Source organism: Lissotriton vulgaris, unplaced genomic scaffold (genome assembly GCF_964263255.1).
Source record: "Lissotriton vulgaris unplaced genomic scaffold, aLisVul1.2 SCAFFOLD_2027, whole genome shotgun sequence".
Taxonomy (NCBI): Eukaryota; Metazoa; Chordata; class Amphibia; order Caudata; family Salamandridae; genus Lissotriton; species Lissotriton vulgaris.
In genome coordinates, this window is record NW_028254283.1 from 249,600 (window position 1) to 321,688 (window position 72,089).

A 72,089-nucleotide genomic window follows, 5' to 3' on the forward strand; every position below is an offset into this window, starting at 1 on the left:
TTTTGTCCATGGTACGGAGCAAGTGTTGTGCATATATTGCATTAGAAAACCAGCATATTGATTCTTTAAATACAAATACAAATGCAAAACTGTTGTGGTGTAATTTCTACACTGATTTTGGATTAGCAGATCGGTCATTGACCCAGATCTGCCGCTTTATATGTTCTAAAGATATAAGGCTGGATCTCTCCGTATTTATCTATTGAAAGTTCCGCTGACGGCTAAGAACCCTCACCAAATACTCCAGATTCTGTCAAACTTTCCTAAACATCATCTTTGTTGGCATATTTTTCTGCAGCCATGTTCCAGTCTAAATCTGATTTTTGCTGCTCCCAAAGACGAGCAAATGTGATCTCATAGCACTGGGTTGATCTTATGTTTGGGTAGTGTGTAGGGGCATAGTGATTACAGCAGCAGGTGCAGAGGAAAGGGAGTGTGAAGAGGAGTGCCCCCATCTGGGCCACCAAACACATCTTCTCACTCACACGCTCGCAGATACCCCACATAGAAAGGAAGAGAACTTCGAAAAGTTACTTTCAAAAGGTCTCTTCTCTTTGGGCCAGATGTGCGACCCTATTTAGCTGACGTTAAAGGAGAACCAGGGAGTTTGAGACTGCTAAAATAGCTTTCAGCATGTACTAACGCTATTTTGCGAGTCGGTAACCTATTACTGACTCGCAAAATACGGTTTGTGCATCGGTATTAGGAAGGGACGTGCCAAGGGCGTCCAATTCTGATAGTGATTTTCAGGGGCACGTATGAATGTTTTGCCACCAGATTTCTATTGCAAAACATTCATATTCTACAGACTCCGAGAAGGAGGGAAACCCATTTGTAAACAGGAAGGAGTCCCCAAGGGACCTCTTCCCCTTTTTGAATGTGGGTGCTGATATTTTTTAAGAGCACGCAGTTTTTTCACGGACCACTGCCTACTCTAAAATAAGCACTGGTGAATGCATTAGGTTTTGCCTATGTGAATAATAATAAGCAGTTTTTTGCTGTAATTTGTAGCTTGCTGAGTAGTTGTACAATATAAGTTACAAAAAGTCTGTTAAAGTGTTATGACTTGTTTATGCACACAAAGGCAATATATTATTGGTATAGTGTGGGTAAGTAATATCAACATTTTAAAAAATGAAATGAAAGAGGGAAATAATAGCATGAATTAGTAAATAAGTAGTAACGGTTGCAATATTTAGTGGTTAGAGGAGTTTTGACTTTTGACCCTGGTGCCATTGCACCTGCTGCACCCTTCAAATCATGACCCTAATGCCTGTAAGGTAATGCACTGGTGACCGCCTGTTTAGTAGTAAAATATTGCAATATTTGTTGTTTAGAGGGGTTCCTAGAACTTTGGGACCAATTGAAATTATGATTTTAGTGCCTGCAAGGTAACTGCAATTGTGACTGCTCATGTCGGAGTTAAATATAGCAATATTTGGGATTTAAGACCACCTTTGGATCCATTGGGAGGGTTGGGTGGGACCCTTGGAGAATGAGGAATGGTGAGATGCCCGATGGCTCCAAATTAATTCACTATCTTCTCACGATTACGACAAGAGCAGACATACTACCTTTACTTTTCTTTTCTTTTCCTGGCCCACCTGTGTTGAACAGGGCTTTGCCCTACTTCCACCTGTCCTTGCCGCAGAATCGACCGGGCAGATTTTTATCATATGGTGTGGTCTTGTCCAGCGGTATGTCGATATTGGACCAGGGTCACCCAGGATTTATCGGCTTTCCTTGGGTGGGAAGTTTCCCTCTTCCCCTTACTGATTCTGCTTGGTGTGTTTGAGGGCACTGGGGGCACGAAGGATGAGATAGTGGCCTTACTCATTGTGAAACGTGATATTGGAACACAACAGTTGTCCCCTGCTCCCCCAACTCTATTGAGTTGAAGTCGGGGGGTCCATTGGTATGCACAGCAGGAGTGTGTGGTCTTTGAGGCCCAGGGTTGCCCCCAAAACACGGGCAGGTATAGGAGAAATGGTTGGGCCAAATTAATTGAGATGGTCATTACTATGTATTCCTGGTCATTATGTACGCTCTATGTGAAGTCCTGCTTGAGTGCTACTGCTTTGTGCGGTCATGATATTTCATCCTGTACTGTGCTATATGTGTGCGTTATGTGCATATTGGTCAATTATGACCCTAGTGCCCGAAAGATAACTGCACTTGTGGCTGCCTGTTTAGTAGTATAATATAGCAATATTTGGATGTTTAGTGAAGTTATGACAACTTTTGGCCCCGGTGCAACTGCACCTGCTGCACCATTTAAATTAAGCCCCTTTCAACTGCAAGGTAACTGCAATTCTGACTGCATGTTTAGTAGTAAAATATGGCTATATTAGGTGTTTTGAGGAGTTCTGACATCTTTTGGCCCCAGTGCCACTGCACCAGCTGAACCATTGAAATTATGGCCCATATGCCTGCTAGATAATGCACTTGTGACTGTCTTGTTTAGTAGTAACATTTAGCAATAATCTGGGTTTAGTGGCGGTCCCTAGAGCTTTTGGCCCCAGAGCCACTGCACCTGCTGCACCATTGAAATGATGACCCTGTTGTCTGCAAGGTAACTGCACTTGTGACTGCCTGTTTAGTTTGACATTTTAGCAATAATCTGGGTTTCGCAGGGTCCCTAGAGCTTTTCCCCCGGTGCCACTGTACCTGCTGCACCATGCAAATCAAGTCCCTTTTAGCTTTACTATTATGGGGGATATGTACAAGGAAGTGGAGGAGAGAGGCGTCAGCCGTCATGGCTTAACACCTCTCTCATCCATTTCTGAAGCGCAGGGCTGTACCATATTTACAAGAATTTGGTGCAGCCCTGCGTTTCCCCGTGAAATGGCGCTAAGTTTAGAAACTTAGCGCCAACGAGTTTAGCAACTTAGCGCCAGCGTAGGCATTCCTTGCACCGTAGTGCAAGGGTGTCTGCGCGCATGGGAGGATTGTTTATTTTCAGGAAGGTGTCCCTTCCTGCACATAAACAATCCTAAAATGCCATTCTGTACTGTCATATGTGCTGCTTCATGCAGCACACATGAAAGTCACAAAATTGCATTTTTTTTGAAGGATTGTTTATGTACAGGAAGGGACACTGTACTGTACATAAACAATCCATGGCATTTTGCTTTTTCCATGTGTGCTGCTCAAGGCAACCTAAAGGAAAAAAGGCAAAAACGAGGAGAAATAATGCGATTCTCCTTGTTTTGCCAACTTAAGACTAACTCTGGGTGTAATGAGTGTAGTGGGGCTACGCGTAGGGCCACGGAGTTATGAACAAACTCCGTGGCCCTCTGCGTAGCCCCACTATGCCACCCGCCTCCACCCCCTATTATTAACAAGTAATTACACTACTTAAAACAAGTAAATTAAAACCACTTACCTGTCCTGCGGTATCCCCTGGCTGCCCTCCTCCTCTTCCTCGCCACCTCTGCAAATCCTTGTGACAACTGCGCATGCGTGCGCGCACGCACATTTCTGTGTATTCGCAGGTGTGCACGCATGCACAGTGTTCCCATGGATTTGCAGAGACGGCGAGAAAGAGGAGGATGGCAGCCCGGGGATGCCACAAGACAGGTCAGTGTTTTTTATTTACTTGTTTTAAGTAGCATAATTACTTGTTTAATGGGGGTGGAGGCGGGGGCTGGCCAAATCCGCTACGCTGCGGAGTGTGTGGAGATTTGCCTACTCCGTGTTCTGCAAATCTCCGCACACTCCGTGAGCGGAGGTCTCTGCCCGGGGTTACTTAAGACCAGGTTTTACCCGGTCTTAATTTTGGTGCTGCCTCCTATGTATGATTCCCTTGTATGTAGGGGGTAGCGTCAAAATAAATGGGTGATGTGGTGGAACGCCCATCGCAACACCCACTGCCCACCCCTTTCACGCTAAGTACAGCGTGAAAGGGGGCCTTATTTACAAGGCAGCGTTCAGCCACATTAAGTGGCTGAACGCTGCCTTGTAAATAAGGCAATGCCCCTAACTTCACTACAACATTGATAAAAGTGTTGTTGTGGTGGCGATTGGGGTTTGTACATATGCCCCTTGTGTGCAGAGGAGTTCTGACAACTTTTCAGACCGTTGCTACTGCACCTGCTACACCATTCAAATCATGACCCTGTTTTCTTCAAGGTAACTGCACTTGTGGCTGCCTGTTTAGAAGTAAAATATAGTATAACTCTTGCATGTTAACTTTATTTTTAACGCTCAATGTTTATTACAACATTTAGAATTTGATTGTAATGACCAAATAGATTAAGTTGAAAAAATCAATCAGATAATGCCTACAAAGGTAAAGAAAGGTACTGAGGCATGGATAGTAAATGCCACAAACATTTTAAGGCTAAAGCATCTACTTTACACAACTAAGGGCTTGATTACGAGTTTGGTGGTATGGAAGTGGACCAACATGCCAGCGGCCAACTCCTGCACTGCTAAACCTGTGATCTGGTCGCCCACCAGATTACGCATGTTTCTCATTGTCTGGCGGGCTTTTTTTGGTGGCACCACAGCTGTGTCTCTGAAAATGGGCACCGCAATGGGAACGCCACAGAACGTTCCCGCACTTTAAAGTCCATGCCGTGGAAGAACTGGGGTGCATGCACACAGGGGGTGAAGTTCCGTGTATTCTGAACCTGGGTCATAAAGGTCGTGGTTCCGTTACGATTTTGGTAACAGCGAACCGTAAACAGTGAGCTCAGCAAGCTTGAGTGTTTTCGTCATGTTACACCGAGGGATTCACTGTGTATTTGACGATTTCGTTCTGAAACCCTTGGGTTACATTTTGTGCATGGCAGCCATTTTGTGGTTGCCCTCACATAGGGCTATGACTGTGGCTGAACAAGTCTCTGGGACACGTGCACTTTAGGTTGAATTTGTGCTGACTCCTGTTTGACCTGAGTGAACTGACCCTTGTGCCTGAAGCTGACCTTGCCAAACCAGTTCCAGCCCTTTAGCTGATCAAGATTAAGGATCAGAGCACAGGACATTGTAAAGTTTTACTGCACACAAACATGCCTTATCCTACTTCTATCTGTTTCTGTTCCTTCTTTATGTTCTATTTATGATGTGGGTTGTGGTCCTTTTTATTATGGGTTTTTCCAGCCTTGTCTAAAGAAGAATGTTGGGTTTGTTTAATAATTTATTATGGGCTGGACAACTGAAATGTGGGTTTGTCATCATGCAATGCTTTGGTCGTGTATACATGGGATTGCTCAACTGTAAATAAGGAATGTTTGCATGAAGCACAATTTTTTGGCATAAAAAGGGACGACCTGCTTTGTAAAATTGAGCAGTCTCCTGAGAACATACCCCGTGTTGTATGTCTAGGACCTCTGTTACTGGCTGCAGCCAATAAATTTGATCTTTGACGTCACCAAGAAGTATCCCGTGTCTCTGTATTCTAAGACAGGTGAACCTGAAGACTTTGGGCGTGCCCCTGGCGCCGCTGGGTTTAAATCCCGGTTCTTCAGTTGGCGCTTCTGACGTGGGGCGACTTCAGCGGTACCGGTCCAAGCCTGAAGATCGTGAGGAGCTTCGTGTGAAAATTCTGGAGGTAGGCCTACCACTTCATCGACCCCTGTATGTCGTCATGGTCCGAAAGTCTTTGCTGCGAGGTTCCCCGCTTTCCGACGGCTACGAAGGACTGCTGCCCTGGCTGTCGCCCTGTCTTGGAGCCCTTTGATGATTTGTCGAGCGAAACGATAGACGGGTCTTCTGGCGACGTCATCATTACTTCAGTTAAGTATGAGTGGAGCGTCTCCCAGTCCTTAGTTTTTGGGTATCCCTTGGGATCTTTGATTTGCAAGCTCCAAAGCCGAGGGACTTGTGTATTCACGAGGCTATCGTGTTCGATTTTCCCTTGAAGTTTGAAGCTAGACTAGTGTGCGAAGATGCCTGGTCTTAGCAGACTTGGAAAGATATTTTGTTGTGGTTGTAATAGGGATTACCGATTGGAGGACTCGTGTCCGGTACCTCCGATTGGAACTCCAACCTATGAGCTCTATTTGAAACATGGCGTGGGCCCCATCACGTATAATGAAGTGTGGATTCGCTACACTAGGAAGGACGGTGTCCTAAAATGGCCCCAATATGGTAGTTATGACACAGAGATTTTAGATAATTTAGAAGTTAAACTCTTCAAGAAGAAAGCCCGGCCGGCGATGTCCGACTCTTTCCGCCTCTGGCGAACGGAAGCCAAACAGAAAGAAATTAAATTGGCGAAGAGAAATAAAAGAGAGAAGGGTATTTCGATAATGCAAGCTGCTATACAGTTTAAAGATAACGAAGAAGAACAAGCGAGTGAGCAGTTGCATAGGCAACGTAAATTGGCGATTGATAAATGTTATCCGGCTTTGCCACCTCATCAGCAAGATGCAACGACGGACCTTTGAGAAAGATCCTTTGATGTCACATTTGTTGAGTTCGCCACCCCCTTATGTGCAGAGTGCTACAGCACCTCCGCGACCCTTAGTTGCGCAACCTCCGGTTGCTTTGCCTCCGATTCTTGCACAACCACCAGCTCCTCTTCAGTTGGCTCCTATTCCTCTGGCGCACCCTTCTCAAGGGCCGCCGACTTTGCTATCAGCTCCGCCTCAAGCTCCTACGACTTTGTCTCCTGTATTGTCTACTCCTTCTGATACTACTTCTACGTATACTTTGTCTCATCCTGTTTTTCCCCCTGTCCTTGCGTCAACTTCTTCTTCTGTTCGACAGCGAATGACTGATACTGTTACTGGTCTCTTTTCTCCTTTCTTTGGGTCACTAGGTATGACCTCTGTTCCAGAGAGCAAACAATTGCGATGAGCGGACAGTGCTGGATCATTTAGCACGTAAATGGATTACTAATACTTTGAGATATGATTTAGAGTCTGTTATGGATGTCTTCCGTCAATGGGAAGCACCGAAGCAGAGGTATGTTTTTGATGAAATGTGTACTTTCCTTCGTGAAGAATGGGAAGATGGTGATTTAGGACAGACTCCGTCAGAGTTGTTCCGTGTACAGTCCGAGTTTGCGAAGGGAACTATAGTGGGTCTCAACGTTGAGAGAGCAGTTGCGACATTGTTGTCGTTTAGGAGTGAGTCTCCTTCTCAGTCATTGTTTGAGCCTGATCCTTCTGTTAGGAGAAAAGTCCGACAATATCCGATGAGAGAGGTTCCTCCGGTGTAGAAAGAGGCCGTTCAGGCCAATGCTCAGGCTGGTATTGTAGCTCTACCGGCTCATTTTCAGCGTGTTTGGGTACATGTTCCATGGAAGCGAGCTGAAGTTTTGGCTCTTAAGCAGACTTTGCCTGACCCCCGTAAAAATCCTGCAGGGTATTATAAGGAATTATCACAGACTGCTGACTCATGTGTTATGAATCTAGCTGATATAGATATGTTGTTTGGAAATGTGGTTCCACAGCCATTATGGGGATTGATTCGTCATACGGATCATGCGCAAGAGTTAGGTGATACATGGAATAATATTGGTGCTGCGGATGGTCGACAAGTTGGTGGTGCTAAACCTGAGCCTTTAGTTGCAGAACTTCCTGGTAAGATCATTACTTACACGAAGACTTTAATGCCTGCTATGCGAGTAAATTGGGACAAATTGTCTGCGTGTAAGCAGAAGAAAGATGAAAGTGTGTCTGATTTCTTTACTAGGTTTGAAGAGACGTTTATTGACCATAGTGGTCAAGACATGAGTACTGAAGGTGGTCAACGGTTGTTTGTTGATAAGTTTGTGCATAATTTGCTTCCCGAGTTGTGTACTAAGTTGAAGGATTCCGAGAGTTCTTGGGCTGTTTCTTCATCGGCACAGATATTGGCTACTGCACAGTACTACGAAAATAGGGATAAGGATGAGAAGAATAGAGCAGACAAGAAGACTAAAGATTTGAAGACGAAGGTTCTTTTGCAGCAAGCGTATCCGCCTCGTAATAACCAACGTGATTATCAGCAACCTCAGCAGTTTCATAGAAACTCACAAAGGTTCGAGCCTTCTCAACCGCGTTTTCCTGTAGGCCCTAATCAGTGTGCGTATTGCAAAGAAGAGGGCCATTTCAAGAATAGTTGTCCGGTTTTGTTGCAGCGCACGAATGGTGCTTCTGGTGTGAGGGGTCGAGGTGTTCAGCAAGCTCCTAGAGGTAGGGGACGTGGTGTGTTCCCCCAGAATGCGCGTTCCTTTCCTCCACAAAATTCAATGAATTGTTTTGATCAGGAGAATGGTGCGTCTGGTAGGACGACTCAGTACTATGCGGACGACTATTATGTCGAAGGTGAGAATATCGACAGTGATGATTGCTAGGACAGCCATAGACAAACAGAGGGAGTGGTTTCAGTTCCAGTAGATCAGAGTGGACCTTATGTTGAAGTGATTACATCAGGTGTGTCAGAGCCTTTTCTGTTGGATACTGGTGCTGCGAAGAGTTCTATCATGCACTCTAAACTCCCTGGCGCACCTTTGTCTGGCTTGACGAATGTTTCAGTAGGTTTTTCTGGCGCCCCAGTTAGAAACCCGATTTCTAGTCCTTTGTCTCTTTCTGTTGGACCGTGTGAATTTGAAGCACCCCTCATTCGGACGACGGGTTGTGGTGAGAACTTGTTGGGATTGGATTTGTTGAAGAGATTGTATGCAACGCTACATTGTTCTCCTTCAGGAGTACAACTTACATTAGGTAAGAGAGTGATCTCTCCGATGTATTTATCTAAAGATCGACTTCCATCAGAATTGTCTTCTCTTCCTGATTCTCTTTGGGGTACTGGTCCTAATGATGTGGGTCTTTTGGAGATACCGCCATATGTTGTGTCGCTGAAAGCAAATGTTAGAATGCCACGTATTCCCCAATATAGGATCTCTAGTGATGGTGAAAGAGCATTGCTAGCGATCATCTATGATCTGATTGAGAAAGGTGTGATTGAAGAAACAAGAGGTAATGTGTGCAATAGTCCGGTTTTGCCTGTTTTGAAACGTACTGATTCTTCTCAGCCGCCTGTGTACAGGTTCGTGATCGCTCTTCGCGAGGTGAATAAGATTGTAGTTACTGACCATGATTCCAGCTTCAGCCACCTGGTTTTTGGTGATTGATTTGAAGAATGCTTTCTTCAGCATCCCGATTGCCGAGGAGAGTAGAGATATTTTTGGATTCTCTTTAGGAGGCCGAAGTTTCCGGTTTAAGCGTGCTCCTCAAGGCTATTGTGAGAGCCCATCCATCTATAGTCAGGGAGAGGTGCGTGCTTTCTTGGGTATTACGTCGTACTGTAGACAGTGGATTCTTGCGAAACCTTTGATAGCTCTTACTGTTAAGGATACTCTGAATCCTATACCTTGGACTGACAAATGTCAGAAGAGCTTTTCAGAATTGCGGGATGCGTTGTGTTCGGCTCCTGTGTTGGGTACTCCCGACTACAGTAAGCCTTTTACACTCTATGTCCACGAGAGAGAGGGATGTGCATTGTCAATTTTGACACAGCAGTTTGGCGATAAGCAACGTCCATGTGCGTATTTTTCATCGACTTTGGATCCGGTCGCTAGAGCATTGCTGAGTTGTTTAAGAGCTGCAGCGGCAACGGCTGTTTCTGTTCGACAGTCTGCTGGCTTGGTGATTGATAATACGTTGATTGTAATGGTTCCACATGCAGTGGATACATTGTTGAACAGGACAAAAACACAACACTTAACTAGTGCTCGGTTGTCAGATTACGAGTTGACACTTTTAGCGAGTCATGTGCATATAAAGAGATACAACACGCTGAATCCAGCTATGTTGTTGCCGATTTCAGTGGAGATAGATGTTTCTGAACAGCATGATTGTTTTCTTAGGACAGAGGAGGAAACGAAAGGGAGAATAGACCTTAGGGACACTCCTCTTGCGAAGTGTGATGGTACCTTATGGGTGGATGGTTCGTGCTTCAAGCTTCCGAATGGTGATACAACTGCGGCATATGCTGTTACGACTTTGCATACGATTGTTGAAGCTGCACGTATCCCACATAATTCAGCTCAAGCAGCAGAGTTGATTGCATTGACAAGAGCGTGTGTGTTGTCCAAAGGAAAACAAGTGACTGTGTACACTGATAGCCAGTATGCGTTTGGTGTGGCTCATAGTTTTGGACGATTGTGGAAAGAGCATGGGTTTCTGACTTCGCATGGAACTACGAATCAACATGGTCAGTTGGTGAATGAACTCCTTGAGTCACTTACTTTGCCGTTGCAGGTTGCGATTGTGAAATGCAGTGCACATAAGAAAGTTACTGATGACGTTGGTCGTGGTAATGTGTTTGCAGATGAGGTTGCGAAAGAAACGGCGAGAGATGTGATGAGTAGAATGTATGTTGCGGGTCCGGCGAGATGGGTTCCGGATAGAGGAATGTGTGAAGATACGATAGAGAGTGTGAAGTCAATTCAAGCTGAAGCTACAGAGAAAGAATTGAATGAATGGAGAGAGAGTATGGGTAAATTGGATTCGAATGGTTGTTGGGTTGAGTTGTCAGAGCATCAGCGATGGTTGTTACCCAATGCGTACGTGCTTGCAGTGGTTACGATGGCGCATGGAATGGCTCATATCAGTGCGAAAGGGATTTGTAAGTTGTTGGCTCCAGTATGGCAAAATGCTGGAATTCCTAAGTGTGCAGAGAATGTGGTCAAAAATTGTATGGTTTGTCTGATGTACAATCCTGGCAAGGGAACTCCAACTCCAGCTGGTCATTTTGCGCCTCCGACGTATCCGTTCGAGGTTTTGCAGCTAGATTTCATCCACATGGAGAGGTGCAACAATTTGAAGTATGTACTCGTGGTTGTTTGTGCCTTTTCGAGATGGGTAGAAGCATATCCTCTGAAAGATAATACTGCCTTGTCCACAGCTAAAGCCCTTGTTAAGGAATTTTTCCCTAGGTCCGGTTTGCCGAGAATGGTGTGGAGTGACAATGGGAGTGAATTTGTAGGTCAAGTGATGAAGAGAGTGTGTGATGGTTTGGGAATTCGACAGAAGTTTCACGCTGCAAATCACCCCCAATCAGCTGGTCTGGTAGAATGCTACAATGGCACCCTTAACTTAAAACTGGCCAAGATTCAGGCGAGCTCTGGTCTACAATGGCCCGATCCTTTGCCATTAGCACTTTTGTCAACTAGGATGACTGTACATTCACGAGTGGGACTTAGTCCTTATGAGATTGTTTTTGGAAGCCCGGCAAACATATGGAGAGTGCCGAGGCAGACCAAATTCAGTGAAATAGAGTATCCTGTACTGCTTGATTATCTGTACGAATTGATGGCTAAATTGCGTGTTTTATACCAACAGGTTCATGATACAGTGCCTCAGACTTCTGAAGATTCAGGACACACCATCGATCCTGGTTCCTGGGTCCCGGTCAAGAATTTTCAGCAGACAAAGAACGATCAGCCCCGCTGGACCAGACCCTACTTGGTGTTGCTATCGACGCGATCTGCAGTGCGAGTGCGCGGTAAAAAGAACTGGATCCACGGCGTACATTGTAAGAGAGCCCCTTTGCCTCTGACGTACGACCAGTGGGTCCAGAATGGTATTCCAGACTCTGAAAGTGAAACCGTGCCTCGTTTTCTGCCTTTTAGCGATGCACGTTTAATTGGAACAAGTTCTGGGCGTGAAAGCGACGATCTTCTGCAAGAAGCTGTGCCTCCGTCAGTTCGTTTGGACACTTCTGAACCTGAACTTTTGTTTCGTGATCAGACATTGCCTGATAAAGGCCGTTATAATTTGCGACCAAGAGTCGTGGGACTAATGTTCCTTTGCTATTTTTGAAACTGAATTCTCTCCTCCAAGAAACTGTTTTGACCGATTTTTGTTTTTCGAACCGCCATCCGGGTTCAGATGTAGGGTCGTGGTATAAAGACTTAGAGCGTACTGCCGTGTAGACACAAGGTCGACGGTTCTGGTTTGTTCTAGGGCGTTCCCTAGGACATTCAGAGGTACACTGAGTGGATCAAACCAACTGCCGCGAACAGCACGGTTAGAGGATGGAGTTTTTCGAGATGGAGAGATCTGTTGAAAGAATGAGCTTTAAGAGCAAAATGTGTAAAATTATGAGCAGAAAATGTTTCTTAATATTGTGTCTTTTTATGCTACTTAGTTTAATGATGTTTTTGACGGGATATATAATATTCTCTGTCCAAGTGACATTTGCACCCACTACACAACCCATACCTTCTTCTACTGTTTCCTCGCATTCTTTTCACCCTCTGCTTGAACATGAGTCCATTAGGAGATTGGAATTTGTTAATAACTCCTTTGTTCAGCTTCTGCATCAACAAAAGCTAGTAGTGAACACAACTAATTGTTGGGTGTGTGGCCTTATGCCCCATACTACTGATAAAGGTATTCCTTACCTGGTCCTGCCATTCAGCTATAATGGTTCTGTGTGGGCATACAGAACGATGTTCATCTATGCTCGTGAAGTCTACCCCCAATGTTCTGTGAAAGATAATCCAAAGAATAATGCTCTAGTGAAGGGTATAGTCGATATGATTAGAGGAATTAGCTCCTATGAGATAATCCCGAGAGATGAGACACTAGCGTATATTGGATGGAACGTTACTGGATATGGAGTTAGTCTGAGTGAGAACCAGCGAGCGAAAAGATCCTCTCCGATTTGGATTGTACCCCATCAGGGTCATTACTGTCTGCAAGGTAATGGCAAGAATCCGAGAGCTCAGTTAGGGAAGAGTGTTTGCACTGAGACGTATGTTTTTGCGTCCCAGACTTCCCCATCGTTTCTAGCAGCCAAGGGTACCTATTTTGTCTGTTACGACAGAGCGTATACATGGTTGCCCCCTGATTTCTCTGGCACATGTTTTGTCTCGTTCCTGTTGCCTCCTACGTATACAGCTGCGGCAGATTACCACAAGATGAGAGTTGTCAGAGGTGTCTTCAGTAAGGAAGATACTGCAGGACAAGAATTGGGAGATTTTCTGAAGGGTTTTCACCCGTTTTGGGGACTTATGGTTAACAGCAGGAACATACGGCAATTGACTAGAGTGGTTGAGTCCACCATAGTTGAAACTGCCGGTGCCCTTAGTAACTTGACTGCTGAGCTCCAGTTGGATCTCCTTATCACTCTTCAGAACAGAGTTGCGTTAGATGTCATACTTGCAGATAGAGGAGGGGTATGTAAATTGATTCAATCGAGCTGCTGCGTTTTCATTCCGGACAACGCTCCGACAGTGTACCAAGCCATTTCCAAGCTAAATAAGATCTCCGAGTCTGTGCATGTGGACGAAGGAGATTGGTCGTTGATGGGATGGTTTTGGGGATTGTTATCCACTTGGGGATGGAAGATTCTGATGGTCAGTGGGATGGCATTAGCTATCCTTTTCCTGTTCTGTCTTTGCGTACAGTGTGCTCCTGCTATATGTGGCCTTTGTGCTACTTCGTGTTCGAGGAGACCTGTCCAGAGAGAGTTACTAAGTACTAGGATGATGCTAAAGCAACATCTTGATGATCTGATGAATATAGACCTGGATTCAGATTGACGTGAGTTTAGGTTAATGCCTATGTAAGGGCAAAAGGAGGGTCTGAGGTTCCGTGAATTCTGAACCTGGGTCATAAAGTTCGTGTTTCCGTTACGATTTTGGTAACAGCGAACCGTAAACAGTGAGCTCAGCAAGCATGAGTGTTTTCGTCATGTTACACCGATGGATTCACTGTGCATTTGACGATTTCGTTCTGAAACCCTTGGGTTCCATTTTGTGCATGGCAGCCATTTTGTGGTTGCCCTCAAATAGGCCTATGACTGTGGCTGAACAAGTCTCTGGGACACGTGCACCTTAGCTTGAATTTGTGCTGACTCCTGTTTGACCTGAGTGAACTGACCCTGTTGCCTGAAGCTGACCTTGCCAAACCAGTTCTTGCCCTTTAGCTGATCAAGATTAAGGATCAGAGCACAGGACATTGTAAAGTTTTACTGCACACAAACATGCCTCATCCTACTTCTATCTGTTTCTGTTCCTGTTCCTTCTCTATGGTCTATTTATGATGTGGGTTGTGGTCCTTTTTATTATGGGTTTTTCCGGCCTTGTCTAAAGAAGAATGTTGGGTTTGTTTAATAATTTATTATGGGCTGGACAACTGAAATGTGGGTTTGTGCAATGCTTTGGTCGTGTATACATGGGATTGGTCAACTGTAAATAAGGAATGTTTGCCTGAAGCGCAATTTTTGGCATAAAAAGGGGGGAACCTCCACTTGCTCCAGATCACCAAAAGAATCACCTTCAAGCTCCTCACTCATACAACAAAGCCCTCCACAACACCAGACCCAAATACCTCAACCACCACCTCTACTTCTACCCACCCAACAGACATCTCCGCTACACCCAGCAGGCCCTGTCCACTATCCCACGGATCCGCAAGACCTCAGCTGGAGTAAGATCCTTCTTCTACCTTGCTCCGAAGACCTGGAACTCCCTGCCTCTACATCTCAGGCAATCATCATCACTGCCTCCATTTAGGAAGGACCTCAAGACCAGGCAATCCGACTGAACCCCCACACCCCTCAGTGTCTTGAGACCCTTACAAGTGTTTAGCTGCGCAATAAAAGAACTATTAATTGATTGAACTTATATATCCTGCATGTAACATAAGCCTAGATGGTGTAAGAGTCAAGGTTTTTGTAGACTCTTGTTCTCTATTTACCTTTATAGCTGAATTAACATACAAGGAGAAATTTGCTGATAATTCCTCTCTCACCCTTCCTCTCTCACCAAAAAAGCCGCTAAACGCTTTAAACACAACTTCATGAGGTCGCACCCTGAAACCCCCTTTGCCGACACCTACTTTTCACCGAGCAATGGAGCCCTGAACATTGATATCATCTTCCACACCTCACGCAGAGCTCAATGGAGAAAAGCGTTCCTAACCCTACTCACCGTCTCCACCACCAAGAAAACCGCTCATGGCCTAACACTCTCCATCACACCATCCCAACTCTTCCCAGGCAGAACCACCATCACTATATACAATAACGGGATTGTCCTAATTCAAGCGACAGACAGGAACCTGGAACTACTTGACAACCTGTTCCCCACTCTCAAAGAACACCTTTCCAACCCTAGGACTTACACGCATACCACCTCCTGTCCTACCTCCCCTAACGTCACAGCGCCCACCCTTAACTCTCCTAACCCAGCTCAGCACCAGAACCACACACACCTCACCGTCACACCCAACACCGCAGTCAATTACCCACCTGTTGCAGCTACCACTCCCCCACCCTCACTCACAGACATAGATCTCGCCTCCTCATACACCACCCGCTCCCCCATTCCCCCTACCAACCCTCGTACCTCGGCTCATCTTCCCACATCCCCCCCCACACTTTGCACTCCCGCCCCATCCTCCACACCAATCTTCTCAGAACACCCCTCCTCCCCCAACGGCACCCCACACAACATGACTCTCTCTCCGCCTATCTCCCCCCCCTCACTTAGCACTCCCGTCACGCCTAGCCTCCACCCCTCCTTCAACCTCTCACCCCCCTCGCTCACACCTTACTATCACACCTCATCCCCCACAACAGCCAGCCTTCACATCGCCCCCATTTACCCTTCCCCCTAGTACTGATGCCCTTCCCAATAACGCCAACACCAACCCTAACACCGATCCTCTCGCTAACACATCCAACCCCCTCACCAGCTCCACCTCTCCACCCCGATCCCCCCCCGTCTCCAGCAACCTATTCGCCTGCTCACCGCCAGTACCACCCCCCAACCCCGCGCCCATCACCACGCTGGACATGATTATGTCCACCCTCCTCCAAATGAAAGAAGAACTACACTCCATCAAAGAGTCGCTCTTCTTATACCCCAGATGCCCTCATCTCACCACCAACCTTACACCTAATAACACCTCCCCCTCACCTCCTTCGCGCCCTACCACACAACACTCCACACACAGGACCTTTATCCCCCCTCGCAATACCACCAATCGCAATAACAATCGCAATCACATTACCACCAAGCGTAATATTCCCACTACACCTAACAACACTTCCTCATCACCTCCTACTCGCCATATCACACAACTCTCCCCACACTGGACCTCTACCCCCTATCGCAATAACACCAATCGCCCCAGACGCACTACCAATATGATCTCAGACCATGACGTACTCACCCTTCTCCACTCTTACGCTCCGGCTCCCCAAAATCGCCTAGCCACCAACCACATGTCCATCCCAACGATTATCTCTAACGCCCTCAGGCACCAAAAGGATAATAACAGAGGCGCCGTCCCCAATAACCTCACTAACGTACCCCTCACTATAGAACCCTCCTCCACCCTTTGCACCTCTAGCCTTAAATGCATACTTCTCAACTGCAGATCGGCCCAAAGACATTCCGCGGAGGTCGCCGACCTCATCATGTCTACGGAACTGGATCTAGCCATTCTAACTGAAACATGGCTGTCTGTTTCCTCTACACCTATCTTGGATATCCTAGTCCCACCCAACTACTGTATCATTAGACTTGACAGGGCCAAAAGGACAGGCGGTGGAATTGCCTGTATCTACAGAAGCAACCTCTCAGTCTCTAAAGCGTCCGCCCCCTCTCTTACATCTTGTGAATACCTCTGCCTTGATGTCATCAGCGAAAGCAAACCGGTATGCTCACTACACGTTATATACCACCCACCGAGGAACAAGATCTCCTTCTCCCAACAACTCATGGATACAATATCAGCCAACTCGGGACGGCAGAACACCCAAATTTTCCTTGGCGACTTCAATCTCCACTGGAATGACAGCAGTGACACGGTGGTAAACAGCCTCAAAAGCTTCCTCAACACACTGGATCTCACCCAAATATGCAATAGCCCGACCCACGAGAGAGGCTCTATCCTAGACCTGATCATATCCAAAGAGGACGCTATCCAACTTGAGTCAATCCAACCTTGTGACTGGTCAGATCATCATATTGTCTCCTTCCTCATCAATGAAAATCTCAAATGTAACCCTGTTCAACCCTCTAAGCCCAAAGTTTGGAAAAGAGACTGGAAGAAACTCAACCCAAACTCCTTACCGCCCAACAACCGCAATCGACTACTTCCTCCTCCCGGCGCTACGGACGTTCAACTACTGACTGACCATTATCTCAATGCTATGTCCACAATAATCAATGAGGCTGCACCCATGCAACTGAAAAGAGTTTCATCCAAGATTTCCAACCCATGGTATGACGGGAGCCTCAATGAGGATAGACGGGCCATGCGATTGGCAGAGCGCACTTGGAGGTCAGCCCCTTCTGCAGCGCACCTAAAAAGTCTGAAGAAACAGAGAAACGCCTACTTCAGGAAAATAAAACGCTCAAAAAGAGATTTCTTCAGCCTCCAGCTCGCCCAAGCAAAAAACCGCCCAAGAAAATTATTTGACTTAATCAGAACACAATCCAAAGAACAACCCCAGACACTCAGCACCATGGGCGTTACACCTTCATGTGAAGACTTCTCTGCTTTCTTTATCCAAAAAACTGACAACATAAGAAGCAATCTCCTCAATGACACAATCCTGTACTCCAATCCCCAACACACAGCAGTGCCTGAACCAAAGAACAATGCCACATGGTCATCCTTTGGCACCTACTCCGAAGAAGAAATTGGCAGATTGCTCAGCACCCTGAAACCATCCAATCACCTCACTGACCCCCCTTCCGGCTAACGCTGTAAAAGACTTTACCCCTTTGCTCCTCCCACTCTGGACTAAGATTATCAATAGCTCTCTTCAACAAGGATCCATCCCTAACGCCCTCAAAGTCGGGCAAGTCACACCGCTACTAAAAAAAACAACAGCAGACCCCACTGATCTAACCAATTACCGCCCTATTACAAATATTCCCACCCTCGCTAAACTGCTGGAGAAATGCGTACAGCTACAACTGACTAAACACATAGACAAGTTTGATCTCCTCAACGCTCATCAGTCAGGCCTCCAAGCAGGGCACAGTACCGAAACGGCCATGACTCACATAGTGGACGACGCCCTCCAAATCCTAGACCAAAACGATACTTGCCTCCTCATCCTCCTGGATCTCTCCTCAGCATTCGATACAGTTAAACATGAGAACTTACTCGAACTGTTAAACACAAGAATGGGCATTTCTGGGACTGTTCTCAAGTGGTTCACCTCCTTTCTACACAACCGGTCACAAAGATTCAAAAGTAATAACCTATTGTCCCCTCCGGTACCTGTATCGCTAGGCGTCCCTCAAGGATCCTCCCTCTCCCCAACACTGTTCAACCTAGTTATGGAACCCCTCACTACTTTGCTACAGACATCCAATGTTCACTTTCACATGTATGCCGACGACACCCAACTTTATCTCAAAATACAATCTCCCAAGGACATCATGCTTCTGAACACCACGATCAGAAACACCCAATCCTGGCTTGCCGAGAATCACCTCAAACTCAATGCGCTGAAGACTGAGTTCCTCCTGATCTCACCCCCGCAAAAATCTCCACGGCCCAAACATGGCTTAAACACTTAACAGCTCTAAATGTACAACCTACCGTCGTAGACTCGGCAAAATCACTAGGCATAACACTCGACGCCAATCTCAACATGCAGCAGCACATCAGCAGGGCAACCAAAGGAGCGAACTTCCAAATCAATACCTTGAGAAAACTTAAACCCTTCCTTCCAGCCAAAGACTTCCAAACTGCAGTACAATCTATAGTCATCCCGCACATTGAATATGGTAGCACCGCCCTCTGTGGGCTCCCCCTAACTACAACGGCACCCCTAAGAGCGTCCCTCAACGCTGCTGCGAGACTCATCACTGGCTCAAAAAAGCACTCGCATATTTCCCCTGACTTTAAAGCCCTGAACTGGTTGCCTTTCGAAGCCAGAATTCATCTGAAAATCGCCTGCATGACACACAAGGCTGTACACATGAACTCACCCGCCTACCTCACTCAAAAGCTGACAATTTCAGGTGGCTCTAGAACTCCTAGAAGCACAAACAATCTTCTACTGAAGCCTCGAAGATTTCGGAAGGAAAAGACTTATAAACGCTCCTTTTCAGGAATGGCACCCAGGATCTGGAACTCACTCCCACCTGAAACCAGGCTCATCTCCTCCAACAAACTTTTTAAGAAAGAAGTAAAAGCGTTCCTCATGGCTAAACACATATGATCTATTATTCTGTAGCTCTCATGAATCTGCTCTGTAAGACCTGCCTGACCACGTTGGTCTTTATGTATTACTTGTATTATCGATTTACTTGATTGTCTATGTTCCCTCTTTGTATATTGTTATATTGTTGACGCACTTGTCTGACTTTGCACACTGTACCTACACCACCGCAACGATCCCTACTCTTGTACTACTGATGCACCTATGTAACTACACATTCTGCACTCACCCACCAACTATGCCCTCCTTTATGTTATCTCCAAAAATGTTAAACACGCTTAAGCAAGTATATGCTCCTCATTTTTGCACTTTATAGTATTGGCACAACTGTTTGACTATGCACCTTGTACCTTCACTACCTCACCTGTGACCTACCTCATGTTTTCTTTGACCTACCTTTGTAACTATGTAACTACTATGTAACTACCTCACTACCTCAACTATTACATTGTATTACTCGATCACCCCCTTGTCTTGTAAAGCGCTCTGATATCTGCAAAGATCTTGTTCGCGCTATATAAAACTTTCAAAATAAATAAATAAATAAATAAAGGATTAAACTTTTATGTCACCTGACATTAAACAACATCATTGATCCCATTCCCTTGGTGAATATGTTAATGATGCACATCACATTAAAAGATAGATCAACATTAGGAAAGGTCTACATTTCTAAACAAGGGTCTATTCTTCTTGGTCACAAAAACCAGAAGGATTTAGGAATCAAATCAAATGCTACCACGCTGCTCCTGAGGCAGAAAGCCGGGAGAGTGCTTTATTTTTAAAATTGTTATCTTGTGTTGTGTTTTAAAATCACTTTCACTCACCCCAGTCTTCTGTATTTGACAAGCGGACTCTCCGCTTAGCAGAAACCGGCGTGTAAAACGCTTGCCAGCGCATCGACCGATCGATAGGCCACGCCCCCTTGGAGGCCACGCCCACCGCCCACAGCTTAAAAGGGACGCTGATCACTAGCGTCTCCACCTGCTACCACGCTGCTCCTGAGGCGGAAAGCCGGGAGAGTGCTTTATTTTTTAAATTGTTATCTTGTGTTGTGTTTTAAAATCACTTTCACTCACCCCAGTCTTCTGTATTTGACAAGCGGACTCTCCGCTTAGCAGAAACCGGCGTGTAAAACGCTTGCCAGCGCATCGACCGATCGATAGGCCACGCCCCCCTTGGAGGCCACGCCCACCACCCATCTACTCACTATCCCAATAGTATGTGCCTCCCCAGGAAGCACAGCGGACGAGCGCAGCGGGCGCGCCTAAGGAAAGCCCATCTGCACCCGTCCGCGACCTTCCGAGGCCAGAGGCCACTCATTCTGCCTCTCCCGAGCAATATTCCCGGTTGCAACTTATCGATCTGCAAGGAAAGTGGTCTCTACCTGCTACCACCATAGCCTGCATCTCCAATCTGGGATTACTGTCATCACACAACCAAGGCCATACTAACTCCACGGCCTCGTCCCCATCGCACCACTCCCCAACCGCATCCCCGGCTGGCCCTTCCCCCAAAGCAGTAACAGCAATGTATCTCAATACCAGATCGGCAGTCAAACACCAGCTTGACCTTTTCACATTACTCGATTCTCAGAAACCCGACGTTTTATTCCTTACCGAGACCTGGTTCTCGGACAGTTCTCTCCCCTCCCTGCTGGCTATACTCCCTCCTTCTTACTACGCCATTCGTGCCGACCGCACCTCTGGCAGGCCTGGGGGAGGGGTCGCTTTGATCACCCGTAAAGAACTCACGTTCCATCCTTTAGTCTCCCCTTCCATGGGAACATCAGACTGTTTAGTTGTACGCTCAACTTCTCTTACCCCCCCACTCACATGTGTTCTTATTTATCGACCTCCATCACCCCCTCAGACGTTTCTCCCCAGCTTCCTAGACCTAATGGCGACTCTGGCAGTCAATCATTCTTCCATTATAGTCTTGGGAGACTTTAACTTTTGGCCCTCTGACCCAGCGGAATGTGCTACTTCCAAAGAGTTCTCCGACTCACTTAAATTGCTCACTTTCACCTCAGTCGTTAAGGCCCCCACGCATAGGCTGGGACACATCCTTGACCAAATCTGGCACCGCGATTGCCCGGTCACTTCACTATCCATCTCCCCTTGTCTTTGGTCAGATCATTCTCTGATCACCTTCTCTCTATCCCCCTTGTCATTACCTAAACCCTCTCCGGCGAGAAACATCTGGGCACGTTCATGGAACCGTGTTGATATTGAGGCCCTATCTACCACCATCTCCTCTTCTAGCCCTGACCTTACTGGACTACCCTCCTCTGGACAAGTAGAAACTATTAGTAACTGGCTGAGAGCGGGCTGTGACACCATCGCCCCTCTAAGGCGCATTTCGTCTAAACGCCTCAAAGACGCCAACCGCTGGTTTTCGGATGATCTAAAGACCCAGAAACTTAACCTCCGCCGCGCGGAACGACAGTGGAGACGGAACTATTGCCCTGTTTCCAAAACCCATTACACTGATCTTCTTGTACAATACAAGAAATCCATTCTGTAAACAAAAAAAGCCTATTTCTCATCCAAAATCCAGTTCGCGGAGAACCGGCCAAGAGAAATATTCTCCATCGTCCATGAACTCGCTTACTCTGACAGAGCCTCACTCAAACCTTCCCCTTCACAACCACTATGCAATTCTCTTAACTCCTTCTTTCTAGATAAAATCAGTAAGATCAAAGCCAAAATTCCCCCGCCTTCCGTAGCCTTCACCGACCCCTGCTACCCACCAGCCACAGCACATCTTGACTCAATTCCGCCCCTCACGATTGATTCACTCTCTTCCATCCTTCCACTGGTTAAATCCGGCTCTCCCCTGGATCCTTGCCCTGCTCATATTTTGAGACAGATTTATTCTCACTGTCCCTCACCACCCCTAACCCTTCTCAATAGCTCGCTGTCCCAGGGCATTGTTACCCCAGCATTAAAGTCGGCAGTGATCGTTCCGATCCTAAAAAAACCAGGGGCGGATCCTTCGGATCCAGCCAATTTCTGCCCCATCACTCTTCTGCCTTTCTTGGCAAAGGTATTGGAATGGCACGTAGTAAAAATCCTGAGTGAGTTTGTGGAAAAGCATGGTGTCTTGGCCCCGAGACAGGCCGGTTTCCGCCCGGCTCATTCAACTGAGTCCGTAATAATATCCGTTCTGGATAACTTGCGACAAGGAATGGATACCAATCAACCTCAGGCCCTGATCCTTTTGGATCTTTCCGCCGCATTCGACACGGTGGACCATACCATCTTAAATTCATGTGTCGAGGCGGCGGGAATCGGAGGGTCAGCCCTGCTATGGCTATCCTCCTTCTTGAGAGGTCGGACTCAGGCAGTTCGATTGGGAGAGTACTCAGCTGAATTCCGACCCATCCAGTGCGGGGTTCCCCAAGGATCTTCCTTATCCCCCCTTTTATTTAACCTTTACATTGCCCCCCTTATTTTTGCTTTACAGCAACTGGAGGTCTCTGTGTACAACTACGCAGATGATCTCCAGCTCATCTTTTCCCTCTTTTCTTCCCCCGACTCAATAACCAATTTTCAGTCCGTCATGACCTTCATCCAGGACTGGATGAATTTCAACCACCTGAAACTCAATCCCGATAAAACGGAGTTGGTGTTGACAGGTGGTTGCTCCAGTCCTTGGTCCCCTTCCTTTTGGCCCCCTTCCCTAGGCTCCCCACCTACTCCTGTTTCTTCCGTTAAAACTCTTAGGTTTAAAATCAACAACCAACTCTCCCTACACTCTCAAGTCTCCGCCGTGGTATCTTCAGCTTTCCTCTCCCTCAGGACAATACGTAGAGTCTCACGGTTCTTCTCCTCCGAGGCGCTCAAGCTTATACTTTTGGCCATGGTAACTTCCCGCCTAGATTACGGCAATGCCCTCTATAATGGCATGCCCGACTACCTCATGAAGCGTCTGCAATTGGTCCAAAACCAAGCCGCTCGGCTGGTTTTCAACTTACCAAAATCACAGCACGTCACACCGCTTCTCCACTCCCTGCACTGGCTCCCTGTCCGGCAACGTGCCTTATTCAAGCTAGGCTGTACCATCTTTAAAGCCCGGACAGGCGCTGCCTCTGCCTTCATCAACTCAGCTGTTCAAAACTACACTCCTTCGAGAAATCTTCGATCCTCTTCCCACCACCTCCTCGTGGTCCCCCGTTTCAAACGGAAGAAGTGGGGGGGCTCCAAGTTCTCGACCACTGGCCCAACTTTTTGGAATTCCCTCCCATCCTCCTTGAGAACCTGCACCCAGTACCCATTGTTCCGTAAAGGCCTCAAGACCCTCCTTTTCACCCAATCCTTCCCATCTTAAAATGGTCAGACTCCCCATCCTTTCGACCCCCTGAGTAGCAGTAGCCAGGTAGCGTCAAGAAACCGCTGGGTGTATGAGCGCTTTAGAAAACCTTTCAAACTCAAACTCAAACTCAAACGTGATCCTAATGCCATTGAGCAAGTTCTTCTGGTTGACAGATCTGCCATAGGAATGTAAGTGGGTGATGAATTTCCTGAAGTGTTCTGTGAAAGTCTGGGTTTGCTGAAGAACTTCGTATGTAAAATCAAATTGAAACCAAATGCCATTTCTGTAGTGCACAAGCTGCAAGCTTCTCCTTTATTAATAAGAGAACCTCTTTGTTAAGAACTTCACAAGCTACAATCACAAGGGGTAATTGAAAAATTTTAATGTTTGGAATGGTTGGACCCCATAGTGATTGTCTCAAAAGAGGGAGGCAACAGTATAAGATTATGAGTGAACACAGGGATTAAAACTCAAATATATGGGTAGACAGATACACTTCACCAACAACTAATTAAATGTTGAGCCTAATACATGTTGCTAAATTTTCACAAGGTAGTCCTTCACCCTGAATCTAAAGCCCTCACATCCTTCATAAGATGTTTTCGAGCTTACCAGTTCCGCAGGATCTCAGTTGGGTTGGCATCAGCGGATGCAGTTTTCCAACATATATTACAAGGTATAAAAATGTTCTGTGTTTCCAGGACTACATTTTAATCTATGGAAAATCGAAACCTGGGCATAACTCTGTTCTGAAAGAAGTCCTTTGCAAAGTTAAGATGGTGGGATTTACAATCATAATGGAGAAATGTGAAATAGGAGTCAAATGAACTGAGTACCTAGGGCATACCATTTCAGAAGATGTGGTTAAACCCAAGTACAATTTAGCAGACTCAATTAGACTAGCACCATCCCCCACAATTAAAGAACTAAAATCATTTCCAGGTCTAGTGGAATATATGTGCAAGTACATTCAAATATTTGCTGACAGGTGCACCCTTTAAGGGTTTTACTTAAAGGAGCTACTCCTTCTGAGGGAACTGAGGAATGTCAAAAATATTTACTAAATTCAGGGAGGCAATCATTAAAGCTCTTAATAAAGGGAATTTTGACTTCAAATATAAGACCTTGTTAAGTACTGATGCAAGTAATAGAGACCTAGGTACTACTTTATCTCAAATGGCTGATGGAAAGGATAGAATAGTACATTTTCTTCAAGAAAACTTAAAGATGCAGAATGAAATTACTCTACTGTAGAAAAAGAAGCTTTGGCATGCTACAGGACCATCAATCATTTCAGGTTCTAACTATGGGGTTTGCCTTTTACATTGAGGACAGTTCATAAACTGCCAGTCCGTATGTTTACCACCAAAGGGAAACCACTCCACGCCTCGCTAAGTGGATTTTGGGCCTGCCAGATTACAATTTCAGAATAGGACTTGTTCCAGGGGCAAGAACTATGCTGCTGACTGCTTATCTTACATGCCTGTGAATAATGATTTACAATGCATGAGTTAGCATGAGTCTGCCTGAAGAAACTGCTATTGACATCCCTGTTATCATTAAGGATTAATGGGAAAGCTGTGTGGAGAATGACAGGATATTAACATTAGTCAACCATAAGATATTGAATGGACGGCCTGATAAATTTAAGGATATAAATGTAAATCGCCAACCCCTTTGGATAGTGAGGTTCCCTTGTCTATCACAGCTCATTTAATTTTTAAATTGGATAAAACTGTACCACCTGTAGGTACGAGTGATTGTATTATTGACATTGCACATTAAGGGCATTTAGGTGGGAGCACGACAAAAAGCAAATCCAGAGCAGAATACTGGTTCCCAAACATGGATTCTAGCATGGAGAGTAAACTGAGGGTCTGTTTTGCATGCAGTTCTAGTGATAAGGCCAAGATACCGCATAAAGCTCTTCTCTCACTCCGATGGAATTTCCATCCAAACCTTTGGATAAACTGGGTCTTGATATTATAGGGCTCATTAATTTATCTAGGGTTATAAACAAGTACATGCTTGGGATGGTAGACTATCATTCTCCCTGGGTCACCACAAAATCTTTGAATAATATCAATACCGTTACTCTTTTGGAACTTCTGTCTGATATGTTCTCTAAAGAAGGAGTACCCAATACTATAGTCATGGATAATAGTGTTCAGCTCGTCTCAGATGAGCTGACACAGTTTTAAAGAGGTTGCCCATATACCACATCAAATCTCCTCTTTATTGCTCCAAAGCTAATTGTCTGGTGGAAAGAGTTAACAACATTTTAAAGGAGGCTCTTTAGTTGCCACATATGGCTGGTGATTCAGTAGACAATGCTTTAAGGGACATGTTGAAGTCATGTGACACTACACCTAACTCTGTTTCTGGAGTTTCCCCTTTCATATCAATAAAGTGGAGCCACGTAAGGATCGATCGGGAGGTATTTCCTCATAGAAATCGTGCTAGTTAGCACACCAGATCCTGACGTTTTGGCTCATGAGGTTTATCTACAACTCCAAAACAGTTGATCAATAGACAACGTTCTTTTTTTGCTAGGTACATTACTTTTACCTGCACTGTAATTTTTCCTCACTTTTATTAGAAAATTCTGGTATTAGTTAGAGAAACGTGAGTACGGTGGGGATTTGTGCACCCCGTCCTGAAGAAGGTGCTTCTGGCACCGAAACATGTCAACGCACACAAAAAGGAGGTAACGCACATTGTCAGCGTAGTGACCTCCCACCCTCATTTTTAACAGCACCAGCCCGGGGGCTTATTAAATAATTTTTAGTCACCCCACGAGCCAGGTTCTTTTTAACTATCACTATTTCCCAAACCCCACAATACACTCACATTTATTCAAAATACCCCTCACCAACACCACACATAGTCTAACAAGTGCTTCCACGTCTCCGTAGGTCGCAGCACGCCGTACCCCATAGATGGGTACGATGACCCCGATGATGAAGCATGACACCAAGGGGCCTGTTGGTGTGTGAGGGGACCTAAAAACATAAAGGTGTTCCCCACTGTGAAGGAGACACCCTTAATCTCAAGGAGTGGATTCTAACTGTTTATTTAAATATGCCCAGGGAGAACGAATCCATTCTGATTTCTCTCTCTCCCCCCTCTGATTGTTAATTATCTCCTGCTGAAGCCATTAGTTTTGCTGGGAAAAGCTCTGAACAGGAAAATTCACATCTCACGAATGCTGAAGTCCTCATGTCAGTCAGATGCTTTTCGTCCTTTTGAAGACTTTTTCCTTTATCTTAGCCTTTTATACAGAGCTATTTCACAGTGCACTATTCTAAGTTATATCCAAGATATCTCTGCCCTTGGAAGCTACTGGTGTGCCAGCCGGAAGTGTGTTAAGGAACACGAGCAGTCCTCGACTCCTCATTCAACTACACCAAACTAGGTCTGAGCCTAGCTTCCCCACTTAATGGGCTGGGGTACCTAGATGACTACATATGGCTGAGGGAACAAAGGCATCTCTTTCCCAGGTCTCTCTTTACATTTAAATTAAAAAATAGGCAGGCATCACCCTAGTTCCTTTCAAGTTAAGAATTTCTGAGAGCCTCCCCTGCTTCCCTCCCTTGAGCTGGTAGGAGTCACTTAACTAACATCCAGATATTCCTGTCAAAATGCCTGAGCCATTGTTTCAGCTCTTGGAAAAGTTTTGATATCTCTTTAAGAGAAAGCACTTGTGGGGCCAGCTGCTAACACGCTAATGCTAATTAGCCGACAGGAGGCTCAGACAGACTAAGTTTTACATTTTAAAAGTTACTTTTCCTAACCATTTATTAAAAATCTGACTCCACTTGTGGATTGGATTTTCAATAAGCATTACAATAGTGATAGAATCCTGAACTTATCCCAAACCGCAGAATTATTATTTTATCTGAGCATTTCTTTTTTTTTTTATAGGACAGCAATGACTTCCACACTGAAAATAGCTTTTGGGGGCTAGTTACTATGGTACATGTCAACACTAAATTCTTGTATGCATATTACTTTTAAATACTAGGCACCCCACCACGTGAGATACAAAGCTTACTTGGGGGTGATTTATTTGTTATTTAAACATAGTGTTCTTTCATGACAAAAAGGGTTATATTAACAGGTTCACCCTGCATGGTTAAAAACTGCAGGTGTAAGGTTACACACGGGTAGGCAAGAACCCATTTTTTCTTTGGCAGCTTAGTAGACATCACAACATGTGCTGTAATCCACAGGTGACATTTAACTTTCAATGCCGTTAGTATATTTCTTCACCATATACAATGACCTTGCTGGAAAGATAAAAATGTCAGGAGTTAGCCAATTTTACCATGTTTTAATAGCAGATACACTGGAGACCGGACCGTCATGCCCAAAACCAGCAGCATCAGTCCACATAAATTGGCAGCTACTAAGCACAAAGAGGCACTTACCCAAATTTGAAATATAAAACTGTAGGAAATAGCTGTACCTGTTACCTCAGTAATAAACATGCTTATATGAACCTCCTAATGTTTTAATCTCTTGACCAGAATAAACCAGCAAAAGACACCTGATTGTGTTCATCATGCCACCACTTATTACTCAACACCTTTTGGACATTATTAATCTGCGTTGACCATAGAGAGAACCCCCTTTACATGAGCCATACATGACCTCGCAAATGAGATTCTACGGAGGTGGATATTCTTTCCATGGCATGATATTAACTTTCATGCGAAAAAGTCACAGATTACGCATGCCTACCATGTGTGTAATATACAACAGTACATTATGCATATTCACATGCTAGGTAAAAATGCATACATTATGTACAGTGTGTACCTCTTGGACTTCTGTGTTTTGCATGGATGTGGAAAGTGTTTTTTCCTGGAGAGTGTCAGAGAGCATGCAGCATAAACTAATACATGCAGGTCGATGTATGTGTACATCCACAAGGTAGTAATTTACAAAAATTCTGACAGATATTTACTACACATACTGGGATACAGTGATTCATTTGAGCCTGTGGTTGCAGGTGGGTCACACTGACACTCATTGTTTCCTCATCAGACTTTTACTCAGAGCAGGAAAGAGAAAAAGCACAAAGAAAGCGTGAGGAAGCGAAAGATGGGAAAAGGATCGAGCAAGAATGAAAAAGAAAAAAATAACTTGCAAAAGTGAGACAAAGGGGTAGGCGGTGTCTGTTGGTGGATGAAAGAGGAAGTAGGTGAAATCAAGACTTTGCAGCCTTTACATTTGGCACCCTTATATTCATTGAGCTGACTGCAGGCAGGTTTCTGGAGAAAGCTTTTTGCCTCATTTACGAGGTTTTAGCGCAGGGCAGTGCCGCAAGGAATCTTGCAGCGGTGGCCAGCATCAAAAGAAAAGGGCAGAAATGTGCCGTATCTATGAGATACGGTGCATTCCTGCCAAGCCCTACGCTGGCGCTCAATGGGCTGCCCTGCCCCAACACAGGCACCCTTGCGCCATTGTGCAAGGGTGCTAGCTCTACAGGAATTATTTTTTTTGTGCAAGAAGGGAAACCTTCCTGCACATAATCAATCACAAGAGGTGTTTTCCTCTTTCATTTGTGCTGGAGAATGCGGTGCCAAAGAAAACAGAAAAACAAAACAAAGGTATTTCTCCTTGTTGCTCCTCCCCTACGCCTTCCCTGGGGAGGTGTAGAAGTCTAACGCACTCCCAGATTTAAAAAACCTTGCAAATCTGGGAATATGTCAGATTCAATGAGTGTTGCGTGGTAACACCCACAGCAGAGTACTGTGTGAAAAGGGGCCAAATTTACAAGGCCATGAAAAGCCACGCAGAGAGGCATTGTGTGATCTTGTAAATAGGGGCCAGCTTACTGCGCCACTGGATTATCAAAAAGAGCTTGGATGGCGTAAGGGGCCTCGTAAATGAGGCCCTCAGGGTTTCAAACCTTAATATGTGTACAAATTAAGCACTGACTGCACACCCAAACTAGGCCTAATGAACCAGGTTAAACTAACCTGGACGGTTAAGTAAAGCTCCCCTCTGGGTACAGGCTTTGCAGAGCAGGTGTAGGAAGATGTGCCACATATGGGACAATAATTACTTTTTGTGAAAAAATTTAAAAACAAAATAATTTGCAAAATATGTGCCGTCCACAATATGTAGATCATACTAATCTAATGTTAAAAAAACAAGTATAAATCTCATGTATTTGCTAACACCATGCAGTCACAGAGGGGTCGAACCGGAAAAGCATCTGAAAGCTAAAATATTCATAAATGAAGTAGATGTTTAGTCGTAAACAATGCATGTCGCTATTAATTAATGTTGCTGTGAATCAGGCCTTTATGTCTTTCAATGGCTTATAAATATCATAAGAAAAATAGTTGGACAGAGTTTTCAGAAAGATTCCCATGAAATGAGAGTAAGGCAGACCCATCCTTTTTAAGCCATAGTTAATGGTTTCCCGGACCGCAGTGAAGCTTATCTAGCCAAGTGTGGATTGAATTCAATTGAACTCATGGCTGATTATGTAAAACCAGCCCTCAGGGAATTAGGAACATAGAAAATGGACAATACGGTCGTGGTGTTCGAATCATTGATGACAGGACTAATGTAGTGCTGGGACAAGTGCCCAACCATCTTTTTTATTAGAAGAGACAATTCGATATGTATCAATGCCTATGGTGGCAGCCAAGATGCCACAAAGGGAACTCTGCCCCTGTGAATCACAAAAAACAAGCATGTTAGGTCCTCACAGAAACACGATGAGTTGTATGAAAGGTCTGGATTGTTTAGCAACTTAATCTGTTTTTCACTGCTCGCTGCCAACTCTTGACAGCTTCAATTCTAAAGACACCCAAAGGCCTCAGAATACTTGAAAAGGCCATGGGGGCACATTGGTCTGGTCATTTAATATTGTCAATGTAATGTACAGCTCTGTCAGACTGATGCAGTGATTCCTGGGGTGTACTTATAGTTACTCCAAGTGAGCAGTGTTGCACCTATGTGTATAGTATTTTCGCTCATATTGCTTTTCTATGTGTGTAAGAAGGTGGATTGTTGGTTAACTGGAGCTCACAGCCCTGGTCAAGCAGCAACGGCAGTCCTTGTCATGGTGAGGCTCTAGCCAATCCTAACTTAACCTTTGGCAACTCTCTGGTAGATTGGCACAGAGCAGTCAGGCCTAACTTAGAGGCAATGTGCAAAGTATTTGTGCAAAATTAATAAAGTGAACAAATACATTAAAAGGCTCCCAAACTAAATTATAAATACAAGTATTTTCATAAATGTAACAAAACCAAAACGAAAAAATTCCAATCAGTACTACAGGAGATATGTAATTTTGAAGATTTCAGTAAAATTAGTGCAAGGAGTCACAAGTTCAGGCCTACCACAGTGTAACGAGGGCCTGTTACAGGGACCCAGTTATCATAATCCTGGCTTGTGAAGAATAGCGAGGGTCCGCATCGAAGATTCGCAGCGCAGCTGAAGCGATGCGTCTGTTCCAAGATGCAGTGAGGCTGCAGGCTGCAATGGAGTGATCCACACAGCAGTGGCGATGCATTGGTTCTGCTCTGGGTTGCGTTGCGCAGCCGACAAGATGCATTGGTCCTGCTCGATTCACAGAGGCTGGCAGAGCACCTTTGGCCCACTTAAAAGGGCCCAGGTCTAGGGTAACACCACTTGGCAGCGTAGACTCTCAGATGGCAGAGTCCTGGTGCTGGGGTCAAGGGCGAGGTTGTTGTAGCCTTTTGTCCCTGAGGCTCAAGTCAGGAGGCCAGCCAACTAAACCTTGGAGTCACTCTGGGGTCCTGGGTTCATCAGATGGAGGTCCGGTCCTTATCCTTAGGTAAGAGGACAGCAGGTAACAGGTCATCACAGCAGGGCAGCAGTCCTTTAGAACAGCAGTCCAGTAGAGAGGCATCCTTTCAGCAGCACAGCAGTCCTTCTTCTTGGCTGAGTATTCACAGGTCCAGAAGTTTAATGAAGAGTTGGTGTCTGGGGTCCAATATTTATACCTCGGTCTACCTTTGAAGTGGGATAAGCTTCTAGAAGTTTCCCTTTGAAGTCTCCAGGCTTCCTGACTTCCCTGTCCTGGCACCAGACTAGCTATAGGGGGTATACAGCTCTTTGTGTGGAGGCATGACACAGCCTTTTAAATTTGTAAGTGGGGGTGTTCCCAGCCCCTCCCTCCCATCCTGCCAGTGATGGCCTGTGCATGCACACCTAAGTTCCCTATTGTGTGTGGTTGTCTAGGAGGAATACACAAAGCCCAACTGCCAACTACACCCAGTCATGTGACCCAGAGACAGGCTGCAGGCACCAAATGGCTAAGAGAGGAAAATGGCATCTTTCTAAAAGTGGCTTTTTCAAAATTGTAATTTGGAATCCAGCTTCACAATAAGTTAGGATTTTCCAATACAATACTATTCTGAAGACACCAAGCATGAATGAGTTACCTGTTTCCATTTGGATGTTACAGCTTACTAAATGTAATAGGGTAACCCCCCCCCCCCGCCCCCACCTCCCCTAAGCTATTCTATGGGGGAGGTAGGCCTTGCAGTAAACGACAACAAATGTAAAGGTTTTTCACTATCAGGACATGTAAAACCTGGAAGTACATGTACACTTTTTTAAATACACTGTTCCCTTCCCTCTGGGCGGTCCAGGGCCTACCCTATGGGTGACTTATATGTATTAAAAATGAAGGTTTGGGCCAGGCAGAGGTTTATTTTGCCAGGTCGAAATAGCCATTTAAAACTGCAAGCACAGGCTGCAATGGCAGGACTGAAACATGCTTAAAGTGCTACTTAAGTGAGTGGTACAATTAGTGCTTCAGGCCCACTAGTAGCATTTAATTTACAGGACCTGGGCACAGGTAGTACCACCTTACTAGGGACTATACCAGTAAATTAAATATGCCAAGTGGGTATAAGCCAATTCTACCATCTTTTAAGGAGAGAGCACAAGCCCTTTATCATTGGTTAGCCGTGGGTGTATGTGTGCCTTTGAGTTCTGCAGTACAAGGAGAGTACATTGTGTGTATATTAAATGCAAATCCTTGACGTTTGTGTGTATATGAAACATACAATACATAAAGGTTACAGTGCTGAGCAAGGAGCGCATGTTAAATGCAAGTGCTGGATGTATGTGTGCATGGAAGTGGCAGTGTACATGGAGGAAACAGTACTGCGCAGAGCATGTATGCTGTATTCACACACTGAATATATATGTGCCTGTAAATGGTACAATCCCTTCAGAACCCTGGGTTCCATTTTGGGCGACCCAGGCCTGCATGGTAAAACATAAAGAGGAGGGGGAGATATGCCCCAGACAGATTTGTGTATTCATGCATTCCTGTAAGCTGCATGGGACTCACCAGGGAGGACCAGGCCTCCCCTGTACACTTCAAAGGGTACTCTTTGATTCAGTAAGAGGTCACAAGGAAGGGGCTTGGATACATCTCAGGAAGGGGATGGAGCGATAAGAGAATCATAAAGACTAGGGCTAGGGGTCATGGGCTAACCTTTTGATGCGCATATCACTATGGCTGACATCCAGGTGTGAATTCTAGTCACTCACATGGCCTGTGTTGTGGGACTATCAGCTTTGGAGACACCCCTGCTGTGACATATTGCTTTTCAAGAGGAAGAGGCATCAGAGGAGTAGAGACTTCACAAGAAACAGACCCTCAACATAAAACTTCAAAGTCACTGGGCCTGATTTACAAAGGGCTTCCCCACTCGTACAGGAGGTCCCATAGTCATTGGGGAGCCTCCACACTAGGGGCAGAATCTACACAATGATAATTCTCATGTTCTCACAGCAGAGATTGCACCCCAAGAGTTGAGACTTCCCCACAATTGCAGGGCCTTCTACCACAAGTGCGTCAGGCCTTTGTGAATTAGGCCCTCAGACCCTAAATCACATTTGGTGTCTGGAAATGAACTATAATGAGGGTAAGTTGAGACCCCAACATTCTCATATGCCAAGCAGCCAGATGGGATGAGCGAGAAGGGGAAGCTCTGCAAGACGTCTGCCTGTGACCATGGGGGGCCATGGCTTGCTATTCTTCCTACTGGGTGAGGTGACATCAACAAGGGAATCAAAAACCACCTGCCGTGGAGCCTGGAGCACAAGCAAGTCTGGAGCACCAGCACTCGCCTGCTTTCCAAGACCAGTGTGCTCGATGAGGAAGAGGAGAGTGTTGGAGGGAGCAAGATCCAGTGTGGAGCCCTGTCACGTGGTCTCCCTGTGCAAGGTGTGAGGAAATGGCTACTGTACAGATCTGGTCAATGTCCATGTGCTGGACAAAATAGGCTTATGCCAGAAGATGACGGCTGTTAATTTAGATGGGGTGGGTGATAAATTCAGCTTCCCTGGCAGAGTTGGCGAAATTTCGTCCACTCCGCATTACACCTGTATTTCGGACTTCTGGCCAAATTCTGCCAAAACAGCCACATGGCAGAGTTTTTTCTCATGCGCGGCTCGCCAATGGTAAGTTGGTGAGCATGAGCAAGATTTGGCATCCCTAGCATGATTTTCAGTTGCTAGAGGGCACCCGGCGAGATTGCTCCAACCTGGGTGGTCGAGACAGTTCGCGGTCAGTAAGCTGCTGTTCGAGTAGAACATCTACTCAAGTGACAGCAAAATTAATGCGAGGAGCAGGGTCTTCTGGCATGCAATGTGGTGCCGTTTGTACTTGTTTTTTAGTGCAGAATGAGCTTGTGAAAGGTAAATCACAGCGCAAGCAGCGTGACACGCTCTTTTCCGCCCATTCAGGAACTCTGTGGGAATCCCATGAAGTTTTCATGTAACTCTGTGGAATTACATGCAGTGAAACTCCGTCAGTTCTTCCCACCCCTAGAATTTAGCCTTGTGTCATGCTGGACCAATCAACCCAGAGCTTGTGCCTGGTGGCGAAGCTGTGACCCTATATGGCGGGGGGGGGCAATGAGAAAGACTGCAGTGTGGAGAAGGGCCACAGTCCTGGGCAGTAGCAAACCAGTCACCCTATATGCCACCAGCAAAAGACTACCAAGAGAAAAGGGGCGGTAGCCCTGTGCGGTAGCAAAGCAGTGGCTCCGTTTGCCAGTAGGGGCCACCATGGAGTGTATCACCAACTGATTAGTCTGGAGTCCTGGACTGTGAGTTGCGTTGTTCCCTTATGCCAGAGTGCAGTCACTGGAAGCCCCATGGACTATGACTTGTTCTGCCCCCTCGGAGAAGTGACGATGCCTGGAAGCACTGTCACCAAGGCGCGGGACCCATGACAGCATTGTAGTAGCCACTCGTCGTCGGGAGCTGAACAAACACTTACCCCACAGTAGGACCGGCAGAAAGCCTCAAGTCACTTCAGGAGCATGACGACAAAATGAGAGAGTGCAGCTACTGAGTCAGCCACCTGGGCCACGGGCAATTGACTTTCCTGTCCTTGGCTGCAGCGGCTGAGAGTGCCGTGGATGGGACGCACTCAGGAACTCCGAATGCTACACACCTACAGGTGTGTGTAAGACTACTTTTTCCCTTTCAGCCCCATGGGAACTTGCTGCTAGTAGCATCGCTGTGCTAGAACATTGTTGATTTTAACTGAGAGTCAAGGTGGACTCCTGAGACTTGAGCTGCAAGTAGGGAGTACCCTGCCTGTTACCAATAGTGAATGGGGAAGAACCACTATCGCTACCACAAGGGGAGAGTGGGATAGGGAATCGCCAAAGAAACACTAGAGCCCCCGTCTCAAGGGGGATTGTGTCATTGTGTGTGTATGTCATATTTTTCTTCTGTGTTGGCCGCGGTAGAAAATAAAATACTTCTCTTTTTTCACAAAACTGAATATTTGTCTGGACAACAATTTATTGCTTCTGCTGCATGCATTTTGAGTGGCGAACCTGTGATCACTCTCCAGTATCCACACCTCCCTAGAGGTAAGCTTGTACTGCATGGACCACACTATACTGAGAGTCAAGTGCAGAAGTGGTACCTGGCCTAGTTACTCCGAACCCATAGTAGGTCAGTCCCTGGAACATCAGGAGTAAAAATCCTCAACCACCACGGTTGGGCCCAGCAGCCCCTGTATTTTCTCTGTAGTCTTCTGTAAGGGGTTCTGACTCACACTAACACCCACTATGGAAAGAAGGGGGAATGTTGGACCAAATTACACTGACTTCCCCTGATCCTAGTGGCATACAGTACCACGATCCACTCTTGATTTGTGGATCTTATCTCATCTCATCTCATCTCATGGGGTATGCCCTGTACAGATGAAAATTTCCTCCTGACTTTGCCAGCAGTGTAATATTTTGCATAGATCGAAGTGGAATGTAAGGCGTGTAAGCATGTTAATTCTGCCGTTTCTATGGCTGAGAAGAACTTCTCAAGAAGATGAGAATGCTATTTGTTCTACATCCAAATTTGTTTCTTATTTAAATAGATCATTAATATGCTCTTTCTATTTTTTATACTCCAAACCAATTGTTGTAAAATAGGTGGAGGTGTAGCGGCCATCATCAAGAAACATTTAAGGTTCACTAGCTTAACATCATTCAACGTTCTGGTGGTACACAGCCTCGTAATTAAACTCAATTCCACAATCTTCTCCCTAACTTGTGCCTTGGTATATAGACTCCCGGGTCATATGGCTTATCTTCCACAATCCTTAGCTGAACACATCTCTCCTTTAGTGATTAACTTTGTGAAAATATTGATTATAGGAGATTTGAAATACTGGGCAAATGAAGATACAGGCAGACAATCATCTGTGGATCTCACAGAACTGCTCAGTAGTCTAAACACATGTTCTCACCAACTCATAATAAAGGCCGCACATTGGATCAGGTGTGGTGCTCGAGCCTATTAGTAGCAACACTATCTGTACTGCCCTGTGCATGGTAGGACCACTCTTATTGATGTGGCCCTTCTTAAACCTAAACTTAGTGCTGGTAGTCTTTCCAGAAACAGGTCTCGAGCCAATATTGACTCCTTTTGTAGCTCACTGACAACTACTTTTCCCGATACAAATACCAAGTTAGACAGACACGAGGAAGGAATCACAAAATGGATGATTGAAGCTAGCAATATACATGCCCCCATTCGGAAAGATAGACTGTTCAGCCGACATGACGCATCAAATGGTTTTCAGAAGATTTAAAATTAGCAAAACTTGAACTCCAGTGAGCTGAACGTAAATGGTGGAAAACTTATCCTTCTGACAAAAAAGAAGCTTATTGTCCACCTTAAAATATATTAAAAAACGTATTATACAAGCAAAATCTGCCTTTTTCTGGGATAACATTATAAAATCAACAAATAAGCCCAATGAAATATTAGCAATTGGGACCGGGCTGTCAAATCCTGACAGAGTGATCGCTACAATTACACCTACTCAGATCCTATGTGAGGCCCTCAATTCAAATTTTTATCGACAAGATTATGACAATCAAAGCCAGCATTCCCTCTAGTTTTCCTATACAGCAATATCTATGGGAAGCAGAATTTTAGTGATGTCAGAGCTGCTCTCTACCAGCAAGGCACGCCTCATGGGCATGCTGAACAAAGTGGAACAGGGCTCCCCCAATTATCTCTTCCCTTCAAAGGTCTTAATAACCTTCTTCTCCCTTTTCCCTGATACCGCCTTATTCCTTCATAACCAGCCCCTGAGTCTAGGCATGGTCACCAGCTCCTTTAAGAAGGTAATAGTATTCCCACTGTTAAAAAAAGTTGGCGATGATCCATCTATCTCATAAAATGACCACCTCATCTCTTTGCTACCTTACCTGGCAAAGGTGCTTGAGGGTCACGTGGTATGGTGCATATGTTCCTTTGTGGAGGAAACTAATTTACTCGACCCCCATCAAGCTGAATTTTGGCCAGCCTACTCTACTGAAGCAGTCATCTCATCAGCTGTGGATGACTTACATTAGGCAGTCAACAGAGATACCACCCAGGTGCTGGTGCTTCTCAATCTATCGGCTGCTTTTGACACGACCGACCATGAGATTCTGGTGGATGGTGTTGAGGCTGCGGGCCTGCAGGGTACAGCACAGGATTGGATTATCTTGTTCCTGAGGGACCGGTCTTGGTCAGTCCAGCTAGCTTCATTCAGCTCTCCCAAGGTTAGGCTTGCCTGCAGAGTACCCAAGGATCCTCATTGTCCCCCCCGTCAATTTATACATACGCTCCTTAATGCACTCCTTCAATAAAATGAAGGTCAAGGTATACAGCTATGCAGATGATATGCAATTGATCTTCTGTTCTCACAAGAAAGGAGAGAGAGAGTCTATGATACCAGTTGCATTCTCCAAAGGTCACTAATTTACCATGCTCCAGACTCACAATGACTCTTGAAAGACACAGAATAATGATAATCTTCAAAGGCAGGACAGGTGAGAGCCTTATGCCTCACATATATGCATGGTATGCATACCTAGCAAGGCAGGGCTACATCAAATAGCCCTGATGAAGGCCTCAGCTAGGCTCTTAGTGTGGTCTGAAACATGTTGGAATTCACATAGTAGAGTTAATTAAAAAATTAGGTTCAATTTTTATTCATATCCCAGGTACCTTACAAATAAAGTAACCCTTTGGGTATACTTGTAGGTATTTTTAACTTTCAAAGTTAATTCTAAGAACTCCCATCACTTTTGGTTGAGTCTGATCTGGTGGTACCACCCTACTAGGGTGTGGATAGGCGCCGATGATGAAGCATGTGACAGTAAAGTGATTGAGGAATATACTCCATTATCTTTGGATACCCAAGAGGGACTAGGAAGTAGATTGTCCCTAGAATAGGATCAATAAATGTCTTTCTTTACTATTCCAGTTACTCTTGTGGGTGATTAGATATGCAATTGATCTTCACCATCGACAAAATAACTTTTCAAAAAACGATGTTATTCATCCGAGATTGGATGAATAATTTTCAACTCAAATTAAATTCCGATAAGACACAGATTCTCATTACTAGAAGCAAATATGACTTGTGGAAAGCCACATTCTGGCCAGCCACAATCACAATGGGCTCTCCCCCCAGCCCTAGAAGTTTGTTAAGAGCCTGTGAGTTTTGATTGATAAAATCTTGCCTACGAAATCCCAACTAGAAGCTGTAATTTCATCTTGTTTTTTGCTACTCCGCAAAATTAGAAAGATTGGTAAGCTTCTTTCCTTTGAGGCTCTAACCTAGGTTATCATTGCATTAGTTATCTCAAGGGTGGACTATGCAAACTCCCTCTACTTGGGCCTTCCTAAAGGCATGAACCAACGATTTCAATTAGTACAAACCAGGCAGCCAGGCTATCATACCAGCAACCACAGAACTGCCACATCAATTCTCTGATAAGGAAACTGCACTGGTTGCAGTAGAACACAGTTCCATATTCAAGAATAGCTACATTATCTTTAAATCACTACAGAGTAGTAGTTAAGCTTTTAATTTAGCCTGTATTCAAAATTACATACACACACCTGTAATTTTAGATCTTTGCACTTCTCCTCATTATTCCTTTATTCCTTTATTACAAAAAAGAAACTTGGTGGCTCCAGAATTTCAGTACCTTGCATCTGGAAGGGAAACAGCCTTTGCAATGAGGTTTTTACCTTGTTACGCCTTTACAGCACATTTTGTAGCACAGATAGTTTTACTGGGAGCTTCTCTTCTAGCCTCTCAGTTTCTTAGGGACACCTAGGACTCTAGAACCAAGACGCACCTAACTGAAGAGGTCTAATAGTATGAAATTAGGCGTCGGTAGCCTTTGTCCTGCTTCAGACAGGTCTTGGCTTGATAGTTTAGGCTGGACTGTGCCTTTTGAAGCAGAATCAAGGCTGATTTCCATATGGCTTGATCTAATCGAGTGGTCATAAGAATAATCGATTTGAATGCTACCACAAGTGATTATCAGTGGTTAGATAAATTGCAAACATTCCTACCACCACCTTTTGCGGATTTGATGAAAGGCCTTACGTGGCCAAGGGTATGCAAAGACATGGGTCCCCTGCTCACTGTGGCACTGGAACCCTGCTGCCCCTGAATGAGTGGGCCAATAGGCCAAAACTGGTCTAGGGTTGCGTGTGTTTTTGTTTAGAGAGAACCCGGCTTGGCAGTTCAGGTTGGATTGTTTTTAGTTTCAAAAGTGTTTTTATTGAAGATTTCAACAGGCATATATTAAGACATCTCAGCAAGAAAAGTAAGCTCAAGGCATATATAGCGGGCGGGACAGACAAGCATGTCTTCCCTAGTACGCCAGAACAAGCAATGTACATATGCCCAATAGGTGGTTCGACATCGTGCGTAGAAAGGCAAAAGAATGACATAAGGAAAACAACGAGAACTAAAAAATCCCCTCCCCCTCCCCCTGAGATCCCCCCACCACCCACCCCGACCAGTGTGCCCTTAAAAGTCAGTGTTACCAGCATTGTGCCGCAGAGGTGCGACGTGACCAAAAGTAAAGTCACCGAGAGTCATCAGTGGTGCTGGTGAGACGTAGAACCCTAAGGTATTTGGGGCAGGTAATTTCATTGAACTCCTTGGACAGGAGAGTCAGCAAAGGAAGCCACGCCTTACGGAAGGCGTCTGTGGAGTTAGTGAGAGTGGCGTGGATGCGTTCCATCCCAAGGGTGAACCACAGTTTGTGGAGCCATCCCGTGTGTGTAGGTTTAGTCGTAGAGCCCCAAAGCGATAATATATGTTGCGTGGCTGCCTGCATGGCAATGCCCATTTGTCGACCACGCAGCGATTTTAAGGGGAACGTTAATGCGTTGGGCAGGCCTAACACAGTGTATGCAGGGAACCTCGGGACTTCAGTCTCGAAGGTGGAGTCGATCTCAGCAAGGACCAGTTTCCAAAAGTCTCCCAGTTCCGGACAGTCCCAGAGGATGTGAGTTAGGGTACCCTTTTCCCCGCACCCTCTCCAGCATAGTTCGCTGCGCTTCGGATTCCCTTGGTGTAGTCGGACTGGGGTAAGGTGCCAGTATATGGCGAGTTTTACTGCTGTCTCTCTTGCCTTAGTGTTGCGCGTAGTGTGTGAAGCTCTATAGTATATGTACCCCCATTCTTTGGGTGACAAGGCCCTTCCCAGTTCAGCCTCCCAACGTCTTTGGCTGGGTGATTTAGCCAGGGCGGGTGGAGGTGTGAGCATTTTATAGAGTTCGGAAATGAGGTGTTTGTCTGTAGTTTTAGTAAGCAGCCATTTCTCAAAGTCCGTCATGGGGCGGCTCACTAGGGCGGTGATGTCAGGATTAGTGAGCCAGTGTCGGAGTTGAAGGTATTGGAAGAGATGAGGATGTTCTATATCATATCCTTGTTTAATGTCCTCGAGGGGAAGAAATCCTTGCAAGTCAAAAAGGTCACCTGCAGCTCGACATGCCGTGCCCCGCCACTGAGAGAATGCGCCCGCGCCATCACCTGGGGGGAAGTCAGGGTTGGCTAGTATGGGAGTAAAAGGGGATGTGAAAGTGGTCAACCCGTGTTTAAGTGCCACCCGATTCCACACCTGTAGAGTCGTGCAGGTGATGGGGGATCGTGACATGTATCTCGGTCTATGGTGTTTCGCTAGAAATGGAATGCTCCACAGCGGCGTTCGTGCCATAGCCCTGTCCTGGAAGAGCCATCTCTTCTCTGATTCGGGCCGGTACCACTCCACCAGGTATCGGAGCTGGGACGCCTGGAAGTATTGTACTTGGTCTGGGACTCCGAGACCGCCCTCATCCATGCTCCTATATGTAAGTAGTTTGTGAAGTCGTGCTTTCTTCCCTTCCCAGATAAAGCTAGACAGCAAGTCTTGCAGGGTTTTCAATGTGCCTGCTGGGGGCATAATTGGGATCGTTTGGAACAGGTATAAAATCCGTGGCAAAATGGACATTTTCACTGCTGCCACTCTCCCCAGCAGAGAAAGAGGTTGTTTGGACCATCTCGCCAGGTCCGATCGGATCTGGGTGGTGAGAGCGGTGTAATTGGTGGAAACCGTGAGATCTGTTGAGGGAGTCAAGGTAATTCCCAAGTATGGTATTTGGGCGGCTAACTGAAGGCCGCTACCGTGTCCTATTGCCGGGGCCCCTGGACGCGCGTGTTTGCCTATCGGTAAGATTAGGGATTTGTCGATGTTGATGCGGAAGCCCGAAACCGCCCCAAACGAGTCAAGTTCTTCCATAAAGGCAGGTATGGAAGAGTCAGGACGGTTCAGGGTGGCTATGACATCATCTGGATATAGACTGATAGGATGGGGTTCGCGTCCGAAGTCGATGCCCTCGATCCTTGGGTTGTCCCGGACCATCTCTGCTAGAGGCTCGATATACATCACGAATAGGAGGGGGGAAAGGGGGCACCCCTGTCTGGTGCCTCGCTGGATCTCGAACGGGAGCGAGTGCAGGCTCCCTAAGCGGACCGTGGCCTGCGGGTGATGGTAGCAGCTCGCTATGCGTGAGCAAAAACGGTCGCTAAGGCCAAACCGGCGGAGTACATGTTGTAAGGAATTCCAGCTCACGCGATCGAACGCCTTTTCTGCGTCGATGGTGAGTAACGCAGTGTCCGAAGCCTGAAAATGTGCCTTATCAATAAGGTGGAGCACCCGTTTAGTGTTATCGCTACATTGGCGGCCAGGGACAAAGCCAGACTGATCTGGTTCCAAAAGACCGTGGAGGCACGGGCCAAGGCGTGCAGCAAGGATACCTGTAAAAAGTTTTAGGTCCAGGTTTAACAATGAGATAAGGCGGAATGCGGAGCAATGCGTGGGTTTCTTCCCGGGTTTAGGCAGCACCACCACTTCAGTGGCCAACATGTCTGGAGGTATAGCTCCCACCCCCTCAAAGGAATTGAAAAGGCGGGCAAGCACCGGGGCCAGTTGCCGGTTGAAAAGCTTGTAAAAGCCTGCTGAGAAGCCATCCGGCCCCGGGGATTTGAGTTGGCGCAATCGAGATATGGCAGCCAGGACTTCTTCTTGGCTTATGGGGGCGTCTAGAGCCTCCGCAGTAGACTCTGGGATTGCGGTGATGGCTGCCGTGGCTAGATAGGCCTCAATATCCCTGGATGAGGTCTCTTCCTCCCTGTACAGAGAAGCATAGTAGGAACGAAATGCCTCGGCTACCTGGGCGTCGTCTGCGAGCACCTCACCGTCGTTACCTACCAAAGTATTGATTTTGGCCCGTTGGATCTTAGCTTTTAGAGCGCTAGCCAATAAACGACCTGTTTTGTTTCCTCCGACATAATAAGTATGTCGGAGGCGGAGAGCTGCGAATTCCGCTCGATCTATATCCAGACTAGCGAGTTGGGCCCGAGCCGCTTTTAGCTGTTTCCACACGCGAGGGGCGCAGGTGCGGCTGTGTACTCGTTCCAGTTCCGCTACCTGCGCCGCAAGGTCCTCCCGTTTGCTCTTGCGGTCTCTGGCCTCCGCTGCAGCAATAGCTATGAGTTTGCCCCGCACGACCAATTTCAGAGCTCTCCAAAGAGCCGTCACCGAGATGTCGGGTGTGTCGTTGATGGACAGGTAAGTATCAATGCAGTCACCAATACGTTTAGTGACATCAGGTCGCTGTAGCAAGGTTTCGCGGAGGCGCCACGGGCCCCGGGGGCGACGGGTTGTGCGGAGAGTGAGGGAGAGTTCCACTGCGTCATGGTCAGAGATGGCCGCAGGTATTATGGCAACCTCTTCAAGAATTTTAAGGCGGTCCGAGGAGCCCAGGAAATGGTCAAGCCTGGCGTCGGTACGATGCACATGTGAGTAGATTGTGAACTGTGAGGCGGTCGGGTGATGGGCTCTCCAGAGGTCTATCAGGTCCCTATCTGACAGCCATTCACGACCGGCGGACGACAAGGCCCCAGTGTCCCCGTAGCGGTGTCTGGATCGATCGGCGTGTGTATCCATGACGACATTAAGGTCCCCACCCAGGAGTAAGGATGTATGCGGGGTTTGAAGAGCTTCGGAAATGGCGCCTTTCAGGAAAGTCTCCTGACCTGTGTTTGGGGCATAAAGGGAGCCAATTGTAAGTGTTATGTCGCCTAAATAAAAAGTGTGTACCAGGAGACGGCCCTTGTGGAGCAGGCAGACCCGGAAGCTGAGGTCAGACCCGGGACCAGGGTTCAATTCCCGACGCGGCAGGGTCTTGAGCTCAAATGTCCATGGACTCGATAATTCTCACTTCGGTGCCTGCTCTAATCATGGGTTCTCACTCTGCAACTCTGGGCATTAAGCTTGCTTAATCTCCACAACGGCCCCCCTGCGGCGGGATGCCTGGCTTTCACCTTGGGGATGCCCTGTAGGGGCTATCTCACAGGGAAAAGCCAGGACTGGTTCCCAAGGCAAGCGCAGGGAAAACTCCAGGTAGCTGTGCGCTCAATAAATGCAATAATAATAATAATAATAATACCTTGTTACCCACCCTCCCCCGGAAAGATCTAGAGATCAGAATCGCAACCCCGGCAGTCTTCGTCGGAAGGGAGGAAAATACATTTGTAGAGGAACAAGGCAAGGATGCCCCTTGTCTCCTTTGTTGTTTGACATATATAGAGCCCTTCGTTTGTTCTTTAAGGCAAGACTCTATTATTTCTTCGTTTAATATAGGTGAATTATCAATCAGGACAGCGTTGTATGCAGATGACCTTCTCCTTTATACTTCAAACCCCCTTGAAGCAATTCCTAGACTATTTAGGCTTGCGGAGAACTTTGGTTTTGTTTCAGGTTACAGTATTAACAAGGATAAAACTGAGGTTATGTGTTGGAACAACTTACTCCCAATTCCAGAAGCCAAGCTTAAAATGAGATATCTAGGCATTCATTTAACCCATAAATTAGATGATATTCCAAAGACCAGTTGGGAAATTGTGGTAAAGGAGATCAAAAAACTTCTGTCTAAGTAGAATACTCTGCCTTTAAACATCTATGGCAGAGTTAATCTTGTTAAAATGATTATCTTACCTAAGGTAACGTTTTTGTTTAATTCTAATCCTTTAGTTTTTAGTAGAAAAGATATCCTCAACTTGCAAGGCAGGATTGGGTCTTTCATTTGGGCAACAAAAACCCCAAGGATAGCTTGGAAGAAGCTAAGGAGGGGATTAAAATTAGGTGGTTTAGCTCTCCCGGATTTATTGTTACGCCTTCCAGCTTAAAAACTTTAGGATATTAGCCAATAAATTGGACTTTACCTCAAATAGTTTACTTTTCCAGGCCATGCTGCAGGATCTTCCTTATGGTACCGATTTCTTTCTGTTTAAGTTTGGTGACAAAAAGTTTTTTTAAAAAGTTAGGCTGAAAGTCCTAAAGGCAGATTTGTACTATTGGTTGCAGATTTGTAAGCTGTTATGTATCCAGTACTACCATCGATATTCCCCAATCTGGGACTCCCCTGGTACCCCTGACTGTTTAATGGACCAACTGGCTCTCCCTTTAAAAAGAGCTGGTCTTTTGAGATGGGGGACTTATGTGATGCATCGAAAGTTTTAAAATGGGAATTTCTAGTTGGTTTAACCGGTGGGACGCTCACGAGGTTTAAGTTTTATCAGCTTTCGGCTTGGTGGGGAAGCCAAAACTAGGATACAGACGATGAGAACCCTTTTTTGGAGTTATTTAGTAATCCTAGAGGAATAAAAGGGGAGACGGCACAATGGTATAATCTATTATTAAATAACAAAGATAATTTGGAATCAGAGATCGTTACACTATGGGATCTTTCCCCAGTTCAGACCTCCGAGGAATTAGAGAAATTGTGGATAGATTCTTTCTCCATATCTCAAAAAATAATTAAACCTTCTAACCTAAGAAGAAACCATCTATACACAATGTACAGAGTGTATTGGACCCCAGCGAAACTTTCCAGGATCTCTGTGTGAAATCAGACGAAACCGATGTACATAGACAGCATTCATTTCCCTTCTTCTCCCACTCCTCTCCCTGTGGGCTCCATAGATACTGTAAATTATTGATCGTATCACCCTGTCAGTAAGAACCCGTACCCTTATGCATATGTACAGCCATTCCAGGCACCATGGCCTCCCTACCCACTAGAATCCCCAGCTTCCCTCCTGCGCGTATCTTTCACTCTCTCTCTCTCATGTATAGACCACGAAACCCTTTCCCTTTGCACGATCCTGATGTGAAAAGGTAACCCTCCCGCTCGACCCAGGCCTTCCTCATTTCCCTCTCGAAGAAGCATCCTTCGCCTCAGCTGACATAGCCCCCCCCCCCCCAGTTGTATCTGACTGCCCCTGTTCTCTCATGTACAGGCCATAAGATCTCTCTCTCTCTCTCTGCGCGACTCTGGCCCTGCATGCACCCTGACCCCCCCCCCTCCTTCTCCTCATATGAGCAAGTCATAAACCCTCTTCTTCCGCAAAGCCCTGTCCTTGAGAGGCTCGGCCGCGCCTGACCAGCACCCCCTTCCCTTCCATGAATGCCCCTCTATTGACGAGCCCTCCCTCCGCGCTCGATTGTCCACGTAGGCATGAATACCACTCCTTTGATGACCCCTTCCCCCGAGTTCGGCTGACCACACATGTCCGAGGCCATCGCCTAAGCCAGGAGATACCATTTACTGCCCTTATTGTATGCCTAGCCACCCCACCCCCTGGGCCATGATCAGGCGCACACATCCTACGACACACTCAGCTGCACGATCGCCCTCCCCTCTTATCAGCAGGTCAAGGGTCCCCATTGTGAACGTATGTGGAGTAGGATCATCACGAGGATTATAGGAATGTTTTCCTTTTGCGACATACTGACCTGATTGTATCATCAAATGTTCTGCAATGTATAAAAGCAAGAGTCTCAAGCTCACTTGTTAGAGCACCTCCCGAAAGACACTGTGTTTCGTGTCCGAAATGACTGGCTCTCCTCATGAGAATTAAACTCTGTTCTTGATTCCTGCTTCCAGCGCCCGTCTCTTTATTTGGTAAATTATTCGGAATGAAAACTAAGAGGCGGTTTGCGCCATTAGCCTGGGCATTGATAGAATTATGGGCTCACTTTCAACAATTGGCGTCCCAACGCGGGGTCCATCAGTGACATAGGGTTCGGTAAGAGAGATCCAGACGAAGAAGTGAACGTCTAAAATGATCGGAGTATACCTGCCTTGAGAGGGCCCTAGCCCGGCTGCCGATCGACAGAACTTCACCAATTCTGAACGGACCTCTCTTGAGTGACCTATTGTCCTGACTGGAATCCCACAGGAATGCTACATGGAGTAAGAGAACGATCGGGCGCTGGAGGAGGGAGTCGAAGAACTGTCCGTATGGTCCGGTCCGGGTAAGATTAAGTAGGGTGTTTTTACGCCTGATTGGTAGGGTGGCTCTGTCCACCTGATTGATAGATTGTTTGTATTGAAAACCGGTATTTGTATACTGGCATTGTTGGTATTGGTTCAGTTAGCTTTGAGGGCTACTTGACATATTGGTTCTCTTTTGAGAACGAGACATTCTCTGTTTGCAAACAGCGGCGAATAGGAACGTCGTCCCTCTTTGCAGATAGAGAAGGGTAGGTAATGCAGACTTTTGTCCCCGTTGTAATCCGTCATGCCTACTTTTCTCCCCACTGATTGTTTGAAGTCGATTAATAATCGATTGTTGCTCTTTGAGATCTTCCCTGTCTATAAACTGAGACGAGTAGAAATATTCTGTCTTCCTTTTTGGATAGCGAAGGGCAGGTAATGCAGACATTGGTCCCCGTTGTAATCCGTCATGCCTGTTTTTCTCCCCACTGATTGGTTGGTTGCCTGGACATTGTTGTTCCAGGAATTGTTTCGTTTGAGGTATTTTCTATTTGAAAACAACGTGAAATAGAAATATTCTGTCTTTGCAAGTAGAAAAGGGTAGGTTATGCCCCTTTGTGAATTCGTCAGTCCTACCCACTCCCCACTGGTTGGTTATTGTGGGGTAGCTCGCATGGTCCGCCCAGGAGACTACTCTTATGGAGGACATATGCTCTCTACTCATGGGCCATTTAATAGAAATAGACCGACTGGTCCGTCCAGGAGGCTACCCTAGTAAGTGGAAGTACATCGCTCGGTCTGTCCAGGATGATACCCTAATGAAGGAATATATGTTCCCCTTTTGATCGATAATCTCGTTCCACCCCGGACCATTTATTGGAGGGGACTCGTCTGGTCCGTCCAGATGTACCCCCCTAGTGAAAAGGACACATAAAAATATGAAGTGATCACCGTTCCCTACTAACAGAAAGCTTTAGCTCGAAACACGCTAAGGAAGAGAAAGAAAAATAAAAAGAAATCAGGCTAAGTCAGTAACCCCCTGATGAGCTTTTGACTTCACCAAAAATAAGAAACATTAGAAATAATTCGTAATAAGAAATGTAAAATGGCGAAAAGATTCGATAGCAGAACATAGCCACGAGGTAGCTAGGCTTCACTGCCTGTTCCTGTTCCCAACATGTCTGCCTCATTGCCCGCCCCGCCCAAATAACGGCCACATGAAATAGAAACAACTCAATAGGTACCTACCCCCGTTCCGGAAGCTCCCGAAGTGCAACAGGTCCGCGGTTACGCCCATCCGGAAGGCGAGGCCTGGAGGCACGAGGGACTCGCCTGGCCACGGTCAGGAGGAGATGATGTTGGGCAGGCGGTCCAAAGGATGACAAGGACCTCTCCATCTTCTCCCTTCTGCCGCCCTGCAGGCCGCGGGGAGAGAGGGGGCTGTCTTGCCTTGGCCACCGACCACCCCTCTCTCTCACCCGATCCGGCTTTTGCCGAAGGCCGACGCCAAGGCGAGAACGGCGGCGAATCAAGTAGTCCCGCCACATCTCAAATTCGCCGCATGCCATCGCCTGCTGGTCCAGAGCCGAAGCCAAGGCAAGAACGGCGGCAAATCAAGTAGTCCCGCCAGATGCCAAATTCGCCGCCTGCCGCCGCCTGCATAGGTGCAGGCAGTCCCGCCACATTCCACGCTCCCTGGAGAGTTGAAGGTAGTCCCGCCACATGTCGCCAAGGGAAGGGGGGGGGCTGTCTTGCCTCAGCCGCCGACCACCCCCCCCCCCCATCATCAATGGCTGGCACGGCCAATGTCGAAAACGATGGAGCCGGAGAACGGCGCGGGGTCGCTGGAAGAGGGGAGGTGGCGCGAACGACCCTCCCCCACCTCCCTCCAGGTGGAGGCTTCCAGCGACACCCCAACACTCTTTGCTTAAAGAGGGTCAACATCAAAAAGAGGTCTTCTGCCCAGGACGGGCACCCGCTCCATATCGCCTCTCCTCGACCTTGAAGATTCTATAAGAGCCGGGGGGCCCCGACCCTCTGCATGGGTGCCCCCGCCCCCTTCGCTGGGAACCACGACATCGGTGCTACTCCTGCCGGCACCAGACTCGGATCGGAAATGGCTAAGATGCCGCCACGGCACAGGCTTGTTCAGTTCCGGAGGAACACCAGAATGACCCGGTAGGAAAATTGTTGCCGCCCTTCTCACTCTTTGACTCATGGTCCATATTTGTTAGATTGTTAACCACATTGCACGAGACTTTCTGAACTGCCAATGGAAAGTTCTGGGCCAACCTTGCGAGACTAGAGACACTCTGCCTGTGCTAGAACTTGCCTGACCCCACCCAAAATGGCGCCGACCCAAAATGAGACGTTTTTAATGAACTTTGTTGCACCCTGATTGCGCAAGCTTTTTACCCCGAGATATATATAACGTTTGGATAATGAAAGTAGATATGAAGGATATTGAGTATGTGCTTGGACAATGAATTGACTTAAGGGTGGGTACCGATTATGAGTTGAAGAATGAATTGGTGTAATTTAAGGTAATGAATGAACATTGGATAATGTATTTATGAATTTATTAAAGATGAATTACTGACATGCATCATGCTTGCTCTGTAGGGGAATTTAATATGATTTTATTGCACTGCCGCACTTTATGCAATGAACTGCCACCAGCTTCGTTCTTCCCATGTACAGTTCCAATCTGCTCCGTGGCTAGTCCACCGGGTTGTAGGCCTGTATTTATGTGTCAACACTTTTTATTAAAGGTATTTTGAAAACGAAAGCATAGTTGTAGCGGTTGCATTAATGAGTTTTGAATGTATTACTACTATGAGCGACGAGAAAGTATGATGAAGGTAAGGGGTTAAAAAGGACCCGATATTCAGCAGCCACACTATGTGTCACAGGCAGCCGGAAAAGTGCTTTAGAAGCCCTAAAACGACACCACGGGAATGCCACCTGACCGCCACCCTTGTACCCGATGGAAAGGGGTTACGACCAGGTAGCTCATGTCACACAGATCGTCAATGATTATCTGTCTGACCTTTCTGGTCCATCTGGGCTTAAACGCCGTGATGGTAGGGAAGTGCACTACGTGGAAATAGGTCGAGTATGTGGTAGGTAAAGCATTTCCGGATTACTGCACGTTGATGAGGTTTTGAATGTTGCCCCCCCCCCACCCCTTCTTTCTCCTCCCTTCTGCAGGTCACGTCGGAACACTGGCTGATGTATGGATGGACGACGACCGAACCGCCGATGAGAGGGGGAAAAAGGGAATATGAGCATGGTCCTTAGGACAAATAAAAGTTTTTTTTTTAAAAAAAGACGTAGGCTTAAACATGACTGTTCCTCCTTAGAGCATAGCAACGGGAGGATGGACTGACATAGAGACTGGACAAGTACTGAATGACAAAAATAAAATTGACTAGAAACGACGCGTTAAATGAAATGACTGGACGTTTTGACTAGGTAGGGAAAGGACAAAGAAAAATTGTACGGGTAAGGGTTGCCACGGCACCACCCGCCTAGGAAGTTAGAAAATGTTGCCGATGTTCAAAATGCACTGCCCCCTTTCTCACACTCTTGCAGATATAGCCAAGCTGTCCGACTGTTTTCCCGATCAATACTTGCCGTTACCTCAGCCTGGAGAACTTTCCACCAAAGGAAGGAACTGAAAAATGGTTTAAGATCCAACCATGGGTAACTAGCGCAACCAGGTTAATTTCTGATCGACCAACCGAGGTGTGAGTATTGGTAATTGGGAACGCTCGCAGGCATGACACGCGAGAAGGGAAAGGGGGGAAGGGCAGAAAGAGCTAAGCACGTAGATAAATAGGATAGTAACGATATGTAGAAAATATAAAAACAGATCTTGTAGACTAACACTTGGTTCCTGTCTTGTCGTGAATGTCTCGTACATGCGTAACATATGTGCTGTCTTCCCTGTCTGAGTTTGTGTGTATGTAACGTACGAATTTATGTCTCCCCTCTGTCTGTATCCATAGGTCACCTGACCTTTGCCGTTCTGTGTTGTGAGCGCACTAAATGACCTATTTTCGTACACGTCTCTCTCTCTCTCCCTATCTCTCTCTCTCTCTCCGCTCCTTTTTATCTCTTTCTCTATCTCTCTCTGTCTCTCCTTACATGTCATACGTGTACCAAATGGCTCGTTTAGATTGCGGACGACTCTCGCTCTCTATGAGAGTCTCCCTATTTGTTTCTCCCTCTTTTGGTAAAATTGTGCCCCACCGGCACCAGTCTGATTTGATACATATTTGAACGCAAAGGTGTTCAGCGAAATTGACCGAAACTAAAATGAACATCTCTCGCCATGTTACTGCCTCTCCTTTCTGTAAAATGAATGAACTTGAATTGGCCGAGATAGAAAGGACAGGTAAGACGACTAAAGTCCCCCAAATCTGGCCATTTATAGGGGAACTGTATGTCAATGGCATCCTATGTCTGTTCTTCAGAAACGAGCGCCAACGTCTAGACTGACACCCAATACCCAGATTGTCCCACCCCCTTTGCACCCAAGCGCAAGCGCCCGAAGCATCCCTGCCCCATTTTTGATAGAACAACTTCTGCTGTCCCGGGTATAAACATAATGACCATGAGTAGCTGTTGACCCTTGAGGAAATGTTGTTTTGCCCGACTCTCGATGATAGCACCCCCGCCCTGTCTGAAAATATGATTGTTCCTGAAAGGAAATGCTCTGTAATATTGAATATGATGTGACGCACAGTTGATGGAAATGTCATTTATCCTCATGTGAGTTATAAATAGGACAATGAATAAACCTGCCATAAACTCAGTAGGAATGCTGATACATGCACTACTTGGTAATAGACCTCTGACTGTGACCGATGAGCATAAGAACTCAAATGCGGAGGATTGAGGGAGGAATTCATATGCGTAGATGTCTTCTTCTGCCATTTCTCTAAAACGTTGTCTTGTACCCATTCAAAGATTCACGATCACCGGAGGAGATGGGTCAGATGTGACGTTCAGCCTGACTGCAGACCTTGGGACACGTATGACATCGACCAGAAGTGGAGCTGCAGAGCGACAAGGCACGGGACGAGACCGCAATTTCAACGTGGAAAATGAAAAATGACGGGCCGCCTCGAAGCCCTCCGACTGCTAACCCACGTGTGCCTGGAGTCTCCGTCTGCCTTCTTTGGGCCCGATTGATGGGCCTGCCTGCTTGTTATCCTTTGCTCCCTTGGTCCCTTTTGTGTGTCCCAGGAACTCTGACCCAACTCCGCTCGCTCTTTCTCCTATCGACTATTTGAACCACATCCACCCACCTTCCCACGTGACTTTCTGCCAAAGGAAAAAGCTGCAATTATATGGGAAGAGGGTGTTGCCACAGAACTATAGGTGCCGAGCATAAGGCGCCGCCAACGGACTGTTTAGGGAACAGGACTGTGGTCTAACAGCAGAGGACTGACCGCACCCTGCAACGCGTAAGGATCGAACCGAGCTGGACCTATAGCTCCACCGCCGGTGCTCAACAGCGCCAACGAAAGTACCCGGATTAGAGCCTACCAGTGATGGCTCGCTGATAAAAGACACTGTGACGAAGAGATCTTGTGTATTGAACTGAATTCCGCTCTCAACTATCTGGTCAAAACTGTTCATTGGTCACATTTTCTTTAAGTCAGAAAGATTTATGCGATGTAGTGCGTTTAATTGCCAGGAACACAACGAAGAAGTAATTTCCTATGTACTGTATTCTTCCCATCACCTTGACTGTCTATGATTGTACGTCACATGTTAGTATCGACAAAGTGCTAATTCGTCAACGATGCTTGTCTACCTGTAATGCCATCAGCTGCGAAAATGATTGCTGCTATGTAAAAAGGGGCGACTGTGAAATCAGACGAAACCGATGTACATAGACAGCATTCATTTCCCTTCTTCTCCCACTCCTCTCCCTGTGGGCTCCATAGATACTGTAAATTATTGATCGTATCACCCTGTCAGTAAGAACCCGTACCCTTATGCATATGTACAGCCATTCCAGGCACCATGGCCTCCCTACCCACTAGAATCCCCAGCTTCCCTCCTGCGCGTATCTTGCACTCTCTCTCTCTCATGTATAGACCACGAAACCCTTTCCCTTTGCACGATCCTGATGTGAAAAGGTAACCCTCCCGCTCGACCCAGGCCTTCCTCATTTCCCTCTCGAAGAAGCATCCTTCGCCTCAGCTGACATAGCCCCCCCCCCCCCCCCAGTTGTATCTGACTGCCCCTGTTCTCTCATGTACAGGTCATAAGATCTCTCTCTCTCTCTCTGCGCGACTCTGGCCCTGCATGCACCCTGACCCCCCCCCTCCTTCTCCTCATATGAGCAAGTCATAAACCCTCTTCTTCCGCAAAGCCCTGTCCTTGAGAGTCTCGGCCGCGCCTGACCAGCACCCCCTTCCCTTCCATGAATGCCCCTCTATTGACGAGCCCTCCCTCCGCGCTCGATTGTCCACGTAGGCATGAATACCACTCCTTTGATGACCCCTTCCCCCGAGTTCGGCTGACCACACATGTCCGAGGCCATCGCCTAAGCCAGGAGATACCATTTACTGCCCTTATTGTATGCCTAGCCACCCCACCCCCTGGGCCATGATCAGGCGCACACATCCTACGACACACTCAGCTGCACGATCGCCCTCCCCTCTTATCAGCAGGTCAAGGGTCCCCATTGTGAACGTATGTGGAGTAGGATCATCACGAGGATTATAGGAATGTTTTCCTTTTGCGACATACTGACCTGATTGTATCATCAAATGTTCTGCAATGTATAAAAGCAAGAGTCTCAAGCTCACTTGTTAGAGCACCTCCCGAAAGACACTGTGTTTCGTGTCCGAAATGACTGGCTCTCCTCATGAGAATTAAACTCTGTTCTTGATTCCTGCTTCCAGCGCCCGTCTCTTTATTTGGTAAATTATTCGGAATGAAAACTAAGAGGCGGTTTGCGCCAGCAGCCTGGGCATTGATAGAATTATGGGCTCACTTTCAACATCTGCAGTCCAATATTTTTGTCCAAGATGCAATTTGCAGGGCGCAAACGATATCCACATGTTCTTCGAATGTCCTAACATAAGTAATTTTTGGGAACAAGTGTGTAAGTTTTTAGAGGAGGTACTTTCAGTTCCAATTCTATGCACTTCCAGATTAGTCTTCTTCGGCCTGCTACCTGATTATGTATTTAACAGTAACTTGTCACAGTTTATTTTTTATGTAATAGTTATCGCTAGAAGAGAGATCTGTAAAGTATGGAAGTCTGTATCCCCCCCGACGTTTGCAGATTGCCTTAAAAACATCATGGCGGTGAGTAAACTTGACATCTTATGTGGGGGTGAAAAATCTGCCAATTTGTGGTCAGCATTGAGTGCCTGGATTGAAAAATAAACCAATAGTCCAATGATTATGCCAGAGGTTTGTGGTCCTGTCCTACCTTAGCAGCAAGTACCATCACGAGAGGAAGTTGGACGGGTAATGACCATTCCTCTGGACAATCTTCTATGGCTATCCACAAACACGAGGGCTGGGAAGGACAGTTTGTGTCAGTGGCTTGAAGAGCGCCTATTTAGAGCATTTATTAACTGGTGGCATGTATGAGGACAAAAAAAAACAAACAAAAAAAAAAAAAGGAAGGGAGGAAAAGAGTTGCTGTGGGAAGGCTCGTGAGCGCATCCTATGCCAGTCCCTCTGCAGGAGATGCGTCTCCTGTAGTAGGCAAACATCAGCTCCAGAGTTTTCCAAGTAGGAGAGAACAGCTCTCCTCTTGATCGGGTTGTTTAGCCCTTTTACATTGAGCGTTATAACCTTAAGAGTAGTGCTTGTCATCGCGCAGGGGACAAGTGATACAGCGCAGAGTGGACTATAGTCGCGCTATGGGAGCATGCAGTGGTGTGTGGCAAGTTGTGTATGACTCGGTGTCCCAATGTAGCTGGCCGCAGACAATATGCGTGGATGTGCGACCTACTTCGGTCTCCGCACACCAGTGAAGTATCTCTCGGCGCATGAACAGAACTAGCTTGGCACACTGGTCCCCACCCTGGATCCCTCCCTAACCCAACATCCCCCCCGAACTAACCCAGAGCCACCACAGTATGCAAGGCAATACACATAGATAAGAATGGCAGTGGGTGGTGGCACTGTAACAAAACCCCCTCCCCCCTCCTCCCCCAACCAGTCCCAACATCCCTGAAACTTGTAGTCCCAATCCTGTCAAGGCACACAGGATCGTGGTAAAGAACATTGAAGGGGTCATCTCCGATGGCGGCTTCTCTGGACCCCCCACCGACCCACCCACCGTTAGAGCAAAGCATTTGTGGTGTTTAATCTCCCTAGCAGCAGTAGTTATCACTCTGGGGAGGAGGTGTCCATTATCACCTCCGCCACCGCAGTCTCACGCTCTCGGGAAATGACAGAGGCGTCCGGTTTGAGGCGCCAGTATGGGGAGCGCTTGTGGTGCACAGTCTGCCAGCCCCCCCTGGAAGAGCCCTGTGAACTTCTGAATACCGGTTCAGTGTCAACTTGGTCTGATAAGCGTGGCTCAAATCCACCCGAGTGACTTACCACACTCACCTATAGTTACTCAGTAAGAAGTCAGCCGGACAGTGGAGAAGAATAAACAAGGTAAATTTATTAGGCCACAAACTCCCATATGAGAGGGCCCTGTCCGACCTCACCCCTAAGAGTGCGCCGAGAGGACTAACTCATATCATCACAGCAATACATTATAACATGGTACAGTGGAATAAAACAGGCCCCTTCTGGAAAATTACTGAACCCCAGAGAGAGGAACAATGGCATCATACAAGAGGCATCTGCACCTGCGAGGGATACATTGGCTATCTCTGCCCAAGGCCGCGGAGCCGGGCCTCAGCGTCTCTGGTGCATGAGAACACTACTGATAAGAAACTTGTTAGTTTCGGCCACAGTTAGCTGAGAAACGAAAACTTCTGCATTAGTGATTTTCTTATTCCTACGGGAGGGGTAAATGAGCGAGTGCGACTCGCAGACACAGAGGAATACACAAAATGGAGGCACACGAGCTAAGCTAAGGAAACCAAATATCATCACACATATAAATGAATAATCACATAAGCAGTAAACATAATGTAGGAGCATAAGTGTATACTTCATTAGTTAGACACATGATGCTAACTTACATATGTAAATGGTAATGGGCGGGGCAACGAAAAGTGAAACCTATCAGACCCTCCTTTTAGCATCATTTGGCTAACTGGAGCGTAGCCTTTATTAGCTAAAAGGTAGTGCCTTTACATTTCAGTCTAGGGGCGGGGGGTACTTTATTCAAAAATATCATCATCAATGAGCATCATCCAACGAACATCAGGGAGTTCAATAGCAGTGGAGGCAGGATATTGACCAGTCACCCTTTTGGAGGGTCGCAAATTACTAGCACACATTGAGCAACACGGGGGAAGGCAGTAAACACAAAGGCAGCATGTCAGGAGTATGCTCACTACTCCAACTAGACCCATCAGTATTTTCCAACCCCATGAGGAGAAAACACCCCAGAGCCACCCTTGTATTGACCATGTCCCATTATCCTGATGAAGTTCAGTCGCTAACCTATGGAGTTTCTGTACTGCTAAGTTAACTGTCGGAGCTGAGTCAGGAATATACACGCAGCAAGATGTCCCGATGACGCGACAGGCCCCACCCCTATCAGCAAGGATGACGTCTAACACCATCCTATTCTGGATCGTGAATAATCTCATAGCCTGAATCTCAACAGACATATTAGTAGCAATGTCTGCTTCAGTAATCACTACTTTCTCCATCACCCTTGACAACCGACGGATGGCCCTACTGTTAAATATCGGACCCCAGAAAGGCAAAAGGCCCTTAGAAAAATCTGTCCATTGTTGCAAAGAAGTATCGGTCTGGTCTACGTCATCAACCTGAAGTGCCCTCCTTTTACGCTGCTCTGGCGAGCTTGGGAACCTACGGTGAGTTTTATGATAATCAGAAGGTGCTACATACACTGGTGGAATCATATAAGCTAGATAACAGACCCCAACCCAACCTTCAGGCAACCACAAGTACCCATTGTCCCCGCACACGAAGTAGATGTTGGGAGGCGTGACCAGAGAAGGGCTAAGGGGCAGGCGTATCGATGCTGTCACGTTACAGGAACTGTTCCCGACCTTGATAGGACCCCTTCCCTCTATACAAAAGAATGGTGACGGTCCCACAACTGCCAAGGGCACCAAACACTTATTGCTACCATTCCCTTTTGGCGGGTACCTATAAGACAGGGAGGAGTTTAACTGTAGGAAACTCTCTCTAACTTTGTCAGTGTCATTGGGAGTCAAGAACCGTCCTACTTTCTTTTCACATGTCTCCAAAAATGTTTGGTCGAAACGTCCATCAGTATACAACCGTCCAAGGGAAGAAGGGGGCATAGGACGAACTCGCATTGTCATAGTTGATCCTCTGTCTTGTAGTCGAGGAGTTAGAAAATCTGGCTGTTGGAAATATTTGACCATACCAATCAAAGTGTACCACCCCACGCAACTATTCACTGGTGTCAAAGGAAGTGCTAGAAATCTGTCCTTCTTATAAGCAGCAGAAGGTAGTAACCCACACACCCAACAATCTGTGATGTTATATACAGCGTGAGCATGATGTAAAGTCTTAATAAAAACATTATCTTTGTAATCTGTTCGCAAGCTTCTTTCACCATAATCAACAGTTATCATATTATGTTCAGGAATGGCAGAAGGTGTGGGGGCAAACACATGTACAGGATAAGCCTTGTCCAGGAAGAACAGTATTCCGAGAGTCACAAGGAAAGCAATAAGCACTATTATGATGAGCACTATTTTCCCTTTTCGTGATAAGGCCAACCATGGAGAAGCAGGCTCAGGTCTACGAGGAGCCACAAAAGGCTGCTCCTCATCAGGGACAGAACGACCGAAGGGATACATTTTCTTTTATCAAAAATAAAAAATAAAAAAAAATAAACTAATAAAAATTGTCCCAGACAGTCCTAAAACCGGCCAGAGGGGTTCTTCAACCCTTGAAAGGGATCTTCGTCCCTGTGTCCGTTAAAGCCTCACAGGTAGGCTTCTATTGTTCATTCCCTAATCCCTCGTCGAAGTTGCATAACAGCCGCAACTCAGGAGCACTAATCTGGGCCCAGGCACCACTCTAATGTCTCGTAAAACAGAATCTTCGGCCAAACACCAGGGCTCTTACAAGTCCATCTTTATCACTAATCTTCTTTTGTGAAATAATGTCCACTAAGCCCTTCTTCCAGTGTTTAGTCCCTTATGCCTTTTCCCCTTCTGGGCCTCAGATTATAACGAGTGCTCCCTCGCACTTCAGGATCTGTGAACAAAATGGGTGTATCTGTGGCAAGTGTTGCACCCGTCGATGCCTGATCACTATTCTCAATGGGAGTATTGGAGCTTGCAATTTTTCCTTTTTTTCTCTTCGCTGCGCTTGGCTCCCCTCCCCTCAGTGAGGCATCAGAGAAAGGGATGTAACTGGGCACTTGCTCGTACTCTTCATCAGCAACGCCCTCGCTTACCCATTTGTCATAGGGTAACGGCAGGGGGACCTTCTTGACATGCGACGCATGGGTCCATGCCTTCCTGCCCTCAACTCGAAGTGCGGTACGCGTCGTCAGTAGCACTTGTCTTGGCTCCGACCACCTGGGCTCCAAACAGGATTTCCGCTGATATCTTCGTACGACTACCCAATCCCCGGGTAGTATGGAATGTCCGGGCCCCTCCGGCAACGGCTTCAGGGTGTCTGCTACCTGCTGATGAATAGAATGGAGATCTTTAGTCAAAGCATACAAGTAGTCTATCAACAGAGGATACTCTATTTCTGAAAAACATTTGGGTCTGGGTACTCCCCAAACGTTGGCCGGGCGGCCGAATATTACCTCGTAAGGGGAGACACCCATTTTGGAATTGACTGTCACTCTGGTAGAAAGCAGGGCTAGAGGAAGGGCATCTGGCCAACGGAGTCCTGTACTCTCCTGTATTTTGTCCATTTTAAGCTTCAAGGTACCGTTAAACCTCTCTACCAGACCCGCGGCCTGAGGATGTTGGGCCGCGTGGAACTTTTGGGAAATCTGTAAACCCTTGCATATCTGTTTCATTAATTCAGCATTGAAGGATGTACCATTATCACTCCAGATCACCCTAGGCAATCCGAAGCGGGAAAAATATTCTTTAATCAACATTTTAGCTGTAGAAATGGCCGTGCAATCTTTTGTTGGAAATGCCTCCACCCATCTGCTAAACGAGCATACAACCACCAGAACGTATTTGAGATTATTAACCCTTTCCATTTCAATATAATCCATCTGGATCACCTCAAAAGGGAAGGAAGGGGGTGCAAAATTTCCCACTGGTACGGGCGTTCCCTTTCCTGGATTGTGTCTCAAACATACCATGCATTGCTGGACTAAGTGATTCGCCACTTTAGAGATATTCTTATTACTCCACACTGGGTCTAATAATTTACATATACCTTTGGCACTAATATGTGCTGGCCCATGAGCCATTGTCACCACTGGGAGAACATATGCATTTGGGAGTAACCATCGTCTTTTATCGGTCACATCTGTCCAACATTCATCAGAATACAATCGCCCTCCACCATCTTTCCATGTCCTTAATTCTTCCTCAGTCGCTTTTTCTTGTATATTCTTTACACTCTGTACAGTATCTGCAAACATGTTAACGTCTGGTACCCATCTAGCTGGCCCTGCCACAAACATTCGTGGGAGTTTCGTCCTCGCAGTCTCTTTTGCTGTTTGGTCTGCTAAAGCATTACCCCGTCCCACATCGTCCACCACTGTCTTATGTGCACTGCACTTTATCACAGCCAGTCGTCTAGGTAGCGTCAATGCTGTAAGTAGTCGTAATATCAGTGGGCCGTGTTGTATTCTCTGTCCGTGTGATGTTAGTAATCCCCGTTCTGCCCACAGGCGCCCATAGCTATGAGCCACGCCGAAGGCGTATTGGCTGTCAGTATAGATGTTCACGTCTAGTCCTTCACTCAATTCGCACGCTCGCAATAAGGCTATTATTTCTGCAGCCTGAGCCGAATGATAAGGGATTCTAGAAGTCTCCACTACTGTCTGTAATGTCGTAATTGCATATGCTGCTGTTGATGTACCATCTGCAAGTTTAAAACAAGACCCATCAACATACAATTCCCCATCTGGATCATCTAAGGGCTTGTCAGTCAAGTCAATTCTCCCTTTCGTCTCCTCTTCTGTCCGAAACAAACAATCATGTATTTCATCGTCCTTTGTGTCTGTTGGGATGGGTAGCAACGTGGCAGGGTTCAGAGTGGCACACCTCTATATCGTGACATGGGGTGCGAAAAGGGTCATTTCATAACCAGTAGGACGAGCACTAGTTAAATGCTGCGTCTGCGTTCTATTCAGTATAATGTCCACAGCATGCGGTACCATCACTGTGAGGTCTGAACCCAGGACGAGCCCTGCCGATTGTCTAATAGAGACCGCATTAGCCGCTGTGGCCCGCAGATAGCTCGGCAGCTCTCTTGCCATATTGTCGAGCATCGCAGAGAAGTATGCGCAAGGTCTCTGCTTCCCCCCAAAACATTGTGTTAAGACAGACAACGCACAACCTTCCGCCTCGTGTACATAAAGAACAAAAGGCTTCTGGTAATCAGGTGTCCCCAAAACAGGTGCAGAACATAAAGCAGTTTTTAGTGACTCAAAAGCTTCCTGACATGCGGGGGTCCAGGGTAAGGGTTCGCGCACTTCTTTAGTAGTCTGATACAGTAGGGGTTTTGTTAGTAATGCATAGTTGGGTATTGTGGAGCTGGGTGGTGGGCGGACCGGAATAACAGGCGGGGAGGCCGGATATAGTGAGCTATAACAAGTGTTTTATTGCAGGTGCAGAACAAAGTCACAGTGAGGGAGGGACGCAGTCTTGAATCCAAGGGGTGGTGGTCCAATAGTAACTGCGGGGAACCAGGCACGGTGAGGATGTTGGGGATCAGGATTCGCTCTTCCTTGTTCCGCCAGTAGTCTCCTCGGTTTTGGTACTGGGGCTCCTTGGAGGCTTAAGAAAAAGGAGAGAAGTGTAGGGCTTTAGTCTGAGTACTCCAACAGTACACCCCACCACCTACACCGGGGAGTGAAAGGGTACTGAGAACGACCAGTGCGGACGGGACGGAAAAGGGGGGGGGAAGGAAACAGGCAAGAATGAGGTAGGAGGTAGAAAGGCGGGATGGTGCAGGACAGTGCTCGGTCTTTGTACAGTGCGCGTGAGTAATCACTTAATATCCCTGTGCTCGTGCAGGCTAAGGACTATATACAAGGCTATTTACATCTACTATATACAGGAGGGAACACGGAGAAAGGGTAACTGGTACTCACGTGCCCCGCCGCAACTCTCGTCCGAGTTGCGGCCGCTCTCCAGCTTCCTCCTGAGGACGCCACCAGTCCTCCGTCCAGACGTCCTCTTCCTCGTCCTCGCTTCCCTCTCGCAGTGTTGCTCCTCTCTCTCTCCGGGGTCCGTCGCTGTCCGCTGCCTCCTGCCACGAGTCGGTTGCTCCGAACGCCTCTCCTTCGTCCTCGGAGCCTTTTCTACCTTCCGGGTTCTGGTCTGGCCGTCCACTTCCGGGGCCGGGGTCGATCGCTTCCGGGTCGCTAGGGGTCGATCCACCGTCACTTCCGGTGTTCCGGGCGAGGGTTTCCGGTCCTTCGTGCTCCAGTGTCGGTACCTGCAGGGGACGACAAAGAAAGGGTGTCCTGGGTGTCCGGGACGTTAAGCGACCGGGCGCGGGAGATAGGACCCCGGCGCCCGGACTGGGTTGCGTCGAGGTAGGTGCCGCCTCCGCTCCACATCCCCTTTCCCTAGCTGTCTTTCTTGTAGGGGAACTAGGAGGGGGGTATCGGGACAAATAATCCGCGTTGCCCTGTTGTAGTCCCTTCCTGTGTAGTGTTTTAAACCGGAAGGGCTGTAGGGAGAGGAACCACCGGAGTACTCGGTCGTTATGGCCCCTGTTACGGGCCATCCACTCTAGAGGGGCATGATCGGTGTAGAGTTCGAATTCTCGCCCCTCCAAATAGTACCGAAGGCTGTCCACTGCCAACTTGATGGCTAGGGCCTCTTTCTCTACCACCGCGTAGTTCATCTCCCGGGGAAATAGTTTCCGGCTGAGGTAGAGGATAGGCCGTTCGACCCCGGTGTTATCCCTCTGGGAGAGTACCGCCCCTAAACCCTGATCAGAGGCGTCTGTTTGTAATATGAATGTTCGGGTATAGTCCGGACTGACTAACACAGGTTCGGTTACCAGGGATTGTTTCAGGCGCTCAAAGGCTTGGACCACCAGGGTTGGGGAATGTTGGAGAAGGGCTTCTGTGTTCGTGGTTTTCTTTAACAGGTCGGTTAAAGGGGCCGCTGTTTGGGAGAAACATGGGATAAACCTCCTGTAGTACCCCAATAGTCCTAGAAAGGCTCGGAGTTCCTTCCGGGTACGGGGAAAAGGGATGGCCTGGATGGCCTTGATCTTATTGTCCTGAGGCCGGATGAGACCTTCCCCTAACAGGTAGCCCAGGTATTTCACACTCTGGGCCGCTAAGGTGGTCTTGGAGGGGTTGATGGTAAAACCATTGTCCCCTAGTGAGGTGACAACGGCTCTTAGGTGGTCTAGATGTTGTCCCCAATCATCACTATATATAACGATATCGTCCAGGTAGGCCCCGGCATATTTGGTGTGGGGTTGTAATACCAGGTTCATGGCCCTTTGAAAAGTAGCCGGGGCTCCGTGAAGGCCGAAGGGCATCACTTTAAACTGAAATAAGCCCTCAGGCGTGGAGAAGGCGGTCTTGGGTTTGTCGGCCGCTTTGAGGGGGATCTGCCAGTACCCCTTGCAAAGATCCAGGGTACTTATATACTTGGCCTTGCCTATTCGTTCCACCATTTCGTCTACGCGTGGTAGGGGGTAGGTGTCGAAGGCCGATATTTTGTTCACTTCCCGAAAGTCGATACAGAATCTTGTAGATCCGTCTGGCTTGGGGACTAGAACTATCGGGGAGTTCCAGCTGCTGTTGGAGTGTTCTATGATGCCCATTTTCAGCATTTGCTTCGTTTCCTCTTGTATGGTGGCTCTACGTGCTTCGGGAATACGGTAGGGTCTTTGTCTTACTATTTTTCCCGGTTCGGTGTGGATGGCGTGTTCCACTACCGTGGAGTGTCCGGGTAGGGAGGAAAATACGGGCTGTAAGGAGAACAAGGCCCGCCTGAGATCTCGTTTGTACTGTTCGGGAAGGTCAGGGTCCATGCATGTTTCGAAAGGGGGTTTTGTTACGCTAGTTAGTACTGGACAGGGTCCCTCCCACTTCTTTAGGAGGTTTACGTGATAGATTTGGGTTACTCCTCTGGTGGGCTCGGTTTCTATTTCGTATGTTACAGGGGTTACGGCTCTTAGCACCGGGAAGGGGCCTTGCCACTGTCCGAGCAGCTTATGGTCGGAAGAAGGAAGCAACAACAATACTAGATCCCCTGGGTTGAATTTCCGAGCCTTAGTTCCTTTATCATATTGATGTTTCTGGGTGTTTTGGGCGGCCACTAGATTCTGTCTCACAATGACCCTGATCTGTTCAAGGTGGGTCTTTAAATTATCCACGTATTCTGGCAGGGGTCGAGTTCTGTCGGGTTCGGCTTCCCATGCTTCCCTAGCCATATCCAGAAGAGTCCGTGGGGCTCGGCCATACAACAACTCATAAGGAGAGTAACCCGTGCTGCTTTGTGGCTTGCACCTGATGGCAAACAGCGCTAGGGGAAGCATCTCCTCCCACCTTTTGCTTTCAAGGCCTAGGAGTTTCTTCAATGTCATTTTGAGGGTGGCGTTGTAGCGCTCTACCAACCCATCGGTCTGGGGGTGGTAGGCCGATGTCCTTATCTGCTTGATGCCTAGGTGGGAGCAGACCTGGCGCATGAGGGAGGATACGAAGGGTGTACCCTGATCCGTGAGGATCTCGCGGGGAAAACCCACCCTCGAGAAGATGGATATGAGGGCCTTGGATATGGTTTGTGTGGTGGGATGGCGGAGGGGTATCGCTTCAGGGAAACGGGTGGCGTAATCGACCAACACAAGAGCATATCGACAACCGGTTCGGGAGGGCAACAATGGTCCGATGATGTCCATGCCTACTCGGGTGAAAGGGACGTCGATAAGGGGGAGAGGCTGCAAAGGAACTCTGGGGGGACGGTAGCGGCTGTTTCGTTGACATACCGGACACTCCCGGCAATATTGTTTGATCTGTCCGTGAACCCCGGGCCAATAAAACTTATCAAGGATCGTACGTCCGGTTTTCTCATCGCTGAAATGTCCCCCCAACAAGTGGCTGTGGGCCAGAAAGAGCACTTTGTCGCGGAACAAGCCGGGGACAACCAGCTGGGTTGGTTGTTGGGGTCCCCCTTTTCTGTAGAGGAGCCCATTTTTTCGGAAGAAATAAGGACCTACATGTAGGGGGTCCTCGGCGTCCAGAGCACGGGCCCAGGCTTCCTGTAACACTGGATCTTCCTGTTGTGTGGCGCGGAATTCCCGGTCGGTTTCCCAGGGATGGACATCTATTTGAGCAGGAAAGGCCATCGCGTATTCTCTCTTTTCTTTTTTCTTCTGTCCTCGGGTCTTGGGAGGTTTGTTCACCGGTTTCACAGGAGAAAGTTCATGGGAGAAAGGGGCCTCGGCCCACCAGTTCCTCAGGGAATCGGTGGCGTCTTGGAGCAGGTGGGGAAGACCGCTATAGTCGCTGCCCAATATCGCTTGCTCTGGGAGATTAGGGATCAGGCCCACTGTTAGCAGACTGCCTGCGTCGGTGGGGTGTTGCACATGGACCTGGGTGGTTGGATAACTTTTGGTGTCGCCATGTACACACGTAATAGCCACGTTGCCTGTCATCGGCCTGACAGGACGGGGCAACTCCTGGGGTCTTATAACGCTTTGACGACATCCCGTGTCGGCCAGGGCCATCATTCCGTGTCCGTCTATCCGCACTGGGCACCGGAAAGGAGGAGGGGTGGTGTCCGCGGTGAGACAGGCATAGTTTCTCGCCATCCCTATGTCCATGGGTTCCTCCTTTTGGGGGCAGACTCGAGCAATATGTCCGAACCCACCACAATGGTAACATTGAGGTCCCGGTGGGTGGGGTCGAGGCAAGATAGGGTATGGCATTAGAGGAGCTGGGTCGGGTTTCCTGACCACCTGAGGGGGTCGAGGGACCCGAGGATGGTTTCCGGGGGTTATGCGGGACGGGTGTTCCTCCTTTGGCCGCTGAGTTTCCTGCGCTCGGCTGTAGGCGCTAGCAATCTCTACAGCGGTGTCGAGCGTTAGGCGAGCGTGTTGACGCACCCACTTTTGGGTGGCAGGGTGCAGGGAAGCCAAATACTGTTCTAAATATATTTTGGCCAGAATGTCGTCCTTGGTGGCCGTATCAGGTTTCAACCATCGGTTGGCCAGATCCCTTATACGGAAGGACAAGGCCCTAGGCGTTTCTTGGGGCCCTTCCTTGGCCTGGCGTAGCCTCACCCTATAGGTCTCGTCGTCTATTCCTAGCCGTTCCAGGATGCAGGTCTTGATGTCGGCATAGGGGGTTTGACCCTGAATGTTTGCTTGTTGGTAGGCAGCTTGCAGCTCCCCCGTTAACAGGGGACCCAGGTAGTGGCCCCACCGGTCCTCGGGCCAGGCCGCCGCCTGGGCTAGACGCTCAAAGTTCGTGAAGAAGTAGTCGGGGTCTTCTCCGGGGACATACTTCTGAAGAACTACCGAGGGTAGGGAGGTGGCTGGTCGTGCCTGCCCCATGACTGTAGTGAGCTTCTCAAGGGCTTGATCCTGTGCGCTTCCCTGCCCCTTCAGCACGTCATGTAGTTGGCCCCGATCGTCTTCGGCCGTCTTGAGGAACCTCTCCATCATTTTCCCCAGTTCTTCCTGGCTTTTCGCCAGTTGCTTGACCGCGGCCTCCATGCCTCCGGGATATCCCACTTCTGACACCACTTGTGGAGCTGGGTGGTGGGCGGACCGGAATAACAGGCGGGGAGGCCGGATATAGTGAGCTATAACAAGTGTTTTATTGCAGGTGCAGAACAAAGTCACAGTGAGGGAGGGACGCAGTCTTGAATCCAAGGGGTGGTGGTCCAACAGTAACTGCGGGGAACCAGGCACGGTGAGGATGTTGGGGATCAGGATTCGCTCTTCCTTGTTCCGCCAGTAGTCTCCTCGGTTTTGGTACTGGGGCTCCTTGGAGGCTTAAGAAAAAGGAGAGAAGTGTAGGGCTTTAGTCTGAGTACTCCAACAGTACACCTCACCACCTACACCGGGGAGTGAAAGGGTACTGAGAACGACCAGTGCGGACGGGACGGAAAAGGGGGGGGGAAGGAAACAGGCAAGAATGAGGTAGGAGGTAGAAAGGCGGGATGGTGCAGGACAGTGCTCGGTCTTTGTACAGTGCGCGTGAGTAATCACTTAATATCCCTGTGCTCGTGCAGGCTAAGGACTATATACAAGGCTATTTACATCTACTATATACAGGAGGGAACACGGAGAAAGGGTAACTGGTACTCACGTGCCCCGCCGCAACTCTCGTCCGAGTTGCGGCCGCTCTCCAGCTTCCTCCTGAGGACGCCACCAGTCCTCCGTCCAGACGTCCTCTTCCTCGTCCTCGCTTCCCTCTCGCAGTGTTGCTCCTCTCTCTCTCCGGGGTCCGTCGCTGTCCGCTGCCTCCTGCCACGAGTCGGTTGCTCCGAACGCCTCTCCTTCGTCCTCGGAGCCTTTTCTACCTTCCGGGTTCTGGTCTGGCCGTCCACTTCCGGGGCCGGGGTCGATCGCTTCCGGGTCGCTAGGGGTCGATCCACCGTCACTTCCGGTGTTCCGGGCGAGGGTTTCCGGTCCTTCGTGCTCCAGTGTCGGTACCTGCAGGGGACGACAAAGAAAGGGTGTCCTGGGTGTCCGGGACGTTAAGCGACCGGGCGCGGGAGATAGGACCCCGGCGCCCGGACTGGGTTGCGTCGAGGTAGGTGCCGCCTCCGCTCCACAGGTATCCACTGGCGACAATACGATGTTATGCCCAAAAACACGCGCACCTCTCGCTGCGTGTTAGGTACAGCCATGTTAGTTATCGCCTTTATGCGCTCCGGTGTCAACCTCCTCCCCTCCTTCGAAAGGAGATGGCCTAAGTAGGTTACCTCCGTTCGACAATATTGGAATTTTGGAAGGGACACCTTGTGACCCTTGTGTGCCAAATGATGTAGTGATTTAACCGTAGCATCCCGACAACCCTCCTCAGTGTCCGATGCAATAAGGATATCATCCACGTACTGTAACATAACATTGCCTGCGGGAAGTTCCAAATCATCCAATTGTGCTTTTAGTGCTTGACTATAGATGCTAGGACTCTCTGTATATCCTTGGGGAATTCTCTTAAATCTAAAACTTCGGCCAGCCAATGAGAATCCGAAGAGATAGCGGCTATCCTCATGCACAGGGATACTGAAGAAAGCATTCTTCAGATCCAAAACAGAAAAATATTTAGCAGATGGGGGAATCATTGTCAGTATTGTAGTGATGTCGGATACCACCGGGTATTGGGGCTCCACTACTTTGTTAATGTGGCGCAAGTAGATCACAAACCTATAAACATCAGGTGTATCATCTTTAGCATCGGGTGACCGCCTTTTGAGAATCGGGAGGATAGGGCTGTTACACATATTAGAATCCGTCTCCTCCACTACTCCTGACCGGATCAGATCCTGTATTATCTGTAATAGGGCTTTCTCTCCCTCCCTAGATATCCTCTATTGGGGTATTCTGGGCAATTGGGCTCCCACCTTAACCTTTATTGTCACGGGGCAATGTCCATTCTTCCCACATCTGTATCATTGTTGGCCCATAAACTCTCAGGGATCCCTTCAAATTCAGGTGGTAGAGGCTCATCTTTTGAGAAACATTGTTGCGCACGCGCAACAGTAGGACCCAACGTAAGGTACACACCGTCCGGGGAACAGTAGATGGTGGCATGCAACCTCTTCAGTAAGTCTAAACCCAGCAAATTTTCGCCACAATTGGAAGTCAGTAAAAAGGGTGAATCAACAGTGAAAGGACCAATCGTAAGAGTAAGTGGTTTGGAAATGGGGCTAATCACCGGAGTACCTGAGAACCCCACGGAGATATTATTCTTGCCAGACAGAGCCGCCCCTGGGACCTGAGAACGAGCCACTGAACTTTTCATCGCACCCGTATCTACTAAAAATTTCTGTTGGGACCCTGATAAATCCGCAGTTACATAGGGTCCTCGTTGATCAACTTCCACAGAAACTGGCCCCTCGCTCTGTCCTACGCTGTCCTAGTTATGAGAGAATCCTGTCAAATCATCCATTGCATAGTCATCATTGTAGTACTGTCCGCTTCCCCTCTGAAAATGTTGCCTATCCGTATTACTGTTGAAACAATTTCCTCCTTGTCTCCCACCCCCGTCAGACTGTCCATTCTGTCTCCGGGAATCACCTCGGCCCCGTCCTCTGCCGTTGCCAGCATTCGACTGAAACAGGGGACAATCTCTCCACCAATGCCCCTACTGTTTACATTTCGCACATTGATTCGGTCCCAATCGCTCTCTGTTGTCACCCCTACCGTAACCACCGCCCCCTCGTCCCGCTGTCGCAGTCGAAGCACCTCTTCCTCGACCTCTAGATACCTGCTGCAACAAAACCCTTGTCTTCAAATCCTTGGCCTTCTTTTCCTGCTTGTTCTTACTCTCATTTTCTCTATGTTCATAATACTGAGCCATGCTAAGAATGCCAGAGGGAGTGGAAGTCGTCCACGTACTCTCCGACGCTTGCAACCTTGCTGATATTTCCGGTAACAAGTTCATTACAAACCTGTGAACGAAAAGTCGTAACCCTCCGTCCTGTGACATATCCTGTCCACTGAAGTCCATAAACGTCTCCTCAAACCTGGTAAAGAAGTCAGAGACCGCTTCATCCTTCTTCTGTCTACATGCCGTCAACTTATCCCAGTCCACTTTCTTCGGGGGAATGAGGGTGTGCATATACTTAATAATCCGCCCCGGTAATGCCAAAATCTCCGCTTTCGGCTTCTCCCCTGGCTTACGTTCTTTGTCCCAATCCTGCAATTCCATCCACGTACCACCTAACTCCTCTGCATGATCCATACCCTTCACCTGCCTCCACACGTCCACCGGGACCAAAAGTCCGAAAAACAATTCAATATCAGCTAAAGTCATAACAGTTGAGGATGCGGCTTCCGTCAATTCCTCATAATAGGCAGTCGGATTCTTTCTAGAGTCTGGTAGCTGAGCTTTCAAAGCTAACACCTCACTCCTCTTCCACGGTGTATATACCCACTGCTCCTGAAAGTGGGCATCTATACGAACCCTAGTGACAGCTTACGTTACTACCACCTCGGGGACTTCAGGGTGAAAAATAGGGTGCACTTCACACATTGGATGTATCCCAGGAAAGTGAGGTGAACCTGCAGAGGGTAATTCATTTCTATACTGTAATATGGATTGTAAGCTGCGCATCACCTCCCTCACCCCAGTGTTAGCTCTATAAGCTCCATTTTTTATATCCCGCAGGGTCGCGGGAGCCACTCCTCCGTACCCCTGCTCCCATAGTGTTATCAATGTATTCGACATGTGCCACAAAGCATGCTGCTGCATCAGAGGCTCAAAATCTTTCATTGTGGACCAAATGTCTTCAAACAAGTAAATATTGTTCCTGCCCACTGACAAGCCTGATTGGCCACCACTGTTTTCTCGTCTAAACCAACTGTAGAAAGCGTAAGCAATTTCCGCACCTGGGAAAACAACCCACTGCCTGCACCTCTACTCGGTGTCGACAACTCCTGACTAGGGGTAGTGCTAGCAGAGACAGTAGGGAGTGCTAGGGGAAACTGGGAGGGAGCAGGTGAACTTGCCGGAAGTAAGGAAACAAGGGATGCCGGCAATGACGGGGAGGTGGAAAGCGCTGTGCCGGACGGGTGTGGGGCACTCGCTTGTGAATCCGAAACCCCACCAGGGGAGACCGGGACTGGCAAGGCGGGATACAGTGGCTGCGGGGCATAAGGGGGAGGGGGTCGGGCATTCAAAATGTTCTCCATCTCATCCTGCTCATCCTCACGCACTACATAACTTTTATTTTCTTTCAACCTGCAAAGCCTATCTGCGCGCTCCAAACGTTGCTCATTCTCATGCTTTGTATGTTCTCTCGCTTTCTGTGCCATTGTCTGTGCCGCCTTCTTCTGTGCTGCCTTCTCCTCTCTCAATTTACGTTCCCTAACTTCCTTCTGCCACATCCTTAATGAATCGAACATGCTCTGATGACTGCGCCAAGCAAATAATTTGTCTTGCAAATAATCCAATTTAGCCACCTCAAAAGAACCTGTCAGGGGCCACTGCAAATCCACATTGTCGCTGGTATATCTATGCCACAGGGTACCAAACAAAATCGGGGGCAATCCATGTTTTATATACATGTCAAAATTTGGGGTGCCCTCCGGAGGGGCGGGTTGGCTTTCAGCCAATCTAGAATCCGATACACGACAACAGCATCCAAAACACAGCAACTTACTAAAGCATGGCATCTTTACCGTGATGCAATCACACCTTCTCACAAATTCCGTTACCTCTATTCACTGGCTCCTAACACGTTCACACACACATATGGTATACATTTGAAATCAACACACACACACACACATCCTGTACATCTAGATCCTGCCAAACACGTGTTACCAAAATTGGACAAGGCCCGTCGACCGAGTCCTGGGGACCTGGACCCTACCGCAGACCGAACAGTACACTAACTGTTCTGAGGATGGAGAACACATCCGCCACCCGGGCGGCACTACGGATGGCTGCGCACTTTACCACAGGAGACCCAGGACCCACTCCCACCGAACCGCCACTCTAGGTGTTCGGGGTGAGTTCCGGAGTCTACCCGCAATGAGCCACGCCTTCACCACAGTACCACCCGGTCGGATGACCACAAACAAAATACAAAATGTCCTCCCAACCTCCGTTAAGTCTGTCAGAGCACCACTCGCACTCTGAGTTCCCCGGAGCACACTAGCCCCAGGAGCGCACCGGCTCCTCAAACCATTAGAGACACCCCAGTCTCTCGGAGCGCTCCAGCTCCTACAAACAACAGGCGGACCACTCACCTTCCGTATGCAGTACCGACCTCTACCGTTCTCCACCTCCGGCTGCCAAGACCAACACGGTCAGCTCCATGTTCCGCCTTCTGGACCCCGGCGTAGGATCCGAACCGGGACCTCTCCCGATCAGCAGGGTGGGGCAGCGCTGCGAGAACCAAGCTCGGCATCAAATGGGTACCCGGACCCACCGTGCCGACCAGCAGGTCCCCGGTCTTCTGCTACCCACCTACGGGTGAGAAAGATCCTTATCGCGGGGTCCCTATTCGGGCGCCATCTGATAAGCGTGGCTCAAATCCACCCGAGTGACTTACCACACTCACCTATAGTTACTCAGTAAGAAGTCAGCCGGACAGTGGAGAAGAATAAACAAGGTAAATTTATTAGGCCACAAATTCCCATATGAGAGGGCCCTGTCCGACCTCACCCCTAAGAGTGCGCCGAGAGGACTAACTCATATCATCACAGCAATACATTATAACATGGTACAGTGGAACAAAACACGCCCCTTCTGGAAAATTACTGAACCCCAGAGAGAGGAACAATAGCATCATACAAGAGGCATCTGCACCTGCGAGGGATACATTAGCTATCTCTGCCCAAGGTCGCGGAGCCGGGCCTCAGCGTCTCTGGCGCATGAGAACACTACTGATAAGAAACTTGTTAGTTTCGGCCACAGTTAGCTGAGAAACGAAAACTGCTGCATTAGTGATTTTCTAATTCCTACGGGAGGGGTAAATGAGCGAGTGCGACTCGCAGACACAGAGGAATACACAAAATGGAGGCACACGAGCTGAGCTAAGGAAACCAAATATCATCACACATATAAATGAATAATCACATAAGCAGTAAAAATAATGTAGGAGCATAAGTGTATACTTCATCAATTAGACACATGATGCTAACTTACATATGTAAATGGTAATGGGCGGGGCAACGAAAAGTGAAACCTATCAGGTCCAAACCCAGGAGGTCATACGTGTCTTTAAGAGACCGCAGCTGTTGCAGTCGTCCGTTCCACTTAAAGATTATCCGGAAGAGATGTCCCCAGGAGTATGGAACCTCTTTCTGCCGCAAAAAGTCAGTAACTGGCTTGAATTCTTTCCTTTTCTGGAGAGTAATGGAAGAAAGATCCTGGTAGAGGGCGATGGGATGGCCCTGAAAGTGAATGGTCTGGGCTCGCCGGGCCTCCCGGAGGATCTGTTCCTTCAACGGGAAGTCCGGAAGTAAAGCTAGTATGTCCGGTTGCGGGGCCG